This window comes from Zalophus californianus, chromosome 2 (assembly GCF_009762305.2).
Source record: "Zalophus californianus isolate mZalCal1 chromosome 2, mZalCal1.pri.v2, whole genome shotgun sequence".
NCBI lineage: Eukaryota > Metazoa > Chordata > Mammalia > Carnivora > Otariidae > Zalophus > Zalophus californianus.
This window is the reverse complement of record NC_045596.1, coordinates 95,363,164-95,435,252: the sequence shown is the minus strand read 5'-3', so window position 1 is coordinate 95,435,252 and position 72,089 is coordinate 95,363,164.

Here is a 72,089-nt window from a genome sequence, read left to right as displayed (position 1 = left end):
CCTGAGCCGAAGGCAGACGCTTAAGGACTGAGCCACGCAGGCGCCCCAAGAAATCAGATTTTTTTTTAAATGTTATTTATTTATTTGAGAGAGAGAGAACAGAAGCAGGGGAAGTGAGGGAGGGAGAGGGAGAAGCAGACTCCACACTGAGCAGGGAGCCCCACACAGGGCTCAATCCCAGGACCCTGGGATCATGACCTAAGCCAAAGGCAGATGCTTAACTGACTGAGCCATGCAGGCACCCCAAGAAATCAGAATTTTTTAATGGAGACATTTGTAAAATCAGATGAATTTGGAACATAAATATTTATGCTCCAAAAGGAAGAAACAAAAATTGTATCTGGTAGAGACTTCAATTGTAGGTTGAATACGTCTTTAAGAATACCTCTGGTAGGGGCACCGGGGGTGGCTCAAACAGTTGAGCATCTGACTCTTGATTTCGGCTCAGTTATTGGTCTCAGGGTCCTGAGATTGTGCTCCTCCCCGCCACCCCCCCCCCCCCCGGCATGGAGCCCTACATCGAGCCCGGCATCCAGCTCTGCATTCAGCGGAGAGTCTACTTGAGATTCTCTCCCTCTCCCCCTCCCCCACCTCTCTCTCAAATAAATAAATAACTCTTAAAAGAAAAAAAAAGAAGGGGCGCCTGGCTGACTCAGTTGGTTAAGCGTCTGCCTTTGGCTCAGGTCATGATCCCAGGGTCCTAGGATCCAGCCCCCAGTCACTGGGCTCCCTGATCAGCAGGGAGTCTGTTTCTCTTTCTGCCCTTCACCCTACTTGTGCTCTCTCTCTCTCACTCTTGCTCTCTCAAAAAATACATAAACCCTAAAAAAAAAAAATGTCTCTGGTAACTGTGTGACTCAAAATATTAAGGTGAATTGTAGTCTAATTTAAAGAAAGCTATGTATCTAAGAATCTCGTTGTAAAGCTAATGGGGGCCTAAATAGGTTATACAGTTCTGCAAAGTAATAGAATACAGAAATAAAAAGAGCCAAAAGAAGAAATCATAAATAAAGGACAAAACCAAATGTAATAGTCATGAATCTAAACTAAAAAGGGTATATTTACTTTTAAAGAAAGGGGACATTTAAAAAATCTAGCTTCAGGACAAGAAAGAAACCCTAATTTTTGTTTGATACTGATAATAATTCAAGAAATATTTAAAACTAAAGGACATAAAAGAAATTAAGACAAAAAAGTGGCCATTAAATAAAAAAAAAATGAATGAATAAAACTCAGTATATAACTAGCCCATAGGATCCAACATTACATTAAAAGGATTATTCACCACGACCAAGTGGGATTTATCCCTGGGCTGCAAGGCTGGTTCAACATCCGCAAATCAATCAACCTGATACAATACATTAACAAAAGAAAGAACAAGAATCATATGATCCTCTCAATAGATGCAGAAAAAGCATTTGACAAAGTACAGCATCCTTTCTTGATCAAAACTCTTCAGAGTATAGGGATAGAGGGTACATACCTCAATATCATAAAAGCCATCTACGAAAAACCTACAGCGAATATCATTCTCAATGGGGAAAAGCTGAGAGCTTTTCCCCTAAGGTCAGGAACGCGGCAGGGATGTCCACTCTCACCACTGCTATTCAACATAGTATTAGAAGTCCTAGCCACAGCAATCAGACAACAAAAAGAAATCAAAGGCATCCAAATCGGCAAAGAGGAATTCAAACTCTCACTCTTTGCAGATGATATGATACTTTATGTGGAAAACCCAAGACTCCACCCCAAAACTGCTAGAACTCATACAGGAATTCAGTCAAGTAGCAGGCTATAAAATCAATGCACAGAAATCAGTGGCATTCCTATACACCAACAACAAGACAGAAGAGAGACAAATCAAGGAGTCGATCCCATTCACAATTGCACCCAAAACCATAAGATACCTAGGAATAAATCTAACCAAAGAGGCAAAGGATCTGTACTCAGAAAACTATAAAATACTCAGGAAAGAAATTGAAGAAGACACAAAGAAATGGAAAAACGTTCCATGTTCATGGATTGGAAGAACCAACATTGTGAAGATGTCAATGCTACCTAGAGCAATCTACACATTCAATGCAATCCCCATCAAAATACCATCCACTTTTTTCAAAGAAATGGAACAAATAATCCTAAAATTTGTATGGAACCAGAAGAGACCCCGAATAGCCAGAGGAATATTGAAAAAGAAAAGCAAAGCTGGCGGCATCACAATTCCGGACTTCCAGCTCTATTACAAAGCTGTCATCATCAAGACAGTATGGTACTGGCACAAAAACAGACACATAGATCAATGGAACAGAATAGAGAGCCCAGAAATGGACCCTCAACTCTATGGTCAAGTTATCTTTGACAAAGCAGGAAAGAATGTCCAGTGGAAAAATGACAGTCTCTTCAACAAATGGTGTTGGGAAAATTGGACAGCCACATGCAGAAGAATGAAACTGGACCATTTCCTTACACCACACACAAAAATAGACTCCAAATGGTTGAAAGACCTAAACGTGAGACAGGAGTCCATCCAAATCCTAAAGGAGAACACAGGTAGCAACCTCTTCGACCTCAGCCGCAGCAACTTCTTCCTAGAAACATCACCAAAGGCACAGGAAGCCAGGGCAAAAATGAACTATTGGGATTTCATCAAGATAAAAAGCTTTTGCACAGCAAAAGAAACAGTCCACAAAACCAAAAGACAACCGACAGAATGGGAGAAAATATTTGCAAATGACATATCAGATAAAGAGCTAGTATCCAAAATCTATAAAGAACTTATCAAACTCAACACCCAAAGAACAAATAATCCAATCAAGAAATGGGCAGAAGACATGAACAGACATTTTTCCAAAGAAGACATCCAAATGGCCAACAGACACATGAAAAAGTGCTCAACATCGCTCGGCATCAGGGAAATCCAAATCAAAACCTCAATGAGATACCACCTCACACCCGTCAGAATGGCTAAAATTAACAAGTCAGGGAACGACAGATGTTGGCGGGGATGTGGAGAAAGGGGAACCCTCCTACACTGTTGGTGGGAATGCAAGCTGGTGCAACCCCTCTGGAAAACAGTATGGAGGTTCCTCAAACAGTTGAAATTAGAGCTACCATTCGATCCAGCAATTGCACTTCTGGGTATTTACCCCAAAGATACAAATGTAGGGACCCGAAGGGGTACGTGCACCCCAATGTTTATAGCAGCAATGTCCACAATAGCCAAACTGTGGAAAGAGCCAAGATGTCCATCGACAGATGAATGGATAAAGAAGAGGTGGTATATATACACAATGGAATATTATGCAGCCATCAAAAGGAATGAGATCTTGCCATTTGCAACGACGTGGATGGAACTGGAGGGTGTTATGCTGAGTGAAATAAGTCAATCAGAGAAAGACATGTATCATATGACCTCACTGAAATGAGGAATTCTTAATCTCAGGAACAAACTGAGGGTTGCTGGAGTGGTTGGGGGTGGGAGGGATGGGGTGGCTGGGTGATAGACATTGGGGAAGATATGTGCTATGGTGGGCGCTGTGAATTGTGTAAGACTGTTGAATCACAGATCTGTACTTCTGAAACAAAAAACGCAACATATTTTAAGAAAAAAGAAAAAGAAGAAGATAGCAGGAGAGGAAGAATGAAGGGGAGTAAGTCAGAGGGGGAAACGAACCAAGAGAGATGATGGACTCTGAAAAACAAACTGAGGTTTCTGGAGGGGAGGAGGGTGGGGGGATGGGTTAGCCTGGTGATGGGTATTGAGGAGGGCACATTCTGCATGGAGCACTGGGTGTTATGAACAAACAATGAATCATGGAACAGTACACCAAAACAAATTATGTAATATATGGTGATTAACATAACAATAAAAAATTAAAAAAAAACCTCAGTATATAAATAGCATGCAAAATTGAATCCCTAGTGAAAAATTAAATATTTATTTAAACAAAACACTAGTGGAAAGGTTTTTATAAAAATGCAGTTAATGGTTATTATAATTAAAAAAAAAAAGAAAAGAACCGTACTGAGCAAGCATGTTGGAAGTCCTTGGGATGCCATGGTAACATGCATTAGAGTCAATGATTTAGGTGTCAAAACAGGACAAAGCTTTCCCTGTAGTAGACTAGTCTTATTTGAATTAGTTTAAACACATTTGGTTTTAAAAAAATTTAAAAACACAAATAATAATATCTCTATGGTTTGATGAATGTGTTTTTTATATCTTTTATTAATTGTCTATTTTTAAGATTTTTATTTATTTGAGAGAGAAAGAGAGAGAGAGCACATGCATGAGTGGGAAGAGGGGCAGAGGGAGAAGCAGACTCCTCCCTGACAGCCCAATTCAGGGTGGGGCTTGATCTCAAGACCTGGAGATCATGACCTGAGCCGAAGGTAGACATTTAACTGACTGAGCCACCCAGGTGCCCCTATTAATTGTCTTATACTTAAAACAGTAATTTAGAGCTTAGACATCCTTAAAGATTAAAGAAAACCTGCCACATTGTAGAGATTAATAAAATGTGGCTCAAAAGATTAAGAAGGCTGTTCAAAGAGGGCTGTCTTAAGACTAAATGCAGAAATCACGATTTCCTGCCGAACACACCTCCTATTCTTATTTTTTTCCTCCTTATATGCATGTAATACATAACTTTTCAAAATACATGAATGAGATCACATGACATTTAAATTATTATAATTATGATACAAGTAAGAATTCCATATTAAAAATATAACTACTGATTGTTCTAGATTTTCTCAGTAACCACAGGATTTGACAAATTTTTGCAAATATGTATGTTAGATGGGTCAGTTTGCTGACAGAGCCCTACATATGATTAAGATTTCCTTTAGGAGGAACTATAAGAGCAACTCATAGAATATAGATAATAATCTTTTTAAACTAGCTACATGTTTTCCAATTATTGGTCAAGAAATTTTAAATTATAATTCCTTAAGAGATAATTAGTTTTAATAGAAATTATGGATTGACTTATAACTGATGTCAGGCAAATTGTGATTACTCATCTATTTTCAAAAGACTGCTGTGCAAATTTTTACGAAAAAAGGAGTCTCAAATGATACTTGGATTGCATAAAGTCAATTGAATCAATTTGACCTAAAAGAAGTGATTATGTCAAAACGAAAATAACCTTTAAAGTAGGACAGTGGGGAGCCATCCATTTTATTTATTCTTTCATTTTTCTTCTTTTATTCAACCTTATGCTAGTTTATCTTTGTATTTCAGATAGTAATACCTTTAGTGGAGAAATAGACTTATCCCTTATTTTGTCTGGTGCTTCTGTTGCTCCCATTCTGTTGCTTTCCCAAGTTAACCCAATAAGGATTTATTAAATGCTACTACCGTTTATTTTCCAGGAAAACATTTATTGAAGTTTAAATATTTCATTAGACCCTAAAGCTATAATAATGAGGTTTACTATCACAGAAGGATTTTATTTATATCAAACTTTAAGAAAAAACAAAACAAAGCAAAAAAATAGCTTTTGTACTTTTATACTTTAGAGACAAAAATTACAAATTACAAATGTTTGAACAGAACAGATGTTTGAACAGAAACTATTAAACCAAGTCAACATCTACAATCTTACCTCTACACTTTTTTTTTTTTTTTTTTTTGGCTGACAGAACACCGTGAATACTGTGAGTTTCCGAGTATTTGAATATGAGATTTAGACAAGATTTGTTACAGTATTGATTTGGCTTTCAGCAGCTTTTCCTTCTTACAAACACAGATAGTAAAAGGAAGTTGTGTTTCATGAAATAAGAATAGCTCATTTATTTGATTATAAAACCAGATCCCAAAATGATAAATGGTTCTGGGAATTTTGGGTTTCATCTCTTTCAATAAGAGGAAGACCCTTTCATGCTAAGGCCATGATGTGTTATATTAAATACTAAAAGAGACTCATTGATTTCCCAGCTCTCTGATTCATGTGTTCCTAGATTTGAAAGTTCACAACAAAGATAGCCATCAGTAAGCCTATAAAATATAAAATACATTCCAAAAATATGTTTAGCTTTTGGTTAAAGTTCCATTTTAGTTTTTGGTTTTGTTTTTGTGTTTTTTTTTTTTTTTTTTTTTGGTAAACGAATCTAGTTATAGAGCATGGTGATTAATGGCATATGTGAATAAAAATACCTGTAAAAAAAATTGTATAATTACAGTACAACTTTTGGCTAGGATTTGTCTTTAAAGTTCATCATCTTGGAACAGTTGCATTAAAATTTTAAAAATGTACCATTTAAAAAATAAAATGTAGGGGCGCCTGGGTGGCTCAGTTGGTTAAGCGACTGCCTCCGGCTCAGGTCATGATCCTGGAGTCTCGGGATCGAGTCCCACATCGGGCTCCCTGCTCAGCAGGGAGTCTGCTTCTCCTCTGACCCTCTTCCCTCTCGTGCTATCTCTCATTCTCTCTCTCAAATAAATAAATAAAATCTTTAAAAAAAATAAAAAAATAAAATGTATAAGGAATCTTTAAGCCATTAAAAAATGACTGTAAACTATATGACTTATTACAGCCTCATAAGTGTTTCACAAAATGGAAATTTTAACTGATGTTATATTTTTTTATTTAAACAGATCAAGGATTGGGCGCCTGGGTGGCTCAGTTGGTTAAGCGACTGCCTTCGGCTCAGGTCATGATCCTGGAGTCCCAGGATCGAGTCCCGCATCGGGCTCCCTGCTCGGCAGGGAGTCTGCTTCTCCCTCTAACCCTCCCCCCTCTCAGGTGCTCTCTATCTCTCATTCTCTCTCTCAAATAAATATATAAAATCTTTAAAAAAAATAAATAAACAGATCAAGGATTAGTTAGAGAGATTATTTATAAAGGTAATAATAGAGAGTGGCAATTTAACACTTTTCATGTCATGTTTTTTTTTTTTTTTTTTTTTTTTTTTTTTTAAATATTTTTTTTATTTGAGAGAGAGAGAATGAGAGAGAGAGAGCACAAGAGGGAAGAGGGTCAGAGGGAGAAGCAGACTCCCTGCTGAGCAGGGAGCCCGATGCGGGACTCGATCCCGGGACTCCAGGATCATGGCCTGAGCTGAAGGCAGTCGCTTAACCAACTGAGCCACCCAGGCGCCCAACACTTTTCATGTCATGTTAAGTTTTTTTTGAGTGATACTGACAAAGCGCCAAATTAAAAAAAAAAAAAAAGCTTTTATAGTAATGAAACTGCTTAATACTTTGACCCTACTGAATAACTTGGCATAAGCATATATATTTATATCTCTACTTATCTCTATTTCTCATATTTAATGTTACTCTGTTAGCAATAAGATTTTCTTCTGAAAAATTATTTTTATAGAAGATAAAAAATTGCTTAATTGTTATCATAACAAGGAAATACTTTAATACTAAGTTTTATACAATATAATTATTAACTGGTTACTTCATTCTTTTTGAAGCTAAAAATGAGCCAATTTCCTTATGACTGTTTCTCCTATTAAAAAAAGAAAAAGAAAGAAAGAAATCCTGCCAGACACTTAATATTTTGAAGGTTAAATCTACTACAACCATGGCATAGATGACTATGTCTGTAGATCTAAGGAAAATCTGCCCTGGATAAGTAAATCCCTTGAATTTTTGGCTCTGCTTTCCTCATACATGAAGCAGGGAATTAGACTAGATCACTCCAAGACAACCTCCCCACACACATTCTATGAGAGGTACTCGGACAGCACTAACCACAGTAATCCTGGCCTGAAAGAATTCAGTAAGGTCACAAACCAGCTCAGGCTTGGACTGGCATCCTGGAATAGGAAAGTCTTATAATTATATCCATTTCTCTCAGGCCCTTTAATGTAGACCTGGTCCAGTTCAGTTCTCAGTTCTCAGTAGAATTATTATAAATGGAGGTAAGGAATCCTCAGGAGCAAGATGTGCCTGTCCCTAATTCTGGGCATGCTCTGGGACCTTGATCCCAGAATTCCCTGAATATGCAAACCTGCATGGACCTCTTTCCTGAGTCAGTGATGCAAGGAGGTCAGGTGTGCATCCCTAAAACCAAGTGCCCCTTGGCTCTGAATAATGCTCAGTATTTTAGGCTTGAATAGATGCATCATCTGTTGAGAGCATCTACCTCTACTTAGATGCTCTAAATATATGTTCATGAGAAAGGGGATGGGAATATGGGAGTAAATAAGAGTTTAGATTTGAAAATGTTCATTAAGAGATTCCCAGGAGGAATCAAGTGTACCTATAAAAGAGGTACCTAAAGGTATGTGTTGAAGTTAATATGAAATTCCTGAGCTGAAAGCAGACACTTCACCAACTGAACCCACCCAGGCATCCCTACAAGAAGGTATTTTTAAAAGTCAGTGAACAATACAAATGTTTTAAAAAACATTTAATTAGAACAGGACTATGATGAGAAAATGAGTAAGAATGACCTAATGAGTAGTAAAAACACTATCTGCCTGTGCATTTCTTAACCCCATATACTTTAGAGTTTAAAAAATAAAGTAAGGGTGCCTGGGTGGCTCAGTCGTTAAGCGTCTGCCTTTGGCTCAGGTCATGATCCCAGGGTCCTGGGATCGCGTCCCATATCCGGCTCCCTGCTCGGCAGGAAGCCTGCTTCTCCCTCTTCTACTCCCCCTGCTTGTGTTCCCTCTCTCGCTGTCTCTCTCTCTCTCTCTCTGTCAAATAAATAAATAAAATCGCTAAAAAAAAAAGTAAAATTTGTATCACATTAAAAGATATTAGAAGCATAGAAATTTAACATATAACTTATGTACAGAAATTTAGCATATCATTTGTGTATGTTATTTAAGGAAAATGTCTTAGGAGAAAAACCATAAAATGAAAAATATGTGAAAATAAATAATATTTAAGGCATATATGATAAGATATGATAAAAGCATCAAATAAATATTTAAATTATGTATAAGACGAATAAAGCATTCCTCCCTCTGGCTATTGAGAGTGTTGATGACTCAAAGCTTGCAGCTGAACTACTCTTTTGAGAGTACCCTTGGCCAAAGATAATCTCTCAACGTATGCTCTCCTTCTGGAGTAGTGTACATTCAATTACTGGTCAGCACTGGTGTAAGGAGCTTAGCCTCATTATCCCAATTTGGGACAACTCAGAATGGTCATTCAAACTCCCGAGATCCCCTTGGATCAGCTGAATCTTCTGTAATGCACTGCAGACCAACTTCCCTATCTACTAATACTGTCTTCTTAATTTATAGGTATTGAAACCAAAGACATGTCGTAATAAGCCTCTTACACACAATATGTTTCCTATAGAACTGACCTCTGATAGTTGCCATAAGAAGTGGCAAGGTATTTTAAATTTGGATTCTGTGGTTGTATCAGCCACTAGTCAAGTTGAGTCCCATCATTGGTGGGTAAATGGAGCTCAGAAAGATCTTAGCATGTAATAGCAATAGAATCATTAAACTTAATTAGTGATGACATGGGATAAGCTCATTCTGAAAGGGAATACAATGTATCAGGAGTTTGAGAAATATGGAAGGAATAGTAATTCTAATGACAATGGTATCAAATGGCTGCTCCCTGGGGGCAACTGATATGGTTGCCAAAGTAAGAAGAAAGTCTGTGAGTAATTAATCACCAAGTGGAATTTGTGTGTAAAAAGCCAGAGAGCCTCTCTGACAACATATAAAGAGATTCTTATGTCCTGTGGGACAAGCTGAGGGCAGAAAACTGAAGGTTGTGCCCAGGACTTAATTATATTATAATAGCAGAACTTCAGAGAATGTTGAAATTTCAGCTATAGCAGGTCTACTATCCCAGGGTCACGGGACACTGAAATGTGATGATGACATCTGTGGAGTCAATCCAGTTGCCCTGCAAAAGTATCACCCTTCACATTGTTCAGGAATACTGTTTTCACCCTCTTCCTTGATCAGGATGATGCAGAAACCTGCAACTGTGAGGCAACACATATCCCCCATCAGGATCTGCCCGCAAGTCCCCTCCTGTCAATAAACCAATAACTAGTATTAAATCTTTACGTAACTTCACTAGGGAAATGAGAGTCTGCTCAGGGAGAAAAGAATCTGTACCCCAAGAAGTTACAGAACCTACCAGCAGTAACTGGAACATGATATGACATTAGATTCAAGAGGATTAAGATATAAAAAGAGAGTTTATTGATATGGGAATGTGTCCCTGTTGCATAGAATGTAACACCTTGACAACTGCTAACACACTCTTAGGCTGGCTCTTAGAAGGTTTGAGAAAAGTAAAGTTGTTACTAATTAAAGTAGCTTGACCACATTGTGAGGAAGATAACAAAAGGCTCAAATGGTTGGCATGCTATGATACATAAACTGTGAATGGAAAGCGCACCAAGAATTGTGGACCACTCTAGGGTCTAGCAAATAACCCATTTAACAAAAAGCAAAAAGTAATGTGTTTGGTGAGAGGAATACCATCATGTCTGAAAGACTAGGTGATGGCTGTTGTCTTTATGCCAAATCTGTCAGTAGGAAGATACTGTTATAAAATTTGCCATCCTGAGAATTATCCACTTAAATGGCCCTTAATTAATCAAAACCAGATCTTGATGCTTAACTATCAGAAGCTAGTTGAGCAAAGTTACTGTGATGGATAGGAGTACTGAACTCAGAAGCTATGACGATAATAACAGAATATGGGGCTCTAGGGACAAGACAGACGAGCATCCAGCAAGGGTAAATGTATACAGCTAAAAGTAATTGATGATGGATTATCCAAAGGCTGAGATGGCCACCCCAATAAAATTTCATGATTCTTTGCCTAGTTGCCAGATCTAAGCCAGTACTTACACCTAGAACACATTGACTTCCCAGGACCCACTGCCTGAAAGAGAGGCCAGGCCTCAGGAACCAAGAACATTGGGTGAGGATTACCCTATCCTTCCCGCAATAAGAATTATAATCTTTTACTTATGTGACATACTGAGGAAAGGGAAATGTCCAATTTATTCAGGTTCAAGGATGATATTGGTATTCAAATATGTGACATATTATAATTACTACACTTAGAATCAGAGCCTATGTGGGCTAGGTATTCAGTGGTTTTCTCTTTTAGGTTCAGCTCCCAGTGGGCCCACTACAGTCAAGATCCATGTACTGGTCTTCTCCCCAATCCATGAATGTATAATCGGAATGGTCTTACCTGGTAGTTGGCAGTACTCTGATCCCTCTGCTTTCAATAAATTATTTAATGTAGTGATTATCTTTTTTAGGAAGATTTGGCTAAACATGGGCCTAAAATATTTTGCATTTTTTTTTGTTGTTTTTAAGGAAAGGAAATTACTCTTCTTTCAATTTCTGTTGACTTGTGCTTCTATTTTGGTTAATGATGTTTTCTCTAGAAAATCATCATTTTAAACTATATTTTTAAAGATAGTGGTAAAATATAACATTTTGTTAAATTTTTATTTGAGCTTTTAAAATGTAAATTATACATAAATATTTTTAAAGAATTTATATTTCCATTTATTCTGTAGTTTCCATGGTAGTATCTATAATTGCTTATGTACTACTTTTATATGTCCAATTCATTTGTTGCATACAGAAAGAAATCTGTGACATGTACAACTGTAAGGCTAGATAGACCTCACCCTTAAGCCAAACTTCACACACTCCCTTTCCTTCCTATCATAAATTATATCCACCTATATTGTCTAAAATACCCAGAAAAAGGTATATAATAAACCTAATTATAAAGATTGGAATACCATCACATTACTACAATACCTGAGATAACGATCACAACAATATTTATTTTTTTCATGGTAAATTAAAATAAAAAAGACAACAAAAATTCAAGCATCATTCCCCCCAATATCTCATTCACCACTATTTCCACAGAGGGGATTAATTCAAGATTGATTTGGTCTGAATTTTTATGGTGGTAGTGTTAAGAGCAGCACCACGAGATGGTTTTCTATGCTACATTTATCTCTCTGCCTATCTTGCCACATATGTATATCTATTTCAGTACTTTCAAAATTGAATTAAATTATAATATGCAGATGTATTTTCCAAAGTCTCAATGGCAAAGAAGAATAAACAATTTCAGTTAAATTTAAGACAAAAGTACTCAGCTATGTGGTCAGTAGAGTTATTATCTGTATTCTTCTATTGCTGCTGTAACAAATTGCCACAAACTTAGTGGTTTACAACAAAACCATTTTATTATCTTAATTACTGTATGTCAGAAGTCTGACATGGTCTCACTGGGCTAAAATCAAACTGTCAGTAGAGCTGCATCCCTTCTTCCATCAGAGAATCTATTTCCTTGCCTTTTCCATCTTCTAAAGGCTGCCTTCAGGTCTTGGATCTTAGAATCTTCCACTTTCTTCAAAGCCAGTAGTGTTGCATCTCCTTCTGCTTCTTTGCTATGGTCTGAATGTTTGTGTCTTGTCAAATTCATGTTGAAATTCTAATGACCGTTGTGATGGTAGTAGGAGATGGGGCTTTTGTGAGGTGATTAGGTCAAGAGAGGGAGGCCCTCATGAATAAAATAAGTGTCATTATAAAAGAGATCTGACTGAGCTTCCCCTTCCCTCCCGCTGCATGAGAATACCCTAAGTACGCAACCCAGAAGGGCACCCTCATTCAATCATGATGGCAGCCTGGTTTCAGACCGCCCGCCTCGGCACTGTGAGAAATAAATTCCTGTTGTTTCTAAGCTATCCAGTTCGTGATATTTTATTCTAATAGCTAGCCTGAATGGGCTAACACATTCCTGGTTCTCTCTCTTCCACTTTTAAAACAACCCTTTAATTGCACTGGGCCCACAAAAATAGTCTAAATTAATCTCTCTGATTTAAAATCAGCAGACTAGAAAATCTAGTAGCATCTATAGCCTTCAACTTTCTTTGCCCTAAAAGATAATAAATCCATAACATGCTCTACCTCATTGAGAGGACACTATTCTGCCTACCACACTGCGCAGCCAGCATTCATTCCCTTTTCCTCTGACCACTTGGAGGAAGTACCTTTCCCCATACCTTTGATATTGGATTTGGTCATGTAACTCGCTTTGGCCAATGGAATATAAACAGAAGCGACACGTTGCCAGCGCCGGGTTTATCTTTGTCTCTCTGATGTGTCTGAACTCCATTATGAAACCCACTGTCCACACCTTGAAGTAGAGCCATCTCATACTATCCAGAGACCTGAAAAGACTCGGTTTCAGGTTAGTTTTGGATGCAGCAAAGGATAACTATGTTAGTATTAATTGCATCTCCAAAGCATGATGCCTGCTTATAGCCATTGCCGGATAGGGGGCAACAGCAGGGATGCTATTTGCACAACTCTGTGGGTAAAGGGTCATTTGTACCCTATTCTGTGTGATTTCCAAAGTTGTGCACTTGGTGGCCCTGGACTATGACAGTAATTTGATGTTCAGGGAGAAGGTAAATAAACACAGAAACCTGAGGGAAATGAACATGTCTTGGAGTTCAGTTGTCCAGAATGTAAATTCATCACTCTCAGCTGTCTGAGATCCACAATCTATGGACTATCCCACTTGTAGAAACCTATCATCAGGGCGCCTGGGTGGCTCAGTTGTTAAGCATCTGCCCTTGGCTCAGGTCATGATCCCAGGGTCCTGGGATCGAGCCCCGCATCGGGCTCCCTGCTCAGTCGGGAGTCTGTTTCTCCCTCTCCCTCTGCTTGTGTTCCTTCTCTCACTGTCTCTCTCTCTCTCTCTCTCTGTCAAATCAATCAATGAATCAATCAATCTTAAAAAAATAAAGAAACCTATCATCATAAATTCTTCTGAGATATTTTGCTCCTTATTTGATCTTTAGGCATCTTACCTCCTCTCCAAGTAATATTTGAAGCAAACCTAACTTCTTGCAAAATTCTAAAAGTTTAAATAAAAGTACTTTAATTTAAATATACATTTTGTTTTTGTTGATTATTAGTTTCTTTGTATTTTATTAGTCTCTCCTCTCTCCTGAACATCTCTGTTTATATAAACACTCTTCACTCAAGTGTGTGATTATTTGCATTCTCCCCTGAATACGATTCTTGTTATTCCCTACATATTTCCTTATCTCTTTGAGGATTCTAAGACTTCTTCATACCAGTGCCATAATGGATGCTTCAGCTGTTTATGAATCTTACTTTCTAGAAGTGCATCCTTACAATTATCAAGAATCAACTTTACCAGATATTAAACTGCTGTTGTAAATATTTCCAAGCCCTGTGTCTCTATTGCCACTGAAGACATGTGAACCCTAAGCTACAGCCTAGTCTCTACTTCCATTCCTCGACATTTTAATTTTCTAAGCCTGAACTGACTTTTAAGCGTGCTTCTAAATGTTCCATTTCTATTATTTCCTATTCCTTTAAAGCAGATCCAGTGAGGGGAGCCTGGGTGGCTCAATTCGTTAAGTGTCTGCCTTCAGCTCAGGTCATGATCCCAGGGTCCTGGGATCGAGCCCCGCATCAGGCTCCCTGCTCGGCTGCAAACCTGCTTCTCCCTCTCCCACTCCCCCTGCTTGTGTTCCCTCTCTCTCTGTGTCTCTCTCTGTCAAATAAAAAAAAAAAAAAAAGAAGAAGAAAAAATTTTTTTAAAAGTGTCTGCCTTTGGCTCAGGTCATAATCCCAGGGTCCTAGGATCGAGCCCCCGCATCAAGCTCCCTGCTCAGCAGGGAGCCTGCTTCTCCCTCTCCCTCTGCCTGCCGCTCCCTCTGCTTGTGCTCTCTCTCTCTCTGTCAAATAAATAAATAAAATCTTTAAAAAAAAGCGGATCCAGTGAAATTTTCAAAGTTCTATTCAGTTTCTTAAATAGATTCGATATCTTTTCCAACAATGGGGATCTGCATGTTTTCTGTATCTAAGTGCCATTATTCCCTGATGTTTCTCTTTCCTGAGACCACACCTCTATTGTTTTTATCCCTGATAGGCTCCATTGTATTTTTTCTTGCAAATTCCACTCTTACTGTAAGATATAGAAAGCCAATAGTTCTGAGTCTGCCATTACATTCATTGTTTAAACAAATCCTTTTGACTTTTACTTTCTTATTTATGGTTATCCATCCAGTAGATATTTTCCTAATGTCTAGTCAAAGTCTGGGAGGAATATCTGTGGTTGCATCAGGTAGCTCTTTGCTGTACAAAACTAACACTTTCCTCCCATCTCCCACCTTCCCCCCCAACACACACACACTCCTAGATCAAACACTGTAATTCAGAATCTTCCCTGGCCATACATACTTTCTCTTAAATACAGAAACTTTGTCACTCTTTCTGAACTTGCAGGACTTTTCCATCAAATTGTTTCAAATAATGTATAATCACCTAACTACAGCTGACCAAACGATATAGGAAAGTTTCCTCAATTGCTCTGATAATTAACTTTCTCTCTCTACCAGTTTAAGAGCACGTCTCTTAATTACCTTTTCTCAATTCAGCTTTCTTCTGGATAAGTAATTCCAGGCTGATCACTAAGATCTTGACTTTGTTAAACCATGTTGGGTCCCACTGGCCTCTTTGACCTAGTAATAACTGCGCTGTTCAGTGCTTCCTAGCTCTATCTTTAGTAACACTTAGGTACATATTCTTTTAACTTTTATGTATACCTAGCTGCTAAATTTTTAACATTTTTTCCCTGAAAAAAGTGTCTTTTCTTTCCTCTAGTGTTTTCTCCTTAATCTCTGTGTGTATATGTGTGTGTTTCTTATTCTTTCAATTTCTAACAATATGCATTTTACATGGCTTGTGAGAAAAATGTTTTCTGAGTCTCCAGTCAAAGTCTCCAATCGAACCTGCCGCTTAGGACAGTTTCAAGGTACAAAACTTTATAATGGTCTTCTTTGCCTTTGAGCTTTTATATATATAATCTCATATATGTATGTATGTGTGTATATATATAATCTCATATATAGATATAATGTGTGTATGTAGGTGTATGCATATACACGTTACATATATACACATTGTGTATAAATATACATATATACGTGTGTGTATGTACATACTAGATAAGTATACACACACATCATGCATAATTAAGCTTCTTTCTGCAATTTAAAATTCCAATAACATAATAGTAACTGTGACTATTTCGCTGGTGTCACACCTAAAGCAAAATGAAGCGTCCATAGAATATGGACTTGGGGAAATACTCGTGGTCAGACTAGCTGACATCCCATTGAAGCAAAAATCAAATCTTTCTCTTTTCCTCATGCTTTTCCTCTCTATTCTCCTTTCCCTAAATAACATAGAGTTGGCTAAGTCCGAGCAGTCAAAATTGATGTGAAAGCTTCACTTCTCCTTTCAAGAAATGCTTTTGGTGGATATCATGTTTTGTTCTCCCTGGGGGCCATTTATCTATATGGGTGTATATATACAGGATCATTTTAATGGAAGTAATAAAGAAGATACTCCCATCTGAATTAATCTTGGGCTTCCAATACTGCTATTGTGTGAACATATAAAGCCACTCATTTGAAAACTCCTCTAGCTAAGTCAAAACAAAATAGTAAATTGGAAAGAGAAGAATTTTGCAGTTTAATTTTCTATGATTTTAATTAATAAGAAGTGATGTATTTTTCATTTGGCACTCTAATTATTTCATGTAATTTAATAATGAGATCAACCTAGAAAAAATTTAATTAAATGGGATTATTATGTAACATTTCCTGGTGAGCTATATAGGGCACTAAGGCATAATTTGAGATTGAAAATAGAACATAAAGTACACGTGTCCTCAAAGAACACACCACAGCTTGAAATTAACTTATGTCTTGATTTGATCCATTTTGATCAACACTTGAATTATTCATCTGAGTCCTGTAGAATACTGCCCCTCAAACTTCACTAATTATCAGTGGCTCTTTTAAAAAATGCAGGTTCAGATTCAGTATATCTGTGTGGGGTCTGAGTTTCTGCATTTTTCACAAACTATTGGTGATGCCAGTGGATAGTGGTAGTGGTTACCCTTTGAGTAGCAAGGCCACAGAATTCATAAGGATAGTAGCAGGAACAGGCAGTAAGTTAACATAATGGAGAATAGGAATTAATTGATATGCTAGTGTTTTCTTCCAGAAAGAGCAGCTTCACCCTGATTATTAAAGTCCATGAGAAAAAAAAAAAAAAAAAGGAAAAGAACAAAATACTTGGGAATAAAAGGGGATCTGGTCCAGTTCCTATGGTGAGGTGGTTATGTGCTTATAGGTCCATGGAAAATTCCCGCTATCCTCTCCACATTAGTGGATTTTGGAGAAAGTTTCAACTTCTCTAACCATTTCTTCTTACCTCTTCCTAAAGGGAAGAGTTGTTTATCTCATTGCTCAGAGGACAAGACGCTCATTGGACCACATTTTAAAAACTGGAGTTGTTTTGCCTAAGTCCAAATGCAAAACAACATGAAAAGACTGATAATGGAAAGACTGGCAAAATATTTATTTGACAAATATAAACCATAAGAAAATAAATGACACAACACTAATACTAAGGTGTTTTAAAAGAAATTACAGGGGCTCCTGGGTGGCTCAGCTGGTTAAGTATCTGCCTTCAGCTCAGGTCATGATCTCAGCATCCTGGGATGGAGATCCACTGTCTAGGGCTCCCTGCTCAGTGGGGAGCCTGCTTCTCCCTCCTCCCCTTCTCCCACCCCGCTTGTGTGCTTGCACTTGCTCTCTCTCTTTTCCGTGCACACATATGCACGCTCTCAAATAGGATTTTAGATTTGAGAGAGAGTGCATGCACGTGGAGAGAGAGAGAGAGAGAGAGAGAGCACACAAGCAAGGGGAGAAGCAGGCTCCCTGCTAAGCAGGGAGCCCAATGCAGGGCTCAATCCCAGGACGCTGGGATCATGACCTGAGCCGAAGGCAGATGCTTAACTGACTGAGCCACCCAGGTACGCTTAAATAAAATCTGTAAAAAAATAAAAATAAAATATAAACATCAACATGGCCAACCTCCAGTCAGCTCAGGATCATGAGAAGTGATTTCCCAAGAAAAAATAAGTTTTAGGAATATAAAATGGCCAGAAAAGAAATAAGATGAACAAGAATTCAACCCCTCTTCTGCCTAGTATCTAAGTGTATCTTGCTTCTCCATTGACGCATTTCAAAAAATTGCATCGCTAAGGTACAGTTGTGTCATTTTCAACCAAATATGCATTCACCCTATACAAAGAAAAAGACAATGCAGAGACTTATATTTATTATAGCCTGTTATAAGTTCAGGGCATTTGCATGACAGAAGTGTCTCAGTGACAATATTTAAAATGACTTATGATAGTACAGAAATATAAGCCTATAAAATAAATATAATTAGTTCAAAACACCCATTATAAAATAAAGACATGAAAATAGGATAAACCAAAATTAACTTCCCATTTGCAAATTAAAGAATAGGAAACAACTATTAGAAAGCTAAAAATGGGCATAAAATACTTAGTTTGCAAGTGGTATTTTATCTTAAAAATTAAACCAACATCATACTCTAGCAACATTTGATACCATTAATTACTTCTTGGTCACTTTTGCCCTTCATCTGTCACATCCACATCTCAAAAGTGAAGTTCCTCAAAGCTCAGTCCTTGCTCCCCTTCTTTTCTCTATGTTTATCTTGACTCCATGGGTGTCTTAGAGATTTTGTTCTGAATAAGGTATTTAGATATCAGTTATAGAGGGACAATTTCCAAATCTCTGTCTCCAGCCCTGACTTGCCCCTTAAATTCCAAACTCCTGTATCTGACTGCTTCCTCAACATCTGTACTCGAGTGGCCAATAGTTTTTTCAAACATGACATGTTACAGACTGGTTTTCCGTTCTTACCCTACAAGGTTGTTCCTCCCATATTCTTTTCTATCTCAATAAAGAACATCCTTCACTTTCTCAGTCCAATTATTTGGGTTCCTCTATTTCTTTCCTGTATCATAGACAATACCTCAACATGTCATACCAGCCCTAACTTCATAATTTATCTCAAAACTGAGCGCTTCTCACCAAGAACATCACTAACATCCTGGTATAAATTATGCCACCTCCATCTTTACTCATATATGTTTAATAACGCATAGAGCAGATAATATGATTTTTCTAGAATAATTTAGGCCACATTCCTACTTTGTTCCAAATCTGTCTGTGGCATCGTGTGTCAGCGAGAATAAATGCCAAAGTGCCTTTCATGGCACAGAAAGACTGTTTTTTGTCTGTCCTCCACCTCCTTCTCTGACCCTCTCTTCTACCACTAGTTCATTCCACTTCTGCCTCACTGACCTTCTTATTGTTTCTGAAAAAGATCTCCTATTGTCCTTTGACACTGCTTAGGATACTCTTTCTTCCAGATGTCCCCATTGACTCACTACTACATTTGGTTCTGGTTCATATCTCTCTTAAACTCAGATGTCACCTTATCAGAGAGGCCTTTCCTATTTCCCTAAATAAAATAGCAGTTCCTGCTACCTCAACCCCATGATTCCCTACTTCCATTACCCTGATTAATTTTACCTGATAGTAGTTGTCACCACCTGCAATACATTATTTGTCTATAATAGTTAAACTTCTTTCAGAATATAAGTTCCTTAAATGTAAGCACTCTATTTGTGTTTTGATCATTGATGTATCTTCAGCATATAGAATATGTATCTATATGTAATAAGTACTTCTAAATGTGTTGAATCAATGAATGAATGGTGACTTTTTGAAAGCAATTGAATTAAAGCCAGAATTTAGAACAAAGGAGATAAACTATTATTCAACATTGTATCAAGAGTCCTAGTAACTTATATGTATTGTGAAATTAAAATGTAGTATAAATATCAGGTGCTATGATTTTGAGTTCTCATTGTGTGCAGATTTTTTTTGTCTACTGAAAAAATACAAAACCACACACTGAAACATTATTTGAAATAATTAATAAGCTAAAAAATACAGACGTGTTATATATTGGATTAATGACCTTAAAATTTTATCATCCCTATATCCACACATTTTGCCATGTAGTTTTGCAGTTCTTATAACTAGAAAGATTAACTTTGGTTTTAATTATGTGACTTTCCACCAGTGGAATGTTATCAGACCTGACTCAAGCAGGGGCTTAAAAAACATTTGTAATGGGACACCTGGGTGGCTCAGTCAGCTCAGCCTTCAGCTCAGGTCATGATTCCAGGGTCCTGGGATTGAGTCCCGCATCGGGCTTCCTGCTCGGCAGGGAGTCTGCTGCTCTCCCTGTTTGTGCTCTCTCTCTCTGACAAATAAATAAAATCTTATAAAAAAAAAAGCATTTGTAATATTGGGCTTGTTCTCCTGCATCCACCTCTGCCATATCCATGAGAAGAAACATGTCAGTTCTAGCTTGTTTGTGGCAAGCTGAGAATGAGAGAAACCTACAGCTGAGGCATCCCCAGCCAAGCGGATTCTAGATCAGCTGACTGCCCACCAGCCTCAGATATGTGAGTGAGCCTAGACAAGACCAACATATTATAATGGTGATAGTAAACCTAAGCTTGGTATAATCTCAATTTATTATTATATATATTATATATATAATATATACTTATTATAAGATATATTATTATGTATCTCAATTAATGCTGCATTCTACATGAGCAATAACAATACTAAAATGTAATGGAATAAAACTCTTACGAAAGCAATGTGAATAATGAATTGCCTCAAAATAATTCAAAAATATTTAATATGTTTGTGTAGAATGTAACAAAATTTGTAAAAGACATAAGGATGAATAAAAACTTGTTCATGGCTAGAGAAGGTCAATAATATAATAACTTCAATTCTTCTCTCGTTAATGTACCTACCCAAAACCAAAATTCCTATCACAGTTTCAAATTATTATTCAAAAAAACATATTCTAAAATGAATATTAGAAATATATATACAAAATAAAGCAAGTCAATTTGGGAAGAGTCCGATTCAAGGAAAGTCATCAGAATATATTTGCACAGGACTAGATAAATATGTCAATTGTATCAAATAGATAACCTAGGAATTTTTTTAGGTACATAAGGACCTTATTCTATGGTAATGACTCTTTTCCGATAAGTGAGGAATGAAGAGATAATACAAACAACAGTGCTGAGACAATTTTGGGAAATTAGATATCTTAGAACATTCATAAAAATAAGTGCTATTAAAATTATCTAAAGTATTACTATAAAATATAAGATAATATGTCTATGATTTCAAGTAAAACTTTTTAAATGAGATATAGACAGGGCAGTATGGACATCAAATGTACAAAGACAAATGTGTCTGTAATTTATACTTCTTCTTATTATTTTTTTTTTAATAAATAGGCTCCACACCCAGCATGGAGCCCAACATGGGTCCTGGACTCAGGACCCTGAGGTCAAGACCTGAGTTACTTAGTGACCTCTCCCCACCCAGGCGTCCCTGTAATTCATGCTTCTTAATTAAATATTTATGAAAAGCAAAAATATTATAACCAAATTTCACAAGTGACTGACCCATGACACTATATGCAATATATACAACAAAGGACTAATATTCACAATAAGAACTCCAAGAAATTTATACAAAAAAGTCAAATAATTCAATACAAATTTTTGCAATTATATAAAAATCAATGGCAGAAGTAGAAATGTGAGGGGTCAATAAAGGCCGAAATATTTTTACTCTCACCAGTAAAAATAGAAAAACAAAATAAAACAATTTAATAGCATTCTTTAATCATCTTCCTGAGAAGACAAAAATGAAGCTATTTCACATTAATCTTTTCTCTAGGCATCCTTAGGGGAAAAAAAAAAAGTTGTAGTTGAGAAACAGAAAAGTTTGGCTCTTATGATGAACAATAACAACCTTTCTGATAACAACATTTTCTGATACTCAAAAATGTGAAGAGAATGATCTATATGATTTCTATGGTTTCTTCTAAGAGAAAATTCAAAACCATCTTCAGGGAAAATAAAATATATGTTGTAGCAAAGTAAAAGAATAACTATAACATGTAAAAAGTACAGAAATGAAAATTCTTATTCTGTTAATTATGAAAAGATAAATCACTCAATAAATAAAAAATAAGCAAAACATAAGATATCTCAATATCATTATTTTGTACTATAAAATTAGTTCACATTTCATTTAAAAATGATGAGAACCATATTAACTACATAAAAAATATTTAGAAATGAAATATTCTGTTATCACAGAAGGAGATGATCTATTTTCTCCAGCTAGAGAATATTTTGTTTTTGTGAGATAGACAGCAAAGGAAAGTATATTTCTTAAAGCTCAGATCAGTGATAATGCAAGTCATATTGAGCATCTTAAAAACTGTTTCAAAAATTATTTGAAGCCTCAGTGCTATTTAGAGATGCTATTACCATTACCTTAAAAATTGTTTTTCAGCTTTTATGATAAGTCAAAAGAAATTGGCTAGTCTTTTAGAATCATAGTCTTAAGTACTCTAAAAAACAAGATACCAAAAGTGTTCTTTCCTGAGGATATTCACTTACCCAGAACTGTTATTATTCCAAAGTAAAAATAATTGTTCCTGAAATAAAACAAAAATACATGAAAAAATCTAATAATAAAAAGACTGGCAAAATATGTGTTTGGCAATTACAAACTATAAGAAAATAAGTGATGCAACACTGATCACGTATTTTTAAGGAAATTATAGGTATAAACAACAACATGGACAATTTGAAAACCTATTCTCTTGAGTTAATATAAAATAGTGTAAATCATACATTCAACATGAAGGTAATTAAATGTTCTAAAAGAAATTGCTAGAAATATATATATGTATATATATAAATGAAGGAAAATTCAACAGTGATCAGTAGGTAAAATACAGTCAAATTTATGTTTTTAAACAAGTTTATAGTTGTTGAGTGTCTTCATTATTATTAAATAAGAAAACTTTACATGAATGAACACAGAATTCGATACAAAAAGGCTGATAAAATAATACAAGGAGGAAAGGAAAGGGAAAGGAAAAGGAAAAATGAATTTAAATATAAAAAAGGTGGAAATACTGAATGATAGCTTATATGTATATGATCCACTGGGCTATATATAGTCATCCAGTTTTTCCAAATAGTTGTTATTCATTTACACTCCCACTAACAGTGTATATGAGTTCAAGTTGCTTCACAGCCTCAATAACACCTGTATGATTTGCTTTTTTGGTTGTTGTTTTTAAGTTTAGCAATTCAGTTAATGTGTAATGGTGCAACATGGTGATTTTTAAGTTGCATTGCCCTGGAATCTGAAATTGGGCAACTTTTCTAAAATTTGGTCATCTGAATCTCTTCTGTTTCTGTCATATATTCTGCACATTTTTCTTTTTTTTTAATTGTGGAAGAAAAATTTAACGTGATAGCTACCCTATTATGACATTTTAAAATATGACACTTTATGTGAAAAATCCAAAAGATTCCACCCCAAATTACTAGAACTCATACAGCAATTCAGTAATGTGGCAGGTTACAAAATCAATGCACATAAATCAGTTTCTTTCCTATACACTAACAATGCAACTGTAGAAAGAGAAATTAGAGAAATGATTCCATTTACAATAGCACCAAAAACCATAAGATACCTCAGAATAAACCTAACCAAAGAGGTAAAGGATCTATACTCTAGGAACAACAGAATACTCATGAAAGAAATTGAAGACACAAAAAGACGGAAAAACATTCCATGCTCATGGATCGGAAGAATAAACATTGTTAAAATGTCTATGCTACCCAGAGCAATCTATGCCTTCAATGCCATCCCGATCAAAATTCCTATGACATTTTTCAAAGTGCTGGAACAAACAATCCTAAAATTTGTATGGAATCAGAAAAGATCCCGAATTGCCAAGGAAATGTTGAAAAAGAAAAACAAAGCTGGGAGCATCACATTGCCTGATTTCAAGCTATATTACAAAGCAGTGATCACCAAGACAGCATGGTACTGGCACAAAAACAGACATATAGACCAATGGAACAGAATAGAGATCCCAGATATGGACCCTCAACTCTATGGTCAACTAATCTTCGACAAAGCAGGAAAAAATATGCAATGGAAAAAAATCTCTTCAATAAATGGTTCTGGGAAAATTGGACAGCTATATACAGAAGAATGAAACTCAACCATTCCCTAACACCATACACAAAGATAAACTCAAAATGGATGAAAGACCTCAATGTGAGACAGGAATCCATCAAAATCCTAGAGAAGAACATAGGCAGTAACCTCTTTGACATTGGCCACAGCAACTTCTTTCAAGATACATCTCCAAAGGCTAGTGAAACAAAAGCAAAAATGAACTTTTGGGACTTCGTCAAGTTAAAAAGCTTCTGCACAGCAAAGGAAACAGTCAACAAAACTAAGAGGAAACCCACAGAATGGGAGAAGATATTTGCAAATGACACTACAGATAAAGGGCTGGTATCCAAGATCTACAAAGAATTTCTCAAATTCAACACCCAAAAACAAACAATCAAGTCAAAAAATGGGCAGAATACATGAACAGACACTTCTCCAAAGAAGACATACAAATGGCTAACAGGCACATGAAAAAATGTTCATCATCACTAGCCATCAGGGAAATTCAAATCAAAACCACATTGAGATACCACGTTACACCAGTTAGAATAGCACAAATTGACATGGCAAGAAACAACAAATGTTGGAGAAGTTGTGGAGAAAGGGGAACCTTCTTACGCTGTTGGTAGGAATGCAAGTTGGTACAGCCACTTTGGGAAAGAGTGTGGAGGTTCCTCAAAAAATTAAAAATAGAGCTATCCTATGACCCAGCAATTGCACTACTGGGTATTTACCCCAAAGACACAGATGTAGTGAAAAGAAGGGCCAATGCACTCCGATGTTCATAGCAGCAATGTCCACAATAGCCAAACTGTGGAAAGAGCCGAGATGCCATTCAACAGATGAAGGGTGAAGAAGATGTGATCCATATATACAATGGACCACATCAGAAAGGTTGAATACCCAACTTTTATATCAACATGGATGGGACTGGAGGAGATCATGCTAAGTGAAATAGTCAAGCAGAGAAACTCAATTATCATATGGTTTCACTTATTTGTGGAACATAAGGAATAGCACAGGGGATGTTAGGAGAAGGAAGGGAAAAATGAAGGGGGGGAAATCGGAGGGGGAGACGAACCATGAGAGACTATGGACGCTGAGAAACAAACTGAGGGTTCTAGAGGGGAGGGAGACGGGGAGATGGGTTAGTCCAGTGATGGGTATTAAGGAGGACACGTATTGCATGGAGCACTGGGTGTTATATGAAAATAATGGATCGTGGATCACTACATCAAAAACTAATGATGTAGGGCGCCTGGGTGGCTCAGTCGTTAAGCGTTTGCCTTCGGCTCAGGTCGTGATCCCAGGGTCCTGGGATCGAGTCCCACATCGGGCTCCCTGCTCCGCGGGAAGCCTGCTTCTCCCTCTCCCACTCCCCCTGCTTGTGTTCCTGCTCTCGCTCTCTCTCTCTGTCAAATAAATAAAATCTTAAAAAAAAAAAAAACTAATGATGTATTGTATGGTGACTAACAAAACATAATAAAATAAAATTAAAAATAAAATTAAAAAAATAAAATGTGCAGCACAGTATTGTTAACCATAGGCACAACTCTTTACAGCAGATGTCTAGAATGTATTCATCTCGCATAACTAAAACTTTATACCTGTTAATGGCAACTCTCCATTTCCCCTTCCCTCCAGCCCCATATGTTTTCCTATTGGGTTGTCTTGTTTATTCTCATTTATTTTGCAGGAATAGATAAATAGACAGATGATAGATAATAGATACATAGATAGATAGATAGACAGATAGTAGAGTCTTTTCTCTCATATCTCTTGCAAATATTTTCCCCAATACGAATATTTTATCCTCATTCTCCTAAGATTTTTTTCTGATTATCAGAAATTCTTAATTTTAATGTAGTCCAAATTATTTTTTTCTCTCATAGTTAGTGTCTTTGTGTCCTGTTTAATAAATCCATGCCTGCCCAAATAGGTTTTCATCTAAAGCCCTTATTGTTTATTCTTGTTTCTTTTTCAGATCTACAATCCATTTGGAATTAATTTTTGTGTAGAATATGAGATGTGGCTTAAAATTTAGGTATTTTTTTTCAGTATAGATACCCAATTGAACCAGCACCATTTATTGAAAACATCATCATTTCCCCACTTCAAGACAGAGTCCCTTTAGCCATAAATCATACCTGTGTGAGCATGTTTCTGGAATTTCTGTTCTATTCATTGGTCTATTTATTTTTGTTATTGCATCAGTATTATAATCACTTATTTTATTTTAGCTATATAAGAATTCTTGACATTTGTCACTGTACATTCACCCAATGTTTTATGAGAAACAGTATTGTATGCAGCTTGATAAATTGTCTCAAAATGAATTCCAACTGGCAACCAGCAATAAATAAAGGAAAACAGGAGTACCCAGACCCAGTACTCAGAAGTTTCCTCAGGCATGCTTCTAGTCAGGATTCTGGCTAAAGGCTCACAATATACTGACACCTAGCACTTGTGTAAAATCGTATAGGATATACTCTTTATCTCTGGTTTCTTTTATTCAGTACCTTGTGAGATTTATTTTATATGAAGTGACATTTAGTTTGTTCTCATTACTATATTTTATTGCATTGAATGTTTGTGCCACAATGTTTGTATTCATTCTACTTTAGATGGAAATTAGAGTTGTTTCTAGGCTGGGCTATAGTTAATAGATGTATTAGTTTTCTATTACTGCCATAACAGAGTAACAGAAACTTAGTGGATCTCACAGTTCTGGAAATTTTTGGTCCAGGTGTACTCCTTTGGTTCCCTGTTCCAGGTCTCACAAAACTAACTTTAAGATGTCAACTGGTCTGAGCTCTTTCAGGAGGTGCTAGAGAAGAATCTGCCTCCAGGATCATTTGGTTTGTTGGTAGTATGCAGTTCATTTGGTTGTCATTCGGTTCCCTTTTCCTTGCAGACTGTCAGTAGGAGCCTCTCAGCTTCTTAAGACCACTTGCATTCCTTGTCATGTTCCCACCTCCAGCTTCAAACCCTCCAAGATCAGATCAGGTCCTTCTTATGCCTCATCTCTTCTTGAGCTGGAGAAAATTCTCTGCTTTCAGGGCTCATGGGATTAGATTGGGCTCACCTGAATAATCTAAATTAATCTCTCTATTTTAAGGTCTTTAATTTTAATCATATCTGCAAAGCCTCATTTGCCATGTAACATAACATAATTTCAGCTTCTTAGGATAAGATGTGGGTGACATCTTGTGGGGGAGGGGTGGTATTATTCTGCCTTCCATAGTGCTGCTTCTAGTAGGATTTTTGCAGATAGCTTTGTGAATACATATTTGCATTTTATTAGCATCTACTTGGGATAATATGTTTTTGCCATAGAGTGTCAAATTTAGTAGATACTGCTAGTTTTCCAGAAAAGCCCTCAATTTTGTTTTCATCTTCAAGTTTACTTTATTACTAATTGTCTATCTACAGATGATATATTTTTGCTTATTTTTCTTAAATAAGATGCACGTTTAGTCAATATCTAGCAATCTACAAGATCTCCTGTTCTAGATTCTCATTAACACTAGATGTGTTATGACTATTCCATCTAGCCATTATAGTATTGTACAATATTTCACATTGTGGTTTCAATATGGATTTTAATGATAATTAAAAGATTGATAAGGTTTTCTTGTTTCTTACCTTTGGATATCCTTTGTGTGTGTGTGTGTGTGTGTGTGTGTGTGTGTGTGTGTGTGTGTGTGTGTGTGTAGTCTCTGTTTAGGTCTCTTGCTCATTTTTTGTTGTCTTCCTTCTATTTCATTGACTTGGAAGAGTTATTTATGTATTCTTTATATTGATACTTTGTTGAATATACATACTGGAAGTATGTTTCCACTCAATAACTTCCTTTTGCACTTAATGATATCTTTTAATGAATAATATTTTATTTTAAAATAATATATTACTTTATTGTATTATGGCTTATCATGTTTTTATTCATGAAACTTTTGATAAGGTGTATGTTCACGAAACAACTCCTCTATATTTTATTCTAATATTTTTATTATTCTACCTTTCTTAGAGATAAATGAATTTGAAGATGATATGTAAATGGCATAAGATACAGATCAATACTCACTTTCTCTCCCATAAATATCCAATTGACCCAGCATAATTTCTTTTGAAGAATATCTTTAATCTAGTTATTACAGCATTTACTTATGTCAATTGTCAAGCAACCGTACATGTGTGGGACTTTCCAAATACCTTTATCTGTCCATTGTTAAGTTTGTCACTTAGTATACCAAATCTACACAGTCAAGTTTACTATAGCTTTTTGGTGAACCCTAGTATGTATTGGTTTAAGCCCTCAATTTTGTTTTCCTCTTCAAGTTTACTTCATTACTAATTGTCTATCTACAGATGATTTTTTTGCTTATTTTTCTTAAATAAGATGCATGTTTAGTCAATATCCTCCCCTCTAAACATTACTTTATCTGTCTCTTAAAAATGCAATAGATATAATCAATAGAAATTAAAGAAGTAAAGCTGCTTTTATTTCCAGATTAATTAGAATGTATACACAGAAATTGTAAAAAAACTTCAAAAAGGCTTCTAAGACTAATAAATGAATTTAATACCATCAGAAACTATAAGATGAATATATATACATATATATGTGTATATATATGTGATTTGAAAGAATCTATATTGTTAAGGTATAATTCTGCCTACATTAATCTATAGATTCAGTGAGAGCCCATATGAAATTACAAACACAATTGCCAACTGATTCTAAAATATATGTATTGAAATACAAAGAACTTAAAATAACTAGAATAATATATTTCAAAAAGAAGACAAAGGTTAAAAATTGAATCTCCTATGGTTAAAACCTTCTAAGAAGCTACTATGTTCAAAAGAATAAAGTTAGTGCCAGGATAAGCATTTATATCAAGGGATTTTCAAAAACAGTACCAATGCAAATCAAAAAGAAAAAAAAATATCTACAACAAATAGCACTAGAAAAATGGATCTCTACATAGGAAAAAATACATCAACACCTCTCTCATACTATATATGACAATAATTTAAGTTAGATCATACACCTAAACATAAAACTAAAATTATAAAGTACTACAAGAAGACATAGGAGACCATCTCTGTGGTACTTCTTAAATAACTCATGGAAAGTACTAACCATAAAAAAATTGTTAAATTGGACTTTATTAAATTTAAAATCTTCTTGTCATCAAAAACCAGTTAAGAAAATTTATCTATAAACCAAAGATGGAGGACTATGTTTGCAACACATATACTTTCCCTTTCTAGAATCTGTTCTATTCAAATTCTCCCTAAATTTCCATGCTAGTGAGTAAAATTTAGATTTCAAATCCTTATTGAATTTCTCTGCTACCTTTCAACAACAAAAAGTGAACCATTAAGTAGCCAAAGTTTGAGTGGGCTACAGACTGCAGATCTTAGTAGTTTTGTAAACAGGGAAAAAATTAAAATTTTACCCTTTCTTTTCTCCCTTCCCCATCAAAATCTCTGAGGAGATAAGTTTTAAAACTTTCTATCTCCGTTCACAAAAATTAGACTTCTGACCACAAAAGATAGAAATAACCTGTATCAGTCTTTGTTTTCACTAACATTTTCCCCATCACATATATTTTCAAAATTAGTCTAGTAAATATATAAAATGAAGTAAGATACTTTAAATTAAAAATAATCTGATATAATTTTTTGTCTATTAAACTAAAAAAAATGAAAATCATATGAATACTCTTTTGATGAGTGAGTGGTAACTTCCTCAATTATTGCTGTGGGAATAAAAATTGTACAAAGTGTCAACATTGCAATACACACCTATATAACACAAAAATATAACTTTTCATAGAGTTTGTCTCATTAAGCCCACTATATGAATAATTAGTCCCAGAAAATGGAGGTTCTCTCCAAAATTATGTACAGAAGTGTTTCTTTATTGTTATTGCTATTGCTATTATTATTATTATTATTATTATTATTTTTATTTTTATTTAGAGAAACTAGAAGTTTGGAGAAAACACAAATGCCCAGCAATAAAGTAAAAATAATAATAACTGGTATTTATTGAGCATAAACTACATGGCAGTCACTCACTAAGCATTTTAATAGAATTAACTCATTGTATATTTATACAAATAAGGGAGGAGAGTGAGGCTAGGGTCTTATATTTCTAGGCTCCTTTGTTTTGGAGTTCCCATAGGTTGACTACATCTCAAGACTAAAGTTTCAGCTCCTGACAGGTTCTTGTCCCTATGAAGTCCACTTGGTCCCTGGCTCTAGAAATCAGTAACTACTCTTGCTGTTTCAGGTCTAAGGCTCTTGTATGGTTTCTTTATGTTGCCCAGACCATGAGTGGAAGAAATATTTAAAGTAAAAAAAAAAAAAAAGGGGGGGGTAGATGGGTGCAGACTAGTGATACTTATATATTCTACAAATATTTACTAGAACCTAATATTTGACACCAATTTATCAAGACATCAACATACAGTAGTGAATCAAGTGGACAGAGTCTTACAGAGATTAAAATGTAGACATACAGTAAAGAAAATAAATAATATATCAAGTGCTGAAAAACAAGCAATATTAAAGCAAGAAAACATAGGGATACCTAGGTGGCTCAGTCAGTTAAGCATCTGCCTTCAGCTGAGGTAATGATGCCAGGGTCCTGGGATCAAGTCCTGCATTGGGCTCCTTGCTCAGTGGGGAACCTGCTTCTCCCTCCACTTGTGCTCTCTCTCTCTCTGACAAATAAATAAAATCTTCAAAAAATAAAGAAAGCATAGTATATAGTGATGGGGGCATAAGAGAGCTTCCATTTTAATATCAAGTAGTCAGGAAAGAACAGTGTGTTAAAAAGAATTTGAGCCAATGTGTTGTAAAGTATGGGGATGAATTCTGTAACTCTCTCTTAAAGTATAATGGATATAGTCTTGGAGTATAAGGGATATCGACAACTACAACCCAGGCCAGCAGCCTTCTTGGAGGGTTTAAGAAATAGCCAGGAGGCCAGTAACGGTTAAGTGAATTATGGGAGACATTCCTCATAGGGTTTTAACAATTTATATTCTTTATATTCTTTGTATATATTATGTGAAATTAAAATTAAGTTGTACATGCAAAACATTGAATGTTAGGCAATGTTTCCCCTGGTGTATTTTTGCTGCTATCTACTTAAAACCAGTCATTCACATTTCTAGGGCTTATATTTATCTTCTGTTCAGGAATGGAACCACACCATTTCCTCAGAACTTTCTATGAATATGTGAATAAGCAAAATTATTGTGTAACATCTTTCTGTATATCCAAAAAACACTCAGTCTCTAAACCTTATCAATATTTCAGTAGATCATTTCTTTTTTATCTTTGTACATTTTAAGTTTGCCAAAACTTCCCATTCCTTTTTGGAGACTTAGTTCAAAAATATATAAAAATACATTATATATATATTTATATACTTATATATACACTAATTTTTTCTTCACAATGTAAATTAATATGGCAGCTTAAAAATTAAATGAGAGTAATAGTAAATTTATGAAAACTGTAATGCTTATGTGAAATCAGTATATTCTAAGCAAGTCAGAATCCTGAATGACATGCATTTTATTTTACATTTTTGTATCTATTTTATATCATATTCTTTGGTCAATGCACATAGGCCACCAATAAATGAAATTTTCTAACAGGATTTTCTAACATCAAAAGGTATTGTTTCTTTAGTGCAGATAACAAAAAAGTATTGTTTCTCACCTGATGATCTATGTTTGCTACACTTTTTATAGAAAGTGAAATAAATGTACTAAATATTATATATCTTATAGTGATATAAGAAAATAATGTATAACTTCTTTAAAATAATATTCCAGGAAAATAAAAAATCTTCTATTAAATTTTAGATTTTTTTACTTTTTCAGGGATAACATATATTTTAGGCTTAATTTTTTGAAGCTATTTTTAATTGTATTTATTCTGGAATAACATTTATTCTATAATTAATATTTATAAATTCTCATTTGATACCCACCTCTGATAAAGCTTTGGATGGTTTGTATAGAATGTGGGTTTTTTCACCATAAATTTTAAGGTTAAGTGTAGAATTCAGACACAGTAAGCTTTTACCCAATTTTCCAACCTAAGTAAATCTTTTAAAACTCAGTGAAGACCCAAATAGAGCTATTTGTCCTCTCAAAAACTAATTTGAGCTAGCATTTTCAGCTCTGCTTAGCACAGAGATTTGATAGCTAAAGACATATTTTATAGCAGGTTTCAAACTAGAAAGGCGTGACTGCTCTTGGTGAGATTGATGAAAAGTCATTCCTGTTTAGTATTCTTGATAGATAAAAATAAGTATTCCTATAGAGATAAGTGCCATACTCTATAGTAGATGACTGAATATATCAGTTGCAGTAATAGTATGGTTTTGATGTATATTTTCATTCTTTCTGAAGGCAGTAAGACCATATATTTTAGTGCCTATCCAGAGGCTAAACTAATTGATAAAGTCTAATTCTTTTTTTTTCTTCTTCTTTTTCTTTTTTTTTTTTAGAGATTAGGTTTCATATATTTTGGGAAACCCTGGGGAACTATTTTTCATGTATAATCTAAGAAGTTGTTTTGAATGACAGTATTTTGAATTAATAATATATAACTTCTGCTAAAATATACCATTTATCAAAAAATATGTACTTTATAATAACATCAGAGTAAACAATAATGCAAAGCAAAATATTATTTTTTTTTAAAGATTTTATTTATTTATCAGAGAGAGAGAGAGAATGAGAGAGAGAACACAAGAGGAGAGAGGGTCAGAGGCAGAAGCAGACTCCCTACTGAGCGGGGAGCCCGATGTGGGACTTGATCCTGGGACTCCAGGATCATGACCTGAGCCGAATGCAGTCGCTTAACCAACTGAGCCACCCAGGCACCCCAAAATATTATTTTTTGAAATGAAATGCATAAATATGATTGAAGTAAATACTGAAAAATATATGACTTTCCTAGATAGGTCTTACCATTTACATTTTATAAGTGAAACTAGAATAGATAATTTTAATATTCATATTAGATTAAATCAACATTTAATAAGCTGGCATGTGCCATTCACTGAACATTTAAGAAATATAATGTTTCATGCTTATACAAATGCACACAATATATAACATGTTACAAGTCTTGTCAAATTCTTATTTAAGTAATTAAATGGTGTGTGGTATTATTCTTGATAATCGACATTTCTGAGTATGCTTTGTAGTAGTAATCAGCAAAAATAATAAAATGTTACTGCTTATACATCAGAAAATAGTGTTTATAAATAAGCCATTGATCCTTTGATAAAATGAGCTCATTCAACCAGTAATTATTAAGTATTATTTTTTAACATTTCAATAGTTATTAGGGATAATTTGAAAAGTTATAAATGAATATTTATAAAATACAATATGGCCAATCCTTGTTTTTATGGAACTTATATTTATTAGGAAGAGACAAATAGGGAATGAAGCAATTATGTCATTATAATTATATAAGTATTAACAGAGTATAACAGTTTTTAACAGAAACCTTAACAGATTCGGGGATAAGGAGGTATCTTTTCTTAAGAAGGAACATTAAAGTTGAGGTATAAATTAGCTCTGTGAAGAGGGAATGGGAAATGACAAGAGAAATGCTGGGGCTCCAGATATAATTTTGTGCACTCAATTGGTTTAAGAACTTAAAATTATGAGTACTACTCTCAACCAAGCTATCTCCACATTTAATTGAAAGCAAATGAATCACAAAATAGTTACATAAGAAAGTGATGATTAATAACCATTGACAAGATCAGGATTGCGTGGAAAAAGAAAACACTTGCATAACTGGTACACTTTAAAAAGATACTTGAGAGGCATCCAGCTAGCTCAGTTGGGAGAGCATGTGACTCTTGATCTGGGGGTCATGAGTGTGAGCCCCACATTGGATGTAGAGATTACTTAAATAAATAAAACTTAAAAAAATAAAAGATTACTTGATTTGATCAATTGAATATTTCACTAATACAGCAAATATGTATTGGCCACCCACTATGTGACAGGCACCTCATCTTTATCTTTCTTCAACCTTATATTCCAAAGGAAGGGAACAGTTAATAAATTACAAATGTAATATACTAAGTGCATATATACATATAATTTTAATATATTAATATTAATATAATAAATAAAGAGAAGGGTATGGAGGATCGACAATAGTAAGAAAGCAGATTTGTGCAGTTTATACAGGGTAGTAAGTCGCTGAGAATACAACAACTTTGAAAAGACTTAAAGAAAATTGGTCTGCATCTAACAGGAAAGAAGAATATGCCAGGTGAAGGAAAAACCCTTTGCAAAAGCCTAAGGCAGGCATGTGCTTGGTGCGTTCATGGACTGGCAAAGCAGACAGTGTGGCTAGAGGAAAATGAGGGAAGCGAGAATGGAAATGAAGTCAGAGATACCAGGGGGCCAGGAAATTCAAAGGAATTAACAAGGCATTTTACAGACTTTGCTTTTAGACTGAGTGAAATGGGAGCCATTTAAGAATTTTAATAAGAGGGCGCCTGGGTGGCTCAGTTGGTTAAGCGACTGCCCTCCGCTCAGGTCATGATCCTGGAGTCCCGGGATCGAGTCCCGCATCGGGCTCTCTGCTCGGCAGGGAGTCTGTTTCTCCCTCTGACCCTCCCCCCTCTCAGGCTCTATCTCATTCTCTCTCTCTCAAATAAATAAATAAAAAAGAATCTTAAAAAAAAGAATTTTAATAAGAAAATTATCATAGCCTGGGGCACCTGGGTGGTTCAGTCATTAAGTGTCTGCCTTTGGCTCAGGTCATGATCCCAGGGTTCTGGGATCAAGCCCCGCATTCCAGCTCTCTGCTCAGCAGGAAGCCTGCTTCTCCCTCTCCCACTCCCCCTGCTTGTGTTCCTTCTTTCACTGTGTCTCTCTCGTCGAATAAATAAATAAAATCTTTAAAAAAAATTATCATAGCCTGAAATATGTCTTTAAAGTATTTCTGTAGCTGGAGTGAAGGAAATAGACTTTCAATGGGGCAAGGATAGAATAAAGAAAACATATTTGTTGGCTATTGCTATAATCTGAGTGAGAGGATGGAAACTCAGACCAGACCTACAACAGCTGAGATGGTGAGACATGGTAGGACTCTGAATCTGGTTTGATTGTAGAGCTAGAAGGACTTCTTGCTGAAATATATATGGTATGTGAAATAAAGGAGAATTAAAGATAACTCATGAATTTTTGCCTTAGTAATTGAATGAAAGCAGTTGTTGTAAAGGGGAAGGCGGTAAGTAGAGTAGGTTTGGTGTGAATATTAAGAGATCAGTTTTGAACATGCAGACCTTGAGATGTTTGTAGCTACTCAGGAGAATGATTTAAGAGTTTAGAACTGTTGTCTGAGCTAAAGGTGTAAATGATATAAATGTGGGATTTTAATCAAAATATAGTTGTTGTTTCAAGCTATAAGACTGGCAGCATCCCAAAAAGAGGACACCATGCCAAAGAAAGGTATTGAGTACTGAGCATCCCAATGGTCATATCTGGGAGGAGGAACCAGAAAAGGAATGATATGTAATGATACAAAGACACGATGAAGGGGCGCCTGGGGGGCTCAGTTGGTTAAGCACCTGCCTTTGGCTCAGGTCATGATCCTAGGGTCCTGGGAAGGACCCCTGCATCAGGCTCCCTGCTCAGCAGGGAGCTCACTTCTCCCTCACCCTCTGCCTGCCGTTCTGCCTCTCTGTCTGTCAAATAAATAAATAAAATCTTTAAAATAAAAAAAATTAAAAGACATGATAAAAACCAAGAGAGTTGCAATTATTAGTAGTAACCAGATCTAGGGTATGATCATAAGAATGGGTAGCTAAGATTACCAGAGGAAAAGAGTTCAAGGACTTGAGCCAGGATGTTAAAAATATCAGTCCCATAATTATTAGAATTTTGAAACATTGAAATGTGCTTACTGTTGGAGAAAATCATAAAGAGCCAGGAGTTAAACTTATAAAGGAATTAGGGGGAGTATGCTAAAGGATTGCTTGATAGACTATTAATGAGCAGTAATGAATGATATAATCTGATGACGTGTTTCAAAACTGAGGGTTTAAAGGAGGAAGAAGGGAGAATGGTTTGAAATTAATAGTGAGGAACAAGAAAAATGCCTACCAATCTCTATTCCCAGAGGTTTGAGAACTCAGCGAGGGAAAAAACAATTAGTCTCTACTTGAGAGGGCTGCTGGTGATACAGTGTCTTCAGATGAGCTACAGTTTTCTGTTGGTATGAGAATGTAAAAGGACAATTCAGAAAAGAGACTGATGATATAAGTGATTTTGCTGATGATGGACTGTGAATTCAAGAGAGTAGAGTAAGAGTGGGGAGGACATTTGGGCATGTGTACAATAAAATGTTATTTGTTGTTTAAATAAAATTCAGATTTAACTAGATGCACTTGCATCTTATCTGGCGACCCTATATATACTGCACAGAAATGCATGCACATGTGCACAAGGAGACATGTACAGGAATGTTTCTAGCATTATTAGTAATAATAATAATAATTAAAACTTGGAAATAGTCCAATATCTATCAATAGTAGAATTGAAATGATATTTAGTGGCTGCACAGAGCTCTCTGGAGTTTAGAGTATAGTAGTAAAAAATGACCTGGGAATTTGGGCTTTCTCATGGTGAATAATAAAAACATAGAAAAGGTAGAATGAATGTAGTTATAGCAGATTCAAGATAGATAGTGGGCGAAAAAGTCAAGGTGTCAGTGGAGCCAGGGAGTTTAGGAAAGCTGTGATTTAAACAGTGAAAACCTCTCTGGCATCTGATGGCAGTAATAAAGCCTAGAGGTAGTTATGTCTTATGTCTGTGAATTCGCCCTAATATATATTAAGGGAGAAGTGAGTCTACCACCTGGTTCCTGGCCCTAATTGGAAATTTTAGATGGGTCCAGACTTCCTCAGATCCACTTGTTAAACTAAGGGCTCAGACTTCCTCTTTATCTCTAAAGAAGAAGATGGAAAGCTCAAATACAGCATGGGGACTTTAGACCTAGGTCAAAAGTTAACTCTTGACCAATGTTGAAAGGAGACTGAACTTACTGTTAAAATGTTGTTTTACTTTTGACCACTTATAACAAGTTTAAGGGCATCTGGGGAATTCTTTATTAATCCTTCATACTGGAAATAAAGTGATTTTTATGACCCCTTTCCTTTTTGCAACAGTAGGAAGAGCTTGAATCCTCATGCTTCTTCCTTTCTCTGAGTAACTAAGATTAACATAGTCTCACATAATCACATCTCCTAACTTCAGGAGAGAATTCTGTATGATTACTACCTGCAGAACTATAGAAGTATTTCTTTCAGTTAAGTAGTCCATGTAGTCTGGATGATGTTTTTAAAGTTTGGTCCCACTTAAGCAACTGAAAATTACCCAAATTATTTTATATTTAAACTTGATTAAGAGAGGAAGTGAATCAGGTCATTCCATGCCTAGTGAAGATATTTCTTTGACTTGAGTCAATTATTGGTCATGATATGTAGTCAGAAAAACTTTAACCAACTAAAATTACCAATCTTAAGACCCAAGAACCCACGAGTAAATAAATCTATATTTATTTATATATATTTTAAGGTTATGTCATCAAGATCATCCATCATTTGCTAAACTGACATTTTTAAACCATTGTACTCTAAATATTTTCTTTCACTTAGTCTTAAAACATCATATGGCCAAAGCATTTGCTTTTTGAGGGTAAAGACTTTCTTATCGCTATAGTCATTTTAATATTATAATGATCTCTTTGAGTGTTCCAATTATATCTTTTTATTAAACTACTTTAAATGTCATTAAAATATTATTCATTCATTTAGTCATTCCATGGTATATTCAATATTTAGCACTTTCTATTTATCAAACTTTGTTTGATCTATTAGGGATAGGAGCAATATGTCTGTTCTTATGATCCTCACAATCTAGGGAGGTGAAACAGATGATAAAGCGGAAGAGGGGTTAATGAGGTCAGGAAGAAGAGTGGTGATTTGCAAGTTCATTTTTTTTTTTAAGATTTTTAAAAATTTATCTGAGAAAGAGAATGAACAGAGGAGGGGGTAGCGGGAGGGGCTGTAGAGAAGGAGAAGCAGACTCCCTGCTATGCAGGGAACTCAGTGACTGGGGGCTGGATCCTAGCACCCTGGGATCATGACCTGACCAAAGGCAGATGCTTAACCAGCTGAGCCACCCAGGTCCCCCTGCAAGTTCATTTAGATGGTAAATGAAAACTTAATGGAAGAGATGACATTTCAGGGGGGGAAATGGATGGAGTTCAGGAGAAGGAGAAGCAGACTCCCTGCTACGCAGGGATCATGACCTGACCAAAGGCAGATGCTTAACCAGCTGAGCCACCCAGGACCCCCTGCAAGTTCATTTAGATGGTAAATGAAAACTTAATGGAAGAGATGACATTTCAGGGGGGGAAATGGATGGAGTTCATGGAGAAGGAGAAGCAGACTCCCTGCTACGCAGGGAACTCAGTGACTGGGGGCTGGATCCTAGCACCCTGGGATCATGACCATGACCAAAGGCAGATGCTTAACCAGCTGAGCCACCCAGGTCCCCCTGCAAGTTCATTTAGATGGTAAATGAAAACTTAATGGAAGAGATGACATTTCAGGGGGGGAAATGGATGGAGTTCAGGCAACTAGATATTTGGAGATCTGGGAGGAAAAACCAAATGCAAAAATCCTAAAATGGAGACATTTTGATATGGATGAGGAAAGCACAGAGGTAGGTGAAGCAACATAATAAAGGAGAAGGGTAGAAAGAAATGAGGTCCGAAAGGTAAGCTATTTGGTATTGATGTAATTGATTTGATGCAATTTGCAATTTCAGTGGTTTGAGCAGAAGATGACAAGATAGGATTTACAGCATCACAGAACAGCTCTATTTAGCTGTATTCAATAAACTATAAGGGACAAGAGTAGAAACAGACATATAATAATAAAGTCTAGAGATAACAGTAGTCTGGACTACTGATAGAGCAATAGAGAAAGACAGTGGCAAATTGTAGAAGCAAAAGGATTTCCTGATGGACTGAATGGTCTAAGAGAAAGATAAATGTCAAAGATGACTCCAATATATTTTATTTGTGTGACCAAATGGAAGAGGTTGGCAATAACAGATGAAAAATGTTCTTGATGGAGCAAGTTTGAAGAAAAAGTATTTGGAGTTCAGTTTTGGACATTTAAAGCTTGAGTTGTTTATTGGGCATCCAAGTGGATGTGTTAAATATAGAATCAGATTTATAATTCAAAGTTCATGGGAAAAGTCTAGGCTGAAGACAAACATTGGGGAGTTGTGACTTTGAGATGTTCTTTGAAGTCTCATGATAAACTCTTCTGGAGGGAGTATATGTAGAGGACAGCATTAGTCCAAAAAGATGTTTTGTTTACAGTAGCAAACTTTTCTGAAGTAAAATGAGAAAGTGTTTTCATTTGAAAATTAAGAGAAGTTATGTAGAAAACTTCTACAAAATTTCACTATCAAAAGAGATAAACATACATTTCTCCACCATATTTTATTTCCCAATAAAAGATAATTTGTATTTATCTTTGCTAAAACACTGTCCTGTGTTGAATGTTACATGATTTCTTCCTAGGTAAAACTGGCCTATGAACAAGTTGTTCTATAGGGTCTTTTTAATCAATCTTAGATGGAGCCTAATACTTATCGGCTATAAATGGAATATTGAAGTATTGTGATTTTCATTGGTGTTATTTACTGTTATATAAAGGCTAATAATAAATTATTTATTATATTTTAGTGCCACTGAAAATGTATACCTTTCCAGGAAATTAATTAAAAAATTAATTACCTTTGTTAAAACTGTAGTACCCTATGCTTTCACCGAAGCATCCTGAAAAATGTTACCTACTTCCCTCTATCTCATTTAAGCAACAGATATGTTTTAGTTATTTGTTTTAATTCATATGTAAGGGCATCTGGGTGGCTCAGTTGGTTAAGCGACTGCCTTCGGCTCAGGTCATGATCCCGGAGACCTGGGATCAAGTCCCACATCAGGCTCCCCGCTCAGTGGGGAGCCTGCTTCTCCCTCTGACCTTCTCCCCTCTCATGCTGTTTCTCTCTCTCTTTCTCAAATAAATAAATAAAATCTTAAAAAAGATAAAAAAATAAATTCATATGTAAGTAGTGTGATCCATATATACTAAAACAGAGTAAGCTTTTCCAATGAATATATATTCTCTTCAATTAACACATTTTTAATGAAGTCATAGAAGATGGACTGATGCAAATGAGGTGTTGAGAACACTGTTTTTCTTTACTATTTTCAATAATACACAAATAATATTTCAAACACTTTTAATTTATCCTAAAGTGATCATAGAGCACACAGCGCATTTTCAAAGGGTTTGCTTTAAAAAAAATCTATTTACCGCATAATTTGCTCTTATACTGAAGCTGATTTACAGTATTAAATGTTAAAAGTGCCATATTTTACATCCATAGACAGATTTTGATTATATGAGGCATTCTTTTAGTGTCTACAAGATTAAACACCTCATAAAATACAAAACATAAAGTACAAATATATGATATATACATACATTCAATACTACTTCATCAAAAATATTGTCTTCAGGGGTGCCTGGGTGGCTCAGTCGTTAAGCATCTGCCTTTGGCTCAGGTCATGATCCCAGGGTCCTGGGATCGAGCCCCACATCGGGCTCCCTGCTCCACAGGAAGCCTGCTTCTCCCTCTCCCACTCCCCCTGCTTGTGTTCCCGCTCTTGCTGTGTCTCTCTCTGTCACATAAATAAATAAATAAATAAATAAATAAATAAATAAATAAATAAAATCTTTAAAAAAAATATTGTCTTCAATTAAAAATGGTTTGTAGAAGTTGTACATATTTTTATATAAAAATTTCCAATTTGTTTTTATAAGATCTATTTTGTGGAATTTGATACTTATAATGAATTCTAGATAAATAAAAACAGTATTTTAATATATGAATGCATTAGTTTTTAGGTGAATTAAAAAAAATTAAGTACTCTCTGTACTCAAGGAGAGGCGTGAACTCATGACCCTGAGATCAAGAGTCACATGCTTCACTGACTGAGCCAGCCGGGTTCCCCTAGGTTAATTTTTTGAAATGTCAAAAAATCTTCAACCACTGCTTTAGAGGCACATATATTGTATAAATTATCATGTATTCCTGATTTAGTAAAGCCATATAAAATTACAAAAAAAGAAAGACAATATAGGGCTAATTTTTGAGGAACTTGGGGTCCAAAACAAATCAACAACATTGCAGGTACACCACTTCTCCCCCATACCCTCCTCATTTATGGGTGCAGGCAAGTGAAATCCCTCGCTCTACAGGGCAACTGGGGCTTGCTTTGATTGGGTGATTATTGGTGGAGATACAGATTGCTTGAATGCAATACACATTTTTGTTACTTTTTAACAGCAGTTGATGAGAAGTTTAGGATGGAGGGCTAAATTTGTTTTCTCATTTGAAACACTAGCAAAGTCAAAATAGTGGTTTAAAAAAAAACAAGTATAATAAGTTGAAGAAAAGGATATTCTTCAAGAAACATAATTTAATACATTGCAAGGGGCAGCATGTAAAAAGGGTGAAAACCAATAATAGAAACCAAGAGAGAAGGCTGGAGCCTGGACAGGTGAGGGGTCCTGTCTGCCCCATGAAAACCAGCAGCATTTGTTGTCTCCAAAGAGCAGGTAAGACGGCGGGAGGAAAAAGGAAGCCAGAAAAGGGAGATAATAAATGTTTTTCTTAAAATGCCTCAGGTCCTTTTTTTCATATCGGTGCAGAAAGCCCAATATTTTACATGGGGGAAAAAGTCTTCAGTACTTTTCTTTTAAAAAGAAACAATCAAATTCTAGGAGAAAACTCAGTATGCCAAAATAGATTTTGAAGTGAGAGTAAATATCTTGGTTTTGACTCTATTCAGCTCTCCACTTACTCACTTGCCTAAAAAGTAAGCGCACTAATGTCTAAGCGTATACTCATTTAACCCCTCTGGAATTTCATGGTCTATGATGTGAGTTGAGTATACAACTTCATTTTTTCCCAAAAATTATCTAAATTTCCAAGGGCTATCTAAATGAATACTGCTTTGTGATATTTTCCTTAGTAGATATACTAAGGACAGAATATATATACAATTTTTAGGTTATCCATTTTTATACAAGTGCCATACATTAAAAAATAAAAAAAAGTTTTGAAATAGTGTTTTACAATCTATTTTTCTATATTATCTACTAAAGAGACTTTTAGATTTTTTTTTTTCCTAATCACCATCCCTAACCATGTTTGTGTTGTCCAGTAGAGTTGAGCTTAGGAGGGTCAAACTATTTTAATACATAATATTAATACTAATACAAACTATTTAATATCTAGGAAGTTTTCAGTCCCAAGAACCAATATTCATCCCCTTAGGGATGCTCATTGGGAATGCATGATTTAAATCGAATTAGTGTAAGACAATTTGAAGCCTTAAATGTGCAAATGAATGAGGCAGAAAATATAATACAAAATATTTTCCAAATGTATTTGAATACAAATTCTGGTTTTCTCAGATTTCAAGGAAATAATGTTACAATACAGAAAATTTTGGAAGCAGAGAACCTATAGACCTTGAAGACCTGTGAAATTCAGTTCTTTGATACTTTGTTCATATGTGTACTCAGGTCATGTGGTTTGGCATTAAATCACTGACCTAGAATTGTGCTTGATTTGTTTTCCTCTACCTTTTCCCTACCTGTAGGGAGAAGGTAATTGAAGTTTGAGAAAAATCTATAAATGATGAACATTGACTGAAAGAGATTAGCCAAGTATGTTTTTTTCAGTCATCTTATTTGAAAGATTTTCTTTCTCTGAGAGATTTGTTTTATTTTACTTGAGATGTAGTGAAACTTCTCTAAATAAATCTAGCTTTTCTAGCAAAGTATTTTTTTAGCAAAGTATTTTTAATAAAAACTATCAAATGATCAAAATTCAGAGAAAGTGAAATATTATTCTAAATCTAAATGTCAGTAATTAAATCAAATATTTAATATTTCTCCTTAACCAAAACTGGTTCTGAGTATTCTCAAACTATATTTTTTAAACTCAGTTGGGAAACCCTTTTAGTAGAATGAGATATGATTACTATATTACTATCATGGCCTCTATTTTGCAAAATGTCATTCACAAATCATTGTGCGTATAAAGAAAAAATCTAATTCAATTTTTTAGTAAAATAAGTTACATCAATGAAATGAAAAACAACCCCAGATAATTGCAAAGATCAGAAATATATGTAATATCTATATGAAATGTTTTGATAAAGAGTGATAGTTGCTTTTCACTTTCTTTGATAATTTTTTTCTTATTTTTAAAATTTAAATTTACTCATGATGATCCGTTAGCATTAGATTGCTTGGAAGCAACTAAACAATGATTTTACATGATAAATATCTATTTCTAGCTCATAGAAAACAAAAACATATGTAGGCAATTCAGAACTCGTGCAGCAACTTCACAAAGTTGTAAGGGACTCGGGTACTTCCTTTTTACTGTCCTCTCTTCTACAGCATTTAATCTAATGTTCTGAGATTTTTGAGAGTTGCAGATTTCATATACTCATTGCAGCCAGCAACAATAGGAACAGACTGGAAAAAGAAAAGTGTTTCCTCCTTCTAAGATTACTTCTTATATGTAGGGTACACAATTTCTCCTTCCCTCCCACAGGGGAGAGGGTATGTCTTTACTAAGGAATAAGGGGTATATGTGTAATAGAGAATTAGAAGTCACTACTAAATTATACAATCTAATATTATCTATATTCATTATACAATAAAATTTCTATGGAACAATTTTACATTCAATTTTTCCTATGTCTTAAGAATTAGGTATTATTTACCTGGTTATTTTATTTACATTTCACTGATTTTTACTTCCTAATATATGTTAGTTTATTAATCATACATAGTTACCAAGGTTTTTTGAGATTTACTTACAGCATTGTTCATATCATTGTGTTTTCAATGTATGCTTGGAAGTAAGAACACAATACATTCACTAGGGAACCACCACCAATACTCTGCAGAAACTCATATACTTATATTCCAGAAACTTTAACAGTCCAATAAAGCACAGTATATTGCATTCAGTTCAATTTTGTTTACCTCGCTAAAACTGACACATCCAACTTCATGTGCAATCAAAAAGATACTGAATATACAATCGTCCATCCTGTTTCATAGGAAACATAATGTTGACAAAACTGTTAAAGTTATATTAAATAAAGGAATTCTATAATACAAAGGATGGATTATCTTTTTTTCTAATAATATCTCTCTCTCTGTCTCTCTCTCAATATTATATTTCAGCAAACATACTACGAATGATGAATATCAGGTAAAAAGGAAATTTCAAATTTTAAAATATAATTTCTGTAGTTGAAGAACACATCATAAATTTAAATGTATTTTGGTATTCTTTTCCATTTCCTAACTCAACAAAAGAGATTCAATCTCTTTAAAAGTTTCAAACACGTATCATCAGCAAAAAAACTTGTTTAGTATATCGTTGAACTAGAACGTGGAGTGGGAGCAGGGGTTCTATGTTAATGTGCTTTACACAAAAACACAATGCACATCTGCTCATGATAAAATATTTAAAATGCTAGTATTAACTGAAATAATATATGTTAGAATGTATCATTGATTGGTCCTTTTAGGGTCAGGCATTTTAGGGAAAGAGATCATGTATGTTATTACACCTTTACATGAGTTCCAAAATATGAGTTTAAAAGTTAACTTAGTGTTTTAAGTGAAATTTATTAAGCACATTTAGCAACTTTGCTGAATAAAAATAAAATATATAAAGATCTACTTTATACATGATATTATTTAAAGTAGCCACAAAATATAATATGCTCAACTTCTTTACATAAAAAACTACAAAGGACTATTAAAGAAACGCTACATAAATGGAACATACACCATTTTCACCCATAAAAGGTCAATATTAAAAAGATATCAATTATCTTCAAACTGCTTTAATGATTCAATTTCCTCTCAAAGTTAATTCCAGCACATTTTTGGCAAACTGAATTAATCATGCAAATGGAAAAACAAAGGGTCAAAAATATTCAAGAAAAACTGAAGCACAAAATGAATCTGTAGACCTCAAAGTATCATATATCTAGTTTAATCATAAAACTACAGTAACTGAGATAGTATCATTTTGGCCCCTTAACATTTCATGTATATTTTTAAAATAAAGAATAGAGAATAATATTATGCATTATTATAGGTATCTATGTAGATATACATATAGACATATAGGTATAGATTGAGAGATATTCGTGTCTCTTCCTCTTCTTACAAGGACACTAGTCCAGCAGGAGTAGGGCCCCCACCTTTATGATCTCATTTAATTTGAATGACCTCCTTAAAGGCCTTATCTCTAAATTCAGTTACATTGGGGAATAAGGCTTCTAAATATGAATTTGTTGTCGAGGAATACAATTCAGACCGTAGCAATCTTTAAAAAAAAAAAAAAAATCCTTCTCCTTCTGTAGGAGTATGGTACTAGAGACCTTACCTAGAACATACAACTTAAGAAATGGACTCTCACTTTTTCTATAGCAAATTACAATAAAGTGCCCCATTACATTCATATTCCTCCGGCTGGCAGAAACATATGCTCAGAGAATTTCAGAGCTGATAAGATAAAATTGAAAGGATTATTGACTCCAAACCCCTTATTTCACACATGAAGAAACAAAGCCTTGGAGAAGTTTAAAAACTTCTCAAGATCACACAGGAAGTTAATTCCAGAAACTTTCTCTCAGTGAAGTGCTTTTCTTGTATTCATTCATTCATTTATGTTTATAGCATATTATTAATAATTTATTCAAAACAACTTGACAGTATATGATTAAATAATGAAGTTATTAGAAGAAGTCAAACCAGGGTGAAGTCTTAATATTAAAAAGAGCTTCTGTGTTTAAATGGCCTGTTATTGGAAAAACAAAACAAAACTATGCTATTGTGTGTAGCACATCAAAATTCATTTCCAGGGCTCACTGAGTTTATAAAGAGCTAAATTCCAAAATAATTTAAAGAAATTTGGTAAACATGCTATGTTTGTTCATTTGTTTTACTAGATTTAAAGTGGAGTAGAACAGGATGTGAGGGTGATCTACCTACATCTGTCACCCTATTGATCGTCAGAGTTGATTCCATTGCTCTGGTTGACCAGGCATGTGTCTCTGTCCTCCATCCCTGCTCCATGTCCTTCCTTCCTGAAGCTGTGTGCTCCAAGAGGATGACCTTCCCTGCTCGAGGAGGACCATTCTTGGGTCAAGGGTTTAATTTAAAATAATTAAATAGATGATAGATAGATAGATAGATAGATAGATAGATAGATAGATAGATGATAGAAATTTCACTTCTGTTCAATCTGCATCCATGACATTAACATTTCAGGAACATTCAAATCGCACCTGGCAACACTGAAACTGAGCTTGTTTATCATGTGGTCACATTTTTGGCTTTAATAACACGTGGTTGTCATTTTAAGAAAGATGAAAAATACTTAGTGTAATATAAGTGAATCAATGTTGAAAAAAGCAAAGAATAAATAATATTTTTGTGGGGGCTTTATAAGGAATTATAATTTGAAAAGTTTTAGATAAGGTATTTTATCTAGAGCTATATCATAGTATCTTGAAAAGGAATTGGCCACTTGACTATATTCAGTTACATGTCTAATTTTCTATTAAAGAGTTCCTTGTTCAACCTTTTACTCAAAGAAAATTATTTTTGCTTTTTCAGAAAACAGCAACAACAATATTGTAATGTATAACTTTTATATTTCAGAGTTTTGAGCTAAAAAGTCCATTTTAATGTTGAATAACATTCAACAACACCTAACCCAAATCAAAAAAAAAGAAAGAAAAATAATGACCACATAATATGGAAGTACAAAATATTTAAATGAGGTTGAGACATTCTGACATTAAATCTGAAGATGATAAAAACTATATTTCCAGATTAATTATGAAAATTATCTGTGCTAATACATATAGAAATGTTCAAATTTTCCTGTACATATGAAACATTAATAATATTAATTAACCTGTTACTTACTATGAGTTAAGAATTAGGTTAAATGTTTTAGATGCACTATCTCCCATCCAAGTACTAACCAGGCCCGACCCTATCTCTTAGGGTAGTATGATCAGGTAACTTTTCTTTCCAAACACAAAGATGAAGAAACTGATTTAAATGACTAAAGAACTTGGCAATTTTCACAAAGATAAAAATCAGTAGAAGTGTGTGATTGAAATCCTGGTTGTTTGACTCTAGGACCCCACACTTTAACTAATGTGCAATGTTACATCTTCATTCAATACATACAGGATAAATTTAAACATTTGTTTCTCTTTTTGTAATCTAATAACCATATCTAATTATATAAATCTTAATAACAGATTATTGACAAAATATTGACTAAAAAACAATGTACCGAAATTATTTGATCAATTTGGAAATACCATAAGTCAAAAGCAGATAGATGATAGATACATAGATAGATGCATCTAGATGCACTGATAGATAGTTGAGCTCTACTGTGAGATCATTGGACCAAATATTTAGGAAGGAAGGAACGAACGAAGGAAGGAAGGAAGGAAGGAAGGGAGGGAGGAAGGGAAGGAAAAAGGGAGGGAGGGAGGGAGGGAGGAAGGAATGGAGGGAGGGGGGAGGAAGGGAGGGAGGGAGGGAGGAAGGAAGAAAGGAAGGAAGGAAGGAAGGAAGGAAGGAAGGAAGGAGATTGTCAACAGTTCCAAAATATCACCTGAGAGGAATTAGATTAATAAATTATAGATTAATAAATATTTTGATAGACCTCATTTACTATTCAAAACTCATTATTTCTCTTCTAGAAATGTTCTTATGGAGAATTGAGCCTCTTCCTGCCCTTCTTTCCCATGTTAAATATATATATTTGGTAATTTGGTAATTTTATATTGATGCAGTATCCTCTAGAATCTTTCAGTAAGTACATTCTAATGAGAGTCTGTAATTTTTTAACAAAACTAAATATGAAGAAAATGGATGAACTCTAGATTGGGGAAAATAACTGTCAAAAAACTTTGTAAAGCGTATACAGGGAATTGGGAATACATGGTATCCCAAATTTTCAAAGGGACAAAGGAAGCCTTTGTCCCTTTAGAAAACTGGAGTATTTGAAGAGGTGTACTAATACTACTATTGCTAATAACAATAATGACAAAAGCTAACAATAAGCTAAAAATTGCTTGTGCTCAAATTTTCCATTTTGGTTTTCTAGGAATGGTTAAATTTGCTGTAAAATTTGCACAATGATAAGATCAGCATGATCTAAGGGTGCATTTATTGTAGTCCACTAATTTTTTAAAAGATTTTATTTATTTATTTGACAGAGAGAGACAGTGAGAGAGGGAACACAAGCAGGGGGAGAGGGAGAGGGAGAAGCAGGCTTCCCAGCGAGGAGGGAGCCCAATGCGGGGCTCGATCCCAGGACCCTGGGATCATGACCTGAGCTGAAGGCAGATGCTTAATGACTGAGCCACCCAGGTGCCCCTAATTTTGTTTTTAAATTCTAGCTGTAATAGCACTAGATGTTAATAGTTTCCAGGAAAAATAGGTTACTGTCATTAGATAAAATTTTCTCACCTTACCTTTCCCTCCAGAAATTCTTCTTCTGTTTTTTATCAGAGGAATGTGTGGCAAATAAAGACAGCATAATATTAAGTTTTGTGCAATAAATGACATACTAATCAAACAGAAATAACCTGAGTAGAGTGTCATGAAGGAGTTTGTGAACATTATAGTATAAAAAAATGCAATTAATTTGAAGAACAATTAAAGGTATTGAGTCCTATATTTAGTTGCTCAGAAAAAAATAACATTTTTAAATTTTATTGGCAAAATTTAGTTAATAGAATTAATATAAGAATCCTAATTTTTAATGCCACATTACTTTTCCTAATAGTTTTTTCTTTCTATGTACAGTTATTACATACTAAATATTATAATGGAATTTGAATATTGCCTTTATATAATTCAAGACCCTCTCCATATTGACCTTGGTGAAAGCAAGCTCAAAGCAGAAATTTATATACTGAACAAACATGAAGTCAACTAATTTAACTTATTTAATCATTAGAAACTTTGTTAGAATTTGAAATATTTTATACAGTAATTCATGCCAGAAGGTGGCACCAAAAGACTCAAATTCAAAATCCCTTTATTAATAACTTCCTAAGATTTTTTTACATTTGGAGTCTAAGTGTGGGAAAATAGCAATGCAAATGTGGATTAATATTATAAAAATAATACATACATTTTAAGATTGTGTGTAACGCTGAAACAAATAGTCTGTGTTTGACTTCAGATATGGCACTGCAGAAATCTAACAGTGTATATTCATTTCTACAAATATTTATGTATTTCTGATCTCTTTAAAAATAGTTACTTGTAAATTGTGAAATGGTAGTCCAAATGCCAAAGGGAAGTATCGTGTCTTCTTATCAATGAAGTATCTTTCATGCCATGTGATTTAATTTTGTTATGAAACTTTGACCATTCCAGTTAGTTTTATCACTTTAAAGATATATCTGATGCCACATAAGCGAAAAAAAATGTCCAAACTCCATCAGTATTATCAGTAATATATCATTCCTTTTCATTTGTTTTTTCTCTTGGGAGACAGTTAAGGTCAGTGATCAGGTACTCAAGCGCTAGTGTCAGAATATGTAAGTTTGAATTCTTGTTCTGCCATTTAACAGCTATGTGATCTTGAGGAACTTAAATTCCTTTGACATCTCTCCTCTCATTTCTTAAGCTTACTTTTTGCTTGAGTTACAATGGAACTTGATAAAATACACACTTAAAGGGCTTAGAGAGTTCTCAGGGCCTTGTAAGCATTCAATGAATAGTAGGTGTCGATAATATTTCAAATAGACACATACCTCTGAAACAATTAATACATTATATGTTAAAAAATAAAAGGAGAAGATAGTAGGAAGGGAAAAATGAAGGGGGGGAAATCGGAGGGGGGAGACAAACCATGAGAGACTATGGACTCTGAGAAACAAACAGGGTTCTAAAGGGGAGGGGCGTGGGGGATGGGTTAGCCTGGTGATGGGTATTAAAGAGGGCACGTTCTGCATGGAACACTGGGTGTTATATGCAAACAATGAATCATGGAACACTACATCAAAAACTAATGATGTAATGTTTGGTGATTAACACAGCATAATAAAATAAAATAAAGAAAGAAAAAGAAGTGTTCTCTTCTGAAAGTTATCTCCAAAAATGCTTTAATCTTAAATTCCCCCAAAAATGAAACTTCTTGATTAGAAATCATATAAGTAAACATTATCTGATTAGCTTCTCAGCAGATAAAACTACATTGATTGTAACTTTTTCCCCAAATTGCCACAAATATAAGCATATATTTTAACCCACCACTACAAAGAACTTTCTGAAAACATTTATGCCTGAGCACTTACCTGTCTATAAAATAGACAAACAGAAAAATATGGAAAAAATAAAATTTAAGCAGTCACAATGTTGATGAAATAAAAAATGATGTTAATTTAGGCAGAGAAAGAGAAAATTTAGTGAGCCATTTTTAATAATGAATTTCATTTCAAGATAAGTAATGTTTTTACTATATTTTATATATATTTTTAACTTATGAGTGGCTGCTATGAATATATAGCACATTTATCTTTGGAGCATGGACATCAAAAATTGAAACTAAGAAACCCTAATACATTAAGTAAATAGGTTGTAGGGAGATACAAAACTCTTCCATTTTGCATGTAAAGTCATAGCTGCTGTATAAGATGAAAAGAACAAGTGTACACTGTTTACAAAACATACACTTGCAAAACAAAGGCCTGTTGAAGTAGCTAAAACTTTTTTTTTAAAAAAAGGATCTAGGGCGCCTGGGTGGCTCAGTTGGTTAAGCGACTGCCTTCGGCTCAGGTCATGATCCTGGAGTCCCGGGATCGAGTCCCACATCGGGCTCCCTGCTCAGCGGGGAGTCTGCTTCTCCCTCTGACCCTCCCTCCTCTCATGCTCTCTCTCTCTCTCATTCTCTCTCTCAAATAAATAAATAAAATCTAAAAAAAATAAAAATAAAAAAAGGATCTAATCTTCTAGTCTGTCACTCTCAAAAGGACAATGTCACTCTCAAAAGGACACAATTGTTCATTTTGTCTCCATAAAAAGATATCTCAATAATAATAAAAATATAGAGAAGAGACAGGAGACAAACATACTATCACTACAAAGAACTGAAAAACTATTTCTATAGCAAGAACATGATTTATAACCCTGGCATATTCACCTCATCAACTTTTTCTCTGTTCTAGAAACTTCTAAGTTCAACACACCTTTATTAACATGGCATAGAAAACCAAAGTTCATGGTTGATTATTACATCGCTTATAAATCAAGTTTATAGTCTATTTACTTTTACCAGTAAGACAATAGGACTTGAATTAGTGTTAGGCTAATCTCAAGAGGTATAAAGATCCACCTCAAATAAATATTCCTGGTTCAAATTGGCTTTTGAAAGCTTCTTGAAATAGTCACATTATTCTGCCATGTTTCTTGTTAATAATTACGGAAATTTGCACATCTGTACATATAAATGTTTAGAATACACTTTCATATATACCCCACATTTTTAATATATATCCCTCATACATTCCAATAAAAATCCTACTAACCAAGACTTCATTCCTTTAACACCACTCTACACTATAAAATTAAACTTTTCCGGATTTTATCTTAACAGCTGCCATTTCAACCTACCACGCTTTTTCATCCTTTTATTTTTAAAGACAAGCTTATATCTGGCAAACTTATAACTGGCAAACTACCTCACTTTTAAAATAGCGGAAGATGGCTTTGATAATATGTTGGGGATTTTGTTAAAAGTTAAACATCTTTGGGGCACCTGGGTGGCTCAGTCGTTCAGCGTCTGCCTTTGGCTCAGGTCATGATCCTGGGGTCCTGGAATCAAGCCCCACATCAGGGCCTGCATCTCCCTCTCCCATTCCCCCTGCTTGTGTTCCCTCTCTCTCGTGTCTCTCTCTGTCAAATAAATAAATAAAATCTTAAAAAAAAAACCCACTTGTTGAAAACAATTGAGCAAAGATGTATGGGTTCATTTCTGGACTCCCAATTCTATTCCATTGATGTGTGTGTCTATCCTTGTATCACACTCTCTTGGTAACCCTTCCTTTGTAGTAAAATTTGAAATCTGGAAATGTGAGTTTTTCTACTTCATTCTTTTTCAGGATTGTTTTGGCTATTTAGGGTTTCCTTGCATTTCCATATGAATTTTTGAACAAGCTTGTCAACTTGAGTTAGAGATTATGTTGACTCTATAGATTAGTTTGGGGAGTACTGCCATTTTAACAATGTTAAGTCTTCCAATCCATAGAAATGGGATGTTTTCCATTATTTGGATCCCCTTAATTTCTTCCAATAGTCTTTTGTAGTTTTCAGAATATAAATTTTACACCTCTTTTATTAAACTTATTCCTAAGAATTTTATTATTTTTGATGATCTTGTGAATGTAATTTTCTTAATTTCATTTTCAAGTTGTTCATTGCCAGTATATAGAAATACAATGGATTTTATGTTAATCTTGTATCTTGCAACCTTGCTAAACTCAGTGACTAGTTATAATAGTTTTCTAGTGGATTTCTTAGGATAATCTATATATCAGATCATATCATGTGTAAATAGAGATTCTTCTCTCCAATCTGAATGCCTTTTTTAAAATTAATTTTTATTATGCTCAAATCTATAAGCCCTTTTGACATTTATTAACTTTTATTATAATTTATCTACCATTATTTTTATTTCATTTTTATATCCTATTCAGCACCTTCTCAACAAAAGTTTTTTTTTAAATTTTTTTGTTGTTATTTTGTTTTGCTTTAGATATTTTTCTCCATTTTGATAGTTAACCCAGGGCTAGAGTGCTGATTATTACTATTTTTTGTCTTTCTTTTTTTGTTTTGTTTTGTTTTTCTATTTATAAATCTCTCACCTGTGATATATCTTGCTGACAGCCCGTAAACTTTTCCTAGAACTTCGGGAGCCTCTACATATTTATAATATTTTAAAATTGCCTATGATATTTTACCAATTTATGGCTATTCTATTTAAGAATAAAAATACAGCCACTGATTTAACATTACTTATTCAACTTACTTTAAAATTATTTCCAAAATGTTTTTCCATCGAAAACCTTTAGGCATCTACAGAAATTTTTGTGTTTTTCTTTTCCTCATGTCTTATCTTGAGTGCCAAAACTTGTGTGGTAGATGGAACATGATATAATTTAAAAATGTACTCTAAATGGAGTACCAAAGGCATACTAAGTTCAGTAAGACATTCAGCATCCCATCATTCAAAGTGAATTGCTAGTATATGTTATGTATTTAACAATTAATTGTGGATACCGTATTTTATGAGCTCTTCTTGACTTATTATTGAACTCCTAAAATCAACTTTTTAAAAGGAGTAAATTCTCAAATAAATTTGTACAATGTTTCAGGAATTTTTTTAAACCCTAGAAATCATTACTGACCGAAATTATTGTCTCTCAAGTTTTCTAATTAGTAACTATAGCACAAATATATTTACCAAGTTATACTTAATAAAAAGAAAGGGGTTTGGCCAAAATGAGAAGGTAGTTATTTTCCTATTCCCTTCTAAATAGTTGGTCTTCAAATAATATGAAACTTCCTCATTCTACAATAACCTATACTAGATTAATGAACTCACATCAGGAGTACACAGTTTCAATAATAGGTATTTTAATTCTGATCCACTGTTCTGGTTCTTGACAAGGAATAGATTCTGAATATTATAGATCTTTTTAATCTACTGATTTTCTAAGTATTCTAATAGAATACCAATTGTGAGCTAAAAGAGTAGCCTCATAAGTTTCTTTTCTTTAAGATTTTATTTATTTATTTGACAGAGAGAGACAAAGTGAGAGAAGGAACACAAGCAGGGGGAGTGGGAGAGGGAGAAGCAGGCTTCCCGCTGAGCAGGGAGTCCGATGTAGAACTCGATCCCAGGACCCTAGGATCATGACCTGAGCTGAAGGCAGATGCTTAATGACTGAGCTACCCAGGCACCCCTCCTCATAAGTTTCTTAATAAATCATCCCATATTTAAGACTTCCACTGGCTACCGACTTTATTGAAATTCATTTATATGTCCCTTATCTGAAGGGTTCTTAGCGTAGTTTATGACACACAGTACCAAATAAATGCAATTATTTTTTTTTTTTCCTGGCATTGATGATGGTGATGATGATGATTATACCCCACTACTGGTCTATGGATAGTATCAAGGATGAGGTAATGGTGAATCAGAGAGGGCAACTTGCTTAAGTTTACATAGTTAATAGCTACAAAATAAGCATTCCAAATTAAGCTATCTGATTCCATATTATGTGAATAGTGTGACATATATTCTGACCACAATTATTTTTTACTAAGTGCTTGTAGAATAAAGAAATAAAATCAAATATTTCTGTGTTTGATTTTCAGATAAGGAAATGAAATCCAGAGTAATGAATTAAGCAATTAATTAAAAACATTCACTTTCTCTAAGTATCTATTTTGCCCTCAGCTTTTCTAGGATTTGTAAGAGATACAAGAGGAGAAAATACATACACATACACATACACATAAAAATATATAATGTTGACTTAGATAGTATGTGGGGCACCTGGGTGGCTCATTCAGTTAAGCATCTTGCCTTCGGCTCAGGTAGTGATCCCAGGGTCCTGGGATCCAGCCCTGCATCAGGTTCCTTGCTCAGCGGAAAGTCTGCTTCTTCCTCTCATTCTCCCTCTGTGCTCTCCCTCTCTCAAATAAATAATAAATAAATGAAATCTTAAAAAACTAGATAGAAAAAATTAAGGTATATGAGGTAATCAAAAAAAATTAAACTATGGCTTAAAAATGCTAGATACTTCAGGAAAAGAAAATGTGTGGCCTTAACTATAAAAGGCTTTGTGGCAAAGGATGACAGTGGTCAATAAAATCCAAAGATTTTGAACAGAATAAATAAAATCCTGACAATTCACTGGTGAAAATGTATCTAACTAAATCTTGCTTTAGGTGTCTGAGAAATACTGGGAAATACAATTGCTTAATTATAACAAAATCATATTATACTAGATTATGAAAGCTAGGAGAGATTATTAGATTTAATAAATTAAGTAGTAGGGTAAAATTGTGTACATAGGAGAACAATAGGAAGAAAACAATGATTTACACATGTTATTATGTCAACAGACCTCAGGTTGAAATTAAAAAAAAATAAAGGCATACTTAAGGTAATAATTCATTCAGCAAATATTTAAAATCAATTCCAAGAGAAGAAATGGTTTAGTGGGGAAAGGCAGTTACTTTTGATAAGAAAATTTAAATTAAGATCATATTAATCAGAAGAATGTGCATTTTTTAATTTTTTAATTTTTTATTATTATATTCAATTAGCCAACATATAGTACATCATTAGTGTTTGATGTAGTATTCAATGATTCATTAGTTTTGTATAACACCCAGTGCTCATCACAATGCATGCCCTCCTTAATACCCATCACCCAGCTACCCATCCCCCCACCCCCCCTCCCTCTGTAACTCTCAGTTTGTTTCCTAGAGACCAAGTCTCTCATGGTTTGTCTCTTTTCTCATTCCTTCCCATTCAGTTTTCCCTCCCTTCCCTTATGGTTCTCTGCACTATTCCTTATGGTCTACATATGAGTGAAACCATATGATAATTGTCTTTCTCTGCTTGACTTATTTCACTTAGCATAATCCCCTCCAGTTCCATCCATGTCTCTGCAAATGGTAGTTATTCATCCTTTCTGATGGCTGAGTAATAGTCCATGCATGTTTTGGCCAGCATCTGGATAACATAACCATTCTGTCAGGGTCAATAACCCTGGCAGAGATAGAAGTAGAACTCATACTAGTGAGTTTGGTAAATTGTGGAGTGATGAGTCTGCCCAGGGCTAATTCTTCTTAACCATGCTTCTCATTTTACCTTGAATAGTTCTATCACAGAAGTTAAAGAAAAATTTCTAGGAGTGGATTCTTAACAGTATATAATTCTGCATAATTTAAGGATTAGAATTTAGATGTGGCATGTGGCCCCTGAATTTATTGGAATCTAAATACAAGGAATCTTAGAGACATTAAATGTGGTATAAAATCAAGGAATAAAAAGTTGATTCAGTGAACATAATCATATAGCAAAATGCCTAGAAAGAAATGAAGAAAAAAGAATAATTATATAGAAGCTAGGAAGAAAATCAAGATTTTGTATTTTTCATGTTGGCTGTGAACCTGTGAGAAGAATGCCATGAATCCCTGATAACTCCAACTCACTCACACTGCTGAAGACATATCAGGATATTGCTATTCTCTCTAGAATATGATTCTTCTCTCTGGTCTTTTTCAATCCCTCTTATAATATTCACTCTCCAGGAAGCAGGACTTTTAGATTCACAGAGACTAAGACTGGAAACTTTAATTTCCCAAGTAAGTCACTAGCACTGACGCACTCTCTGATAGCAGAGCCAATCCTACTTCAATGCTTTGTTTCTAAGCCCATTTATTCTACCTGTTAAAATTAAAGATCCATACAATGTCCATTGATTTAAGGAATGTTCTGCATCATGAAGGATAGTGTGCCAGCCTCACAGGGTGTAATCACCAAGCTGGTGCTTCTGCTACATTTTCAAGAGGTCACCCCAGTGTTCTTTCAGGATGGGAACTTCTGGATGATATAGCATCTGCTGAGACCAGTAATTCATGGTAATGTAACCACTGTAACATCATATTTTCCATAAAGTAGATTTCTAAATCTGAGACATGTTATGCAGGATTACCCTTCAGTAAATGAGACTTCTGTGAGCCTCTGATAATGATGCTAGGTGAAGTCTGTGGGCAAAGGGGCTAACTTAATACATGAATACATGCAGAACATGATTAGGATGATATGTTATTTCTAGAGTAGAAGGTTCGCACTGTTATCAACTTGCCACCAAGATATTGATTGATCTCCTTAAGGCATCATAGGGTTGGCCTTTGTTGCTGGTATAACTAGATGTTCAGGAAGAATATTAGTTGATCAGCTTTGATGAGAGAAGATCATTGTTGTGATACATATTCATATATGTAAGAAATACTTTAGTAGAAAAATCTTAATAAGCCAGCTTCAGGAGAATAGATAGACTATAATTAAACATATGAATATTAAAACATGGAAAGTAATTATATATGTGTGTATGTATATGTGTATATACATAGTTATACATGAACATAGTGTGTGTGTGTGTGTGTGTGTGTGTGTGTGTGTGTGTGTGTGTATAGTTAGTTAGGTTAGGGGTACACAAATGTGTAGTAAAACAAAAATGAAATTCATGGAAGTTACATAAACCACATGTGGTGGGGAGTGTGGAAAACACAAACAAAAGTGTTGAGCAGAAACTTCCAATATATTGGTAACAGTTTATCATACAACATGTACAATAACGGCTTGGGTGTTTTACATGTCATTATTTATGCCTATTTATTTGTGATATATTTCATAATATTTTAAAGAAATATTGCTTCTGAGAAACAAACATGGTTTTAGAGGGGAAGGGGTGGGGGGATTGGTTAGCCCAGTGATGGGTATTAAGGAGGGCACATACTGCATGGAGCACTGGGTGTTATACGAAAACAATGGTTCGTGGATCACATCAAAAACTAATGATGTATTGTATGGTGACTAACATAACATAATAAAATAAAATAAAATATAAAATAAAATAAAATAACATAAAATAAAATAAAATAAATAATAAAACTTCCTAACAATAAAAAAAGAAATATTGTTTAATAAGCTATTATTGCCAATTTAGATAGTTTTTTTGGCCACGTGTTTGTTCCCAGTGAACTTGTTATTTTTATGATTTCATTTCATTTTATTTATTTTCTTAAAGATTTTTTATTTATTTACTTGAGAGAGAGTGAGAAACATACTCCCCACTGAGCAGAAAGCCCCATGTGGGGCTTGATCCCAGGACCCCGGGATCATGACCCAAGCAGAAGGCAGATGCTTAACCCTGTGAGCCATGCCACCCAGGTACCCTATTTTAGTTTTTTAGTAATTGAGCCTATAAGTAATATTAATGTATTAAATTCATTCATTAATTCATTCTAGATTCTGGTATAGTTAACATACAGAGTTATATTAGTTTCAGGTGTATAATATAGTGACTCAACTATTCTGTACATTACTCAGTGCTCATTATGAGAAGTGTACTCTTTATTCCCCTTCACCTATTTCACTTCCCCTCTGGTAACCATCAGTTGTTCTCTATAGTTACGAGTCTGTTTCTTGGTTTGTGTCTCTCTCTTTCTCTTTTTTTTTTCCTTTGCTTGTTTGTTTTGTTCTTAAATTCCACATATGGCTGAGACCATATAGTATTTGTCTCTCTGACTATTTCACTTAGCATTGTACTCTCCACATCCATCCATGCTGTTGCAAATGAGATTTCATTCTTTTTATGGCTGAATAATATTCCATTGTATATATACACCACATATTCTTTATTTATTTATTCATTTGTTGATGGGTTGTTTCCATAATTTGGCTATTGTAAATACTCCTGCAATAAACATAGGGGTACATATATACTTTTGAATTAGTGTTTTTGTATTTTGGGGGTAAATACTCAGTAGTGTGATACTGGATCATAGGGTAGTTCTATTTTTAACTTTTTGAGGAAACTCCATACTGTTTTTTGCAGTGGCTGTCTGAGCTTGCATTCCCACCAACAGTGCAAGAGTGTTCCTTTTTCTCCACATTCTCGCTAATATTTTTTGTTTCTTGTGTTTTTGATTTTAGCCATTCTGGCAGGTGTGAGGTGATATCTCATTTTCGTTTTGATTTGCATTTCCCTGATACTGAGTGATGTTGAGCATTTTTTCAGGTGTATGTTGGCCATCTGTATGTCTTCTTTGGATAAATGTTTATTCATTTCTTTTGCCCATTTTTAATTGGATTATTTGTTTTTTTGGGTGTTAAGTTGCATCAGTTCTTTATATATTTTGGATACTAACCTTTATCAGATATATCATTTGCAAATATCTTCTCCCATTCAGTAGGTTGCCTAATGTATTAAATTTAAATAGAACTTGGCATACTTTATACTTTTATATACAAAATTTAGATGAAACCACAGAAGTTACATATGCCAGATTTTCTGATTTGAAGAAGCTAGGAATAACAGTAAATTATTTTGATGGAATAATTAGAATCCAAAATGATCCTAACAGGCTGGAGTAGGCCAAATAATCCCTGTATAAATGGAACCAAAAATGTGTAGCAGCTGAAAATCTCTATCTATTCATCCATTGATCCATCTATCTATCATCTATCATTCTTTTTTTTAAGAATTTACTTATTTATTTGAGAGAGAAAGAGAGAGAGAGAGCATGCATGTGCACACGTGTGCATGAGAGAGAGTAGGGGGAGAGGCAGAGGGAAAGAGAAAATCTTAAGCAGGCTCCATGCCCAGTGCAGAACCCTTAGGTGGGGCTCCATCTCATAACCCTGAGATCATGACCTAAGCCAAAATCAAGAGTTGGACACAGCCAACTGAGCCACCCAGGTAGCCCTCATTTATCTTTATTTCTTACAGAAAATAGTTGATTAAAGTATACTATGAATTACTAGCATGAGGAATGTGTCAAAACTTCTGTAATAAGTTTTGACTTCTTTAACAGGAATATGGTACAGAGAACAAGACGCTAATTGAATCATGTGAGGCCATATCTGTAATGTATGGAATTTTCTGAGCCATATAGTAAGAAAAACGTTAAAATCTTAGAGCATCAAAACTATAGTTGTTTTGGGGCGCCTGGGTGGCTCAGTTGGTTAAGCGACTGCCTTCGACTCAGGTCATGATCTCAGGGTCCTGGGATCGAGCCCCGCATCGGGCTCCCTGCTCAGCGGGAAGCCTGCTTCTCCCTCTCCCACTCCCCCTGCTTGTGTTCCCTCTCTCGCTGTTTCTCTCTCTGTCAAATAAATAAACAAAATCTTAAAAAAAAAAAAAAAACTATAGTTGTTTGGCTAATATTTATTTATTTAATTTAAGAAATTATCTGTAATGACCTACCAATACTTGGAATCTATCATTCTTTCCAATGCAATCTAGTTTTTTAAATAAAAATATTCTTCTAGGGCGCCTGGGTGGCTCAGTTGGTTAAGCGACTGCCTTCGGCTCAGGTCATGATACCGGAGTCCTGGGATCGAGTCCCACATCGGGCTCCCAGCTCAGTCAGTGGGGAGCCTGCTTCTCCCTCTGACTCTTTCCCCTCTCATGCTGTTTCTCTCTCACTCGATCTCTAATAAATAAATAAAATCTTAAAAATAAATAAATAAATAAATAAAAATATTCTTCTAATATGTTAAAAAATAAAACAATTTAATAAAAGTACATATGGCAATAATCTAGATTAAACTATTATTAATTTTTCATATTTGTTTATTCACTACTATGTAAGTGAATAATTTGAAAGCAAGTATCACATATCATGTAATTTTATTCCCATACACCTCTGTATTCATTTCCATAAAATCTGCTCATTTCCTTGAAATCAACATTTTTATTACTATAAATTACCAAAATAACAGTAATAGATGATAATGATGTTTAAAAATATGTTTTATAGTGATTTTGAGAGAGAAAAGACCTAGGGTTAAATATTAAGTATTGTCAAATATTGGATGATATGCCAGGTGGATGGAGAAGTTTGTATTTCTCTATGGTCTCCAGACAGAAGGACCAAGACCAATGGTTGCAGCTTATAAGCAGACAGATAAACCTGTATATTGAATAGAACTTTCATTAGTTTTGCATGCCTGAAATAAAGTTAGTAAGTTCCTCAACTCTGAATGTGTATAAAGATTTTGCTGATCATAATATTAGAAAGTTTAAAATGTTCCAGGGGATTAATGAATAAGCATGGGTTAAAGTAGAAAGTCATATCAATCAACACAGATATATTTGCATAATATATTTGAACTGAACATTTTGATGCATATTTGTTTTAATGTGAGAAACCTGTAATAAATATTAAAAATAGAAAACAGTTAATTTATTTTCCAAGCTTTAAGTTAAGATAATCTCCAAGACAAACAAAAATAGGAACCCTAACAGAAAGATATCCCTGTAATAATAGTCTTTCTCAAATATATGCTAATCTCTCATCTCATTCTGATTTCTTATATTTTTTCCTGTGTGTACAGCATAAAACCACCAAAGTTTGTTCCCTAAATATGTACCCTCAAATGTAAAAAAAAAAAAAAGTTGTTAAACTATATGATTTTTTTTCCTTAAAAAAATAACATGATAGAAACTTATCAAACTTTGAAGGAAAAACTCATGGTGGACAATGAGTACTACTAAGATGTTCATCAAAAATGAATAAATAAGTAAATAACATAGAGAAGTAGTCCTTTAATGTTTCAAAAAATTGAGTTAGTCTTAGTGTGATTATTTGTCTGCATGTTAAACTTTTTACTCATTAATACATGTTTTAATATCAAGTTCAAATCAATAAATACAAGACTCTCTTTAACTCCCACAGCCTCTACTCTTCATCACTGAAATTTTTACAACCTGTTACCTATGTTTCCTGCATGGAACTCTGATAAGACCTACTCAGTAAGAGCAGGAGTAGAAGAATCATTAGCACATCATAGGTGGTAAAGTGTACTGAATTTTGTCCCTTCGAACACAAATGGGAAAATATATACCTAGAACTGTAGTTTGAATTGTAATGTTTGTAGTGTATCAGTGATGAATAGTGTTGCCGTGTGGGAATGAAGTTGAAATAAAAATGCCTTAAAATATAGCTAAAGTTGTATGCAGGTAGTCCAGGGCTTGTTTTGTGTCTCTGAAAACATGTCCCATAGGATTAATGAGGTTGAAACTGGCAGAAAGTTTAAAGCTTGTTTTCAGAGAATTGTTTCCCCTTGATCAGCTATTATGTCATGTCAGCCCCACTAACAAAACCACTATCTGCCTCTGCAGTGGTCTAGACTCAAGGTCAACTGATTCGGTTCCAGCATATGAACAAGCAAAACCCTCCATTCCTTACAGGAGATAATGAGCCCAAGACCCCATCATGTTTATACCAGCTCTTAAAGAACACCCATAGCCCCTTCTCTTTGTCCTGGAAAACTTCCTGTTGTCAGGAGCCAAATTTTGCCTCTTTCTGAACTCCATTCCAAAGTGAACATGGGATGTATGTTATATTATGCTTGCTGAAAACAATGCTCCATCTTTCCTCATGGGATCATGACCCGAGCCGAAAGCAGACGCTTAACGACTGAGCCACCCAGGTGCCCATTTCCTCATATATTGTCATCATAAATTTCCCCACCCTTTTCCTTAATATGAATGTAATCTCTTACCCTGAATTTTCCTCTAAAAACTTCCACTCTTTAATCTGGAATCTGGGAGACGGTCTTCGGACATCAGTCCACAATCTTCCCAGGTTGGCAGCCTCCTGAATAAAGCAAACTTTCCTTTCCAATCACCACTTGTCTCTTGAGTATTGACTTTTGAGTGGCAAACAGACAAACTTGGGTTTCAGTAACATCTCAACAATGTCAGTAATAGGTGCCAAAATCCTTCCATATTCAGTTCTCATCTTTAGTACTTCAAGTAATCATCTGTCAGCAAGATTAATACTAGAGCACTAACAAGTAATTCCTAGTCATACTCAGGAAAAAGAAAAGACAGAGAAAAGGGAGGAAACTTCAGCTTTTCCTCAAAGACCTAACTGATGTTTTATTTTTTATTTCTTTTTAAAATTTTATTTATTTATTTGTTATTTATTTATTTATTTATTTATTTATTTATTTATTTATCTGAGAGAGAAAGAGAAGGCATGAGCAGAGGTAGGAGCAGAGGGGGAGGAAGAGGGGCAAGCAGACAGAGGAGTGCTGTCCTGGGGCTGGATCTCATGATCCTGCGATCGTGACCTGAGCCCAAACCAAGAGTCAGACACTTAACTCACTAAGCCACCCAGGAGCCACATGATGACTTCTATTTTTTATTTTATTTTATTTTATTTTATTTTATTTTATTTTATTTTATTTTATTTTATTTTAATTATGTTATTATGTTAATCACCATACATTACATCATTAATTTTTGATGTAGTGTTAATGATTCATTGTTTGCGTATAACACCCAGTGCTCCATTCAGTACATGCCCTCTTTAATACCCATCACCAGGCTAACCCATCCTCCTACCCCCTCCCCTCTAGAACCCTCAGTTTGTTTTTCAGAGTTCATAGTCTCTCATGGTTCATCTCCCCCTCCGATTTCCCCCCCTTCATTGTTCCCCTCCTGCTATCTTCTTCTTCTTTTTTTTTTTAACATATAATGTATTATTTGTTTCAGAGGTACAGGTCTGTGATTCAACTGTCTTACACAATTCACAGCGCTCACCATAGCACATGCCCTCCCCAATGTCTTCTACTATGTCTGACAACTTAATTTTGCAAAGGGAAGCCAAGACATGAAGGTTCTTTTTATAGCTGAATATCTTCCTCCCTCTATCAATATATTCTTCTTATTGCTAAAGTAAAAGGAGAGAATGGATTTTCAATAGGTAATTAGCAATCTCTGCCACATTTCCCAAATAAGAAAGTTTCAAATGCCCACAGATAAAAATTACTTGAAAACTTTGGGAAGTAAGATTTCAATTCGTTAATATATCTGAAAAATTCTTTTCAAATGTATTCATATTTTTCCATATTTCTTGAATGCAAAAATGGAGATTTTAAAAACACATAATGTATCATGCTATATATGCCATAATAAGAAATGTTCATTTCAGTTCCAATGAGAATAATAGGCCCTTGAATAATGAGCATGACCAATCTGAAATAACCTTTTATAAAATGATTTTATGTAATCAATAGTAATTTTAGGAAAATAATTGCATTTATGCCCCTTACAAGGAAATGTTAAATTTAGCCTTTAATATTTGGGTTTAATGTTGTTACCAAGGAAATAATATGAAAAGAGTGTATTTTCTTCTAAAATTGAGTATAATTATTTAAATTACTATAATGGTATTTATTTTCATATTTTTATGTTTCATATCTAAGATTGGCAAGCTGAACCAAAGAAACATAATTACATTGCTTACATTTGGCACAGGTATGCTAACTTAGTTGTGTTAGACTTTTTATAAAACTTATTTTATTAATGAAAGCTTTCATTATCATAAAGCTTTTATGTATATTCTATCGTCTTTAATTTTATTAGAACTTTTTCAATGTAAACACTAAACACTCTTTTGAAAGCATGTGAATATTCAAATCATCACTTTCAGCATGTATAATGCTTCTAGTTGTGAGGAACATGCACAAAGCAGGCTTAGCCAAATATCACTGACTCTCCCACTTCCCTGCCCATCCCCTGGCCCACATCCAAGTGCCAATCCTGTTCTCTGCAACCACACTCACCCTCAGCAAGAGGATCTGAGATGTTTGAGCAGGCATTGATAAAGAAAGAATGAGTGATGAGGGAAGAATAGTAGAAGAGTAAAAGGAAGAGAGGAAGAAAGAGAAAGGGAAAAATGAAGTTTTAAGTAAAACATGTTAATTTTGCCTCTATTTCAGTTCTCATTAATCTATTAAATTATTTTATTAAGTTTTTATGATATCCTTAAGATTAACGGAACCTGGTAATGAACAACAACTCAACTTTACTTGCTGGAAAATGAAATCCAAACAAGAATGACAATTTCAGAATATTTTTCTTTTTTCTTTTCAGAATAATACCACAGCCACTATTATCCATAAGTAAGTCAAGCACCTGGCGAGGTGAGTTATAGAGGATTAAACAATGAACAAGGCAGTCTGAAATGCTGCTCCAAGTAGCTTGCTTATTACTTAAAGAGGCAATGGGAGAAAAGCAACAACTGAATAAATAAGAGGCTGAATATTCATTCTTTTGGCTGGATTCCTCTCTATGGTGTGTTTATGAAGTCAACATCAATTCCCAATGACACGTACAGAGCAGTGGCTCGAAGGCATTGACTGGTTTCTGAACCTGCTGAGTTAATCTCAAAAATGTCCATTTTGCTTCCACTTTTCTATAGCAATGAAGTTTTCTACTATCTTGATAAATGGTTAGTCATACACCCAAATATACAGTTCTAATTTTTTCTCTCACTGTTCCTCACTTTTTAGTCATGGCTATTGCCATTTGATTTCAACTTTTAGCTGGTAATTTCAAGCATAGTCTCATTTCTGCTTTTTCAGTATAGATGTTATGTATAAAAGTCTGCTGCTTAAAGCCAGTCATTTACAGAAAATTAAATTGAAAAGTTCACAGAGAACCTATGCTTTTAAAAGCCCTGAAACTTCTCATGCTGTTGCCCTGCCTCGCTTTGGTCTTCATTTTGAATGAAATTTTTCTTCATGGTTTTTGATTATGCATTCAACTCTAATTCCCCTTCAACACAGACCCATTCATTGACATTAAGGATCACTCATCTGAGGAATACAGAAAGAACATGCAGACTAATAAGAATTCTCAATATAATAGGAAAAGCAAATATATAAAAATCAAAAAGAACAAAAATATTTCTTAAGCAAATCACAAGTTTAAGTAATGTTTTACTCTTAATTTTTATCAGAGAGTAGAAATATAGAAATTTATACTTAATTGAGAGCTATTTGTTATTTTATATGGTAGTTATAAATATGAATGCTGACCAGATTCAGATGTTCAATGATATTCCATGAGGAGTTTATGATTAATTTTTTATATAACCTTCAGTCTACTCTATTTAACAAAGCAGTCATTTTTTTTGTTTTTTTGTTTGTTTGTTTTTGGGTTTCCCCACCCCCTAAGTTGTTATGTTCATTGGTTGGCTGGGGAGAGAATGATTAGTATTTATAATTAATAAAATATAGTAACTTTAAATAAATTTAGATTGTATCCTGTCACTCAGTGTATCCGACTTTACAAGAGAATGAATATTATTTTTTAAAAAGCTATAGAAAGTGAAAGCAGCTCATATTCACCACACCTTACTTACAGGGATTTTAGAACAAGCATTCTCTCTCAGAGAAAAAAGTGACATAAGCAAAATGACCTCCCAAGATGTTTTAGGTAATGTCTGTCCTCAGTTGTTCAGATTTCTACACCAATATCCCATCTGTGATTTTAAATGAAATTACTACTGTTATGACAAGCATATGGAAAAACTTCTACCCAGATAAAACAAAAGGAACTATTACTTCTGAGAATGTTATGCAGATAAAAATTTTGAAGTAAATCATACCTTATTTTCAGGGCATAAACAATGCCATTTTAGTTACATAAACCCAATAATTTATATTCTCTAGTAATGGGAAAAATATATATAATTTTTAAAGACTCAATTATTAGACATTTAAAGAAATAAATTATTTATGTGTATTATATCCAGAAATTAGATTGAAGACACTACAATGTTTCTTATTAATTAAATATTCTTACTTCAAAAAAGCCCACCGTAAAATAACCATTAATTTGTTAAGTCTAAGCATTTCTTTGTCTGGTTGCAGACCCTAGCACTCATTGAGTATTCTCACCTACATATATACTATGGCAGTGGTCCTCAACCTTGACTAAACATTGGAATCACTTGAGGAACTTTTAAAGATTTTGGTGCCAATTAAGTCTCTATTTTGATAGGAATTCCCCTTGGGGAAATATTTGTAAAGCTTTCCAGGTGATTATAATGTGCAGCCAGCATGGAGAACCACTGTACTAGAAAATATCTTAAATGTGTCATAACCAAAGTTTCTTTTATATCTCGGGATACTTGACATAGGCAAATTCACCTGCCAATTAGATCATCAGAGGGAACCTAAAAAGAGAGTGGTGGGGTAAAATGCATGAATTTTTTTTTCTTGTGTTATTCCACCTCCTTTCTGAAGATGTTGCAGAAGACTCCAACTTTTAGTGCCTTTTTAACTTCTCTGAAATCTTAAAGAACCTAATTTTCTTCAACAAGTATTCAATAAATTTAATGGAAACATACTATGTAGCAAGTACTCTGTTATTTCTTGCATACTGTAATTTTTTATACCCTGATGTTTGTTCTTTAAATTAAATATCTAACATCTCCAATAAGATTGTAACGACTTTCAAGGCATGGACCAACCTTATTCATCTCTGTAAGGCAGTTTAGTATCGTGAAACAGATAGACTTTGCTGTGGAACAATATGGAATATAGAATCAGACATGTATGAATAGGTATCCCAGTTTTGCTACTGTGGAGTCTCAAATAAAGTAATTTCTATGAACCAGAGTTATCTTGGCTATAAAATAAAAGTGATAAACTCATTGGAAAGCTGTGAGGATTAAATGAGACCTCAAATGTACTTACTATAGATCTAAGCACAGGGCGCCTGGGTGGCTCAGTTGGTTAAGCGACTGCTTTCGGCTCGGGTCATGATCCTGGAGTCTCAGGATCGAGTCCCGCATCAGGCTCCCTGCTCAGCAGGGAGTTTGCTTCTCCCTCTGACCCTTCCCCCTCTCATGTGCTCTCTCTCTCTCAAATAAATAAATAAATAAAATTAAAAAAAAAAGATCTGAGCACAAAAAGGGTGCATTTCTACATCCATCCATTTATATAACAAATATTTGAGTGCTTGTTCTCTAAGTCACTGTTTTAGATACTAGGAACACTGAGTGAATCAAAACATTTTAATCTCTGCCCTAATGGTGCTTAACTTTTCATGAGGGACTCAGACAATAATAAAAAACATATTTTTCAAAGAAAGTAAGGCAGGGTAAGAAAATGATAGTGACAGAGAATATTATAATCAATAAGTTGGTTAGTGAAGGACTTTTTGGAAACAGGCTATTTGAGTAACTAAAAGAAGCAAAGGAGACATTGATGCATGTGTCTTTGAAAAGACTTCCTGTTCAAGAAAGAGGGAAAAGATGGTATAATATCCCTGCCATTTGAATGAAATCCATGTTTTATTTTTTATTCTTTTATTTATTTTTTAAGATTTCATTTATTTTTTTGAGAGAGAACGAGAGAGAGCACAAGCAGGGTGAAGGACAGAGGGAGAAGCAGACTCCCCGCTGAGCAGGAAGCCAGATGCGATGCTGGACTTGATCCCAGGACTCTGGAATCATGTCCCGAGCTGAAGGTGGACGCTTAACTAACTGAGCCACCCAGGAGCCCCTAAATCCATGTTATAAAAAGACAACAAAGAGTTCACCATAGCTTAGATGCATTTAAGGAGGCACAGAATTGTAAGAAATGAAAGTGAAAAGATCACCAAGGGAAAATTATATGAAATTATAATAAAAATGTGTGGTAGGCGGAATGGTCCTTGAAGATGTCCAAATCCTAATCCCCAGAACCTATGAATATTTTATGCTACATGGTATGGAAGAATGGGAGAATTAATATTTTAAATGGGATTAAGTTTTGCTAACCAGATGCCTTTAAAATAAGATTATCTTGTTTTTTCTGAGTGGGCCCTATATAATGACATGGTCTTTAGATACGGGAGAGGAAGGCAGGAACAGTTAGTGTAAGAGTGATGAAGCATGGAAAAGATTCGACTGTCCATTGCTGGCTTTGGAGAGGGAAGGAGGCCATGAGCCAAAGAATATGAATAGACTTTGGAAGCTGCAAAAGTCAAAGAAACAGATTCACCCCTAGAGCCTCCACAGGAAGCACAGTTCTTCTGAAACCTTGATTTCAGCACGGTGAAACTCATCTCAGACTTACGAACTCTAAAACTTAACAATAAATATGTGCTATTTCAGGCTACTAAATTTGCGGTAATTTGTTGCACCACCATCAGAAAACTAATACAATATGATCACGATGATTTTGGTGAGTCCCCAGAAGAGTCACCTTATCTGCTTAACACTTTAAGAAAGGCATTCATTCAGCTGCTCTATGGAGAATAATGTGTAGAGAACAAGAGTGGAAGCAGAGAAGTCAGTTGAGTAGGGTAGGTATTTTAGAAGTTCAGGTAGGAGTTGATGGGTGCTTGAGCTTTACATTTAGCTAATAGATTTGATGCAAGGTAAGATAGCAATAAGGAAAGTAAAATATACCCAAACTGTTTGCTTTGCTTAGTAAGATGAATTGTGAAGCTATTTATAATTGAAATGAATTTGAAGTGGGACTTTCCCTATTATACATATAATACCTAATACCTTAACAACAACACAGTAAGCACTCATAAACAGTTAATGAAAACAATAAGAACACTGATGAAGATGATAATAATGGCAATGTAAATAGTAATGATCCAAAATGATATTGATGATGAAAAAGGTAGGAGGAAAAAACAGAACCTTAATGGGCCTCCATTGAATATTACAAATAAGAATATTAAATACCACTGTTTAATTTTCCTCCCAAATTTTTTTGCTGGAATTCTAGTGAGTTAGTTGCAGTGAGACAAAAACAGAATGTACCATGAGCTACATATGGAAATACTGATGCTTAGGATTTTCTCTTAATTTGTCTTTATTTTCAACTTTATTATCATGCTATCTTTAGTCAACTAAGTAAAATTAGTTTCTATGATCCTTTTTATACGGCCATGATGCCTCCATACCACACAGAAAAACCCTAGCAAGCCCTGTACATTTAAACCTTTCCAACATTTTATTACTGAAGGTATTGTTCATTAGGGTAGAACTTTGCTTTGTTTACTGCTGTATCCCCACCACCAAGAATAGCACATTGCATATAAAGTTCTCAATAAAAACTTGTTGATAAAATGAACAAGTGGATATGTCTTGTCTAATATTTGCTTTGTCAGCATTGCCAGCAGATCCTAGAGTGACTCAATTTACCAAAATGTTCAATAAATTAAGTTTGGTTTACATTCTACATGGGTAATACCAGGCATGTTTATGAGAACAACATAGATCAAATTCAGGCCCAAAGTTCAGACATTATTAAAAAAAATTACTTTTGTGTGAGATGATACATTCATTTAGGCATACCTTGCAAACATAATAAAATAAAATTTGATATTGTGTTTGTTCATATACTACTAATTTTATCTCTAATCTCATAATAAATTAACATATTATAAAACAAACACTTCATTACTTTCTCTTAAAGAATTACAGAGAAAAATGATCAGATATGTAGGTTTGTAGAATATAGATAATATTCTGTTAGGTAATCTTTGAATGTATGATGCTCATTTGTCTTCAATATTTCCAATTTCCACATTCATAACTGGGGAAGTAGACCAAGCCAAAACCACCAAATATTTAAAAATATTTTTCAGAACATGACATTTTGGATATTAAAAGGAATTCTATTAATAGACATACCATATTGAAAATAAAAATGGGAACAACACACTGAACAAGTTGAATAACTGACTTTAATTTTGATTTACAATTGAATTTAAGTACCTAAATTTAACATTTTTAGTTACTTAGATTTACTACTATCCAGAGGTCACTTGTTACTGGAAATATTTATTTATTTTCGAACTATTAGTTATATCTAAAAATTAATGTATAACTAACCTCAAACTGCATATGATTGAAATAAATTTAAACTATAACAAACTATCATTTATACATAAAGTAAGGCAAGCAAAACTGCCCCAGCTTCTAAATGAGTTGGCATTTCTATTACTGAAGAGTTTTATCCTGCTAAGCTTTTACAAAACTCAATTAAGAAATTTTTTAAAATGCTAAAAATAATTTGAACTCAAAACAAAATACTACATTAATTTGAAAATCTTACTGAAGTAACTATCTTTAGAAATTCAGAATCCAAATTATTACATGTGATTGAATTTGCTCTTCATGCATACATGTAAGAATATATAACAATTATGATCCTGAAAAAATCATGGAATATAATGTGTTTATAATAGGTAGCCTATAGAAAACCATGTGTTTTTTGTTTGTTTATTTGTTTTTTATTGATAATGTAGGATTAGGAGTTGTCCATGAGTGTACTTAGGCATCATACTTTTTCTAATGAAACAGTCATCACAAAGTATGGGATCAAATCAAAGCTAGAACCTAAACAGTATGAGAATGTCAAAAAACAGTCTTGAGAAATTTATTACTATCTTTAGTGTACTTGTCTGCTTGGAAGTTCATTTAAAACACACACACACACACACACACACATACACACAGACTATGCATAGGCTTAAGCAACAGAAATTAGTTTTTTCACAGTGCTGGTGGCGAAAGTCCAAGCCAAGGTTTTCAGCAGGGTTTGGTTCCTGGTGAAACCTCTCTTCCTGACTTGCAGACAACAGTTTAAATTAATTATCGATATGGTTAAACTCAATCTACCGCCTGGTTAGATGTTTTTCACATCCTCCAGTTTTCCTTTGTTTCTTTCATTCTCCCTGTTTTTTAGTCTTCTGTCAGTTTGAGCATTTTTATGATTCTGTTTATCTCATCTATTGATTTACTATCTCTTCCTTAATTTTTCATGGTTTCCCCAGTTTATAATACATATATTTAAAATAATCTAAGTATTCTATATTAAATATTATAATATATCCTGTGTAGCATAAAAACCTCATAATTATATTTTCAATTCCTATCTTCCATTTCTTGTGCCACTGTATTCATATATTTTACTTTTATGTATGCCATAAACACACACTACATTGTTCCTCATATTGCTTTAAACAGTCAGTTACTTTTTAGAAGAATAAAAAATAAGGGGGAACAAGATGTTTAACCTTCATTTATTCCATACTTGGTACTCTTCATTTCTTTCTATAGACCTATCTTTCTGGCTGCCTTGTATTCTTTCTATCCTTAGAAATTCTTTTAATATTTATTGTAGAGCA